Source organism: Homo sapiens, chromosome 21 (genome assembly GCF_000001405.40).
Source record: "Homo sapiens chromosome 21, GRCh38.p14 Primary Assembly".
NCBI lineage: Eukaryota > Metazoa > Chordata > Mammalia > Primates > Hominidae > Homo > Homo sapiens.
In genome coordinates, this window is record NC_000021.9 from 13,373,157 (window position 1) to 13,442,053 (window position 68,897).

Consider the following 68,897-nt stretch of genomic DNA (forward strand, 5'->3'; position numbering starts at 1 on the left):
GGCCACCCTCCTAACACTCCAGCCACACTGCCATCTCTGTTGCCACCACCATCCAGAGTGAGACGAGCCACAGTGTTACAGGCTCCAGCCTCCAGCTCCCCCTTCTCCTGGTCCTCTAAGCCAGGAACAGAGTAGCTTGGCTGGAGATACTGGAGAGCCTAAACTGGCATGAGGCCTCCTCAGCATGCACATGGGGTTACACACATGGTTTCTGTACTACATGTTCTGATTGGGTGGGAGAAAACCTCTAGGCCTTCTCTGATTGGACTTTATTTTCATACTCTGATTGGTTGTCCTAAGACTTTCTTTCATCCAATCAGAACATGATAACAAAGTCCAATCAGAGTAGGCCTCCGGGCTTTCTCTTATCCAATCCTGGAACGTGTAGTCCAGGAAAGGCATATTCATAACCTCAGTACATAAATGGTGCTGAAGAAGAGTCAGGCTATTCCAGGTTCTTCTGTATCTGCTCACCGAGCTGCTCCGAGCCCGGCTTAGAGGACCAGGACAGACTGGAGGCTGTAGCCTGTGGCACCATGGCTGGCCTCCCTGCAGTTGGTGGTGACAGAGACTGTAGTGTGGCTGGAGCGGTAGGAAGGGGAAAATAGTTTTGGGATAGATGAAAGGGTAAAGAGGGTGGTTAGTGCCAAAAGGAAAAAAGGATGGCGAGCTGGAGAAGGCATTGCATAAAGACGGTGAGGAAAAGATGTTGGGAAAAAAAAAATTGGGGGTAGATGGAGGGGGAAAAACAGTGTAGTGAACAGGAGGGACAGAAGGTTTCACAGAAAGATGGTAGGGAAAAAGTTTTTGGGTAGATGGAAGGGGGTAAGAGAGGGTCGTGAGTGGGGAACGGGGATGAGCAGGAAGGAGAGAAGGTTTGCAAAAATACGGTGGGGAGAGAAGAAAGGGAAAGAAGACTGTAAGTAAAAAGATTTTGAGTAGATGGAGGGGGGAAAAGGGTGACAAGTGGAAGGAGAAAAGAGGGTGCAGAGAGGGAGGGGGAAGAGAGAGTGGCGAGCAGGAGGGAGAGAAGGTTTTGTGAAAAGACAGTGAGGAGAGAAGCTTTTAGGTAGATGGAGAGGGAAAAGAGGGTGGCCAGTGGGAGAAGGATAAAGAGGGTGGCGAGGAGGAAAGTGAAAAGGTTTTGCGAAAAGACGATAGGCAGAAAAGAAAGTGTAGAAAGAAAAGACAGTGGGTAAAAAGTGTTTGGGTAGATGGAGGGAGAAAAGAGGGTGGCAAGTGGGAGGAGAATAGAAAGTGTGGCCAGAGGGAGTGGGGAAAGAGGACTGGGAAAAAGGCAATGGGGAAAATAGTTCGGGGTAGATGGAAGGCAAAAAGAGGGTGGCAAGCAGGACAGAGGAAAGAAGAGGGTGAGCGGGAAGCGGGGAAGGCTTTGTGAAAAGGTGGCAGGGAAAAATTGGGGAGGTAGATGGGTTAAAAGAGCATGGTGAGCAGGAGTAGAGAAGAGGCTTTGCAAAAAGACGGTGGGAAAATGTTTTTGGTAGATGGAGAAGGGAAAGGGTGGCAAGGAGGACGGGAGAAAAAGACGATAGGGAAACAGTTTTTGGGTAGATGGAAGGGGAAAGAGAGGGTGGCGAGCAGCAGGAGTGGGGAGAAGGCTTTGGGAAAAGATGAGGGAAATGTTTTTGGGGAGATGAAGGAGCAAAAGAGGATGATGAGAGCGGGAGATGGAAAAAAGGCTGGCCAGGGTGAGGGAGAAAAGACGGTGGGGAAAAGTTTTGGGGTAGATGGGTGGGGAAAACGGAAGTAAGCGGTAAAGTATAGAAGGCTTTGCAAAAAGGCAGTGGGGAAAAATGGTGGGGAAAAAGTTTTGAGGTAGATGGAGGAAGAAAAAGGGTGGTGAGAGAGGGAGCCAAAGATGGTCAGGGAAAATATTCCTGTTACTGATTTTTTAATACTCTTCCACTCTGCTCAGAAAAAATAACTGATATGATTTCAGGGTTTTTTTGTTTTGGTTTGGTTTGGTTTGGTTTTTTGAGACGGAGTCTTGCTCTGTTGCCCAGGCTGGAGTGCAGTGGTGTGATCTTGGCAAACTGCCACCTCCACCTCCCCGGTTCAAGCCATTCTTTTGACTCAGCCTCCTGAGTAGCTGGGATTACAGGCATGCACCACGACGCCCAGCTAATTTTGCATTTTTAGTTCTAAATGGGGTTTCTCCATGTTGGTCAGGCTGGTCCTGACCTCTGTTGATTGGCCCACCTCTGCCTTCCAAAGTGCTGGGATTACAGGTTTGAGCCACTGCACCTGGCAAGGATGTTGAATTTTATTGAATGTTTTTTTCTGCATCTATTGAGATAATCATATGATTTTTGTTTTAAATTCTGTTTATATGGTAAATCACATTTATTGATTTGCATATGTTAAATAGTCCTTGCATCCCAGGAATAAAACCCATGTAATCATGATGAATTACATCTTTGATATGCTGATGGATTTGGTTTGCTAGCATTTTGTTGAGGATATTTGCATCTATGTTCATCAGATATTGGCCTGTAGTTTGTTGTTGTTGTTTCCTTGCTAGATTTTAGTGTCAGGATGATACTGGTTTTGTAGAATGAGTTAGAGAGGAATTCCTTCTCCTCAATGTTTTAGAATGGTTGCAGTAAGATTGATACCATCTATTTTTTTGTATGCTTGGTAAAATTCAGCTGTGAATTCATCTAGTCCTGGGCTTCTCCTGCCTGATAAATATTTTTATTACAAGTTCAATTTCATAATTAACTACTGGTCTGTTCAGATTTTTTTAAATTTATAGAGAAAAAATATTTATTTGGTTTATAGTTGTGCAGGCAGTAGAAGCATGGGACCAGCACCTGCTCAGGTTTGGGTGAGACCTCAGAAAGCATCCAATCACAGAGGAAGGCAAAGTGAGGGCCAGTGTATCACGTGTCAAGAGAGAAATGAATAGCAAGAAGGGGAACATGGCAGGCTATTTTAAACAACCAGCTCTCGTGTGACACAACAGAGCAAGGACTCGCTCATCACCAAGGGGATGGAGCTAAGCAAATTATGAAGGGTCCACCCCCATGATTCAACACCTTCCACTAGGCCCACCACCAACGTTTAAGATCACATTCAGCAAGAGATTTGGAGGGTAAACACATCCAAACAATGTCATTTCACCCCTATGCCCCCCAAATCTCATGACCTTCTCATATTGCACAATACAATTATCCTCTCTCAGTAGTCCCCAAAAATCTCAAGCTGTTTCAGCATCAACTCAAAAGTCCGAAATCTCATCTGAGCTTCAAGGTACGTTCCTCCATCTGTGAGCCTATAAGATCAAAACCAAGTTATTTGCTTCCAATATTCAATGCAGTACAGGTGTTGGGTAAATATTCCAATTCCCAAATGGCAAAGTTGGGCAAAAGAAAGGGGCAACAGACCTCAGGCAAATCGGAAACCCAGTAGGGCAAATATTAAACCTTCAAGCTCCAAAATAATTCTTGAGTTCATGTCCCGCATCCAGGGCACACTTGTGCAAGGGGTGGGTTCCCAAGACCTTATGCAGCTCTGCCTCTGTGGCTTTGCAGTGTACAGTCACCATGGCTGCTGTCTTGGATCAGAGTTGAGTGCCTGTGGTATTTCTAGGCTCAGGATGAAAGCTTCCCGTGGCTCTACCATTCAGGGATCTTGACGTGGCGGCCCCATTCCCACAGCTCCTGTAGGTAGTGCCCCAGTGGGGACTCTGTGTGGAGGCTTCAATCCCATATTTCCTGTTGGCACTGCCCTAGTGGACTTTTGATTTCTTTCTGATTCAGTCTTGGAAGGTTGTGTGTTTCCAGGAATTTATCCATTTTCTCTAGGTTTTCTAGTTTATGCACACAAAGATATTCTGAGGATCTTTTTTTGTGTCAGTGGTATCCTTTGCAATGTCTCATTTGTAATTTTTGATTGTGCTTATTGGAATCTTCTTTTTTCTTGTATAATCTAACTAGCAATCTATCATTTTTATGTGTCCTTGCAAAGAACCAACTTTTTAATTTTGCTGATTCCTTGTATGGTTTTTTTGGTCCCAATTTCATTAACTTATTCTCTAACCTTTGTTATTTCCTTCTACTAGCTTTGGGTTTGGTTTGTTCTTTTCTAGTGTGTTTGGCTATTTTAGCTTGTTAATTTGAGATCTTTCTCTCTTTTTATGTAGGCATTTAGTGTTATAAACTCTCCTCTTAACATTGTTTTTTCTGTATCCCAGACGTTTTGGTATGTTATGTTTCTATTTTCATTTGTTTCAGGAATTTCTTTAAATTTCTGCCTTAATTCTGTTATTTACACAAAAGTCCTTCAGGAGCAGATTGTTTAGTTTCCATGTACCTCTGTGGTTCTGAGAGTTCTTGATATTGACTTCTAATTTTATTCCACAGTGGTCCGAGAAGATACTTAATATAGTTGTGATTTTTAAAAATTTACTGAGGCTTATTTTATGACTGAGCATGTGGTCAATTTTAGAGAATGTTCCATGTGCAAATGAGAAAAATGTACATTCTGTGGTTTCTGCATGGAGTATTCTGTAGATATCTATTAGGTCTGTTTGGTCAAGGGCCCAATTTGAGTCCACAGTTTCATTGTTAGTTTTCTGCCTAATAATCTGCCTAACTAATCTGCTTACTGCTGTCGGTGGGGTGTTGAAGTCCTCCATGATTATTGTACAGCTGTGTATCTCTTTTCTTAGGTCTAGTAATATTTATTCTAAAAATCTGGGTGCTCTAATGTTGGCTGCATATATATTTAAGACAGTTAAGTCTTCTCGTTGAATTGAACACTCCATCATTATATAATGTCATTCTTTGTATTTCTTTTTACTGTTGTTAGTTTAATGTCTGTTTTATCTGATACAAGAATAGCAATACCTCTCCTTTTTTGTTTTTCATTTATGTGATGAATATTTTTCCATCCATTTACTTTGAGCCTGTTGGTATCATTACACATGAGATGGGTCTCTCAAAGGCAGCAGAAGTGTCTTCTTTTTTTATCCAGTTTGCCACTTTGTGTCTATTCAGTGGAGCATTTCAGCCATTTACATTCAAGCTTAATATTGATGTGTTAGGTTTTCTTCCTTTTATAGCGTTAGCTAGTTACCTTGTAGTCTCAATTGTTTAATTGCTTTATAGGTTCTGTACATTTTGTATTCATGTATGCTTTTATGGTAGCAAGTATCATTCTTTTATTTTCACGAGCCAAACTCCTTTAAACATTTCTTTTAGAGTCAGTCTGGAGGTAACGACTTCCTTTGGCATTTTCTTGTCTGGAAATACCTTATTTTCCTTTCTTTATGAAGCTCAGTCTGGCAGGTTATGAAATTCTTGCATGGCTGGGTGCAGTGGCTCCCACCTGTAATCCTAGCACTTTGGGAGGCCAAGGCAGGCAGATCACCTGAGGTCAGGAGTTCAAGACCAGCCTGGCCAACATGAAGAAACTCCCTCTCTATTAAAAATACCAAAATTTGCCAGGTGTGGTGGCGCACACCTGCAATCCCAGCTACTGGTGAGGCTGAGGCAGGAGAATTGCTTGAATCCAGGAAGCAGAGGTTGCAGTGAGCTGACATCACACCACTGCACTCCAGCCGGGGTGGCAAAGTGAGACTCTGTCTCCAAAAACAAGAAATTATTGGATGGCATTTTTTTTTCTTTAAGAAGACTAACGCTAGGCCCCAATCTTTTCTAGGTTGCAGGGTTTCTGCTGATAAGTCAGTTGTTAATCTAATTTACTTTATAGGTAATTTGGCCCTTTGTTTGAGCCCATCGTCTGGGAGGTGAGGAACGCCTCTGCCCGGCCACCTTGTCTGGGAAGTGGGGAGCCCCTCTGCCCGGCCGCCCCATCTGGGAGGTGAGGAGTGCCTCTGCCCGGCCACCCAATGTCTGGGAGGTGAGGAGCGCCTCTTCCCAGCTGCCCCGTCTGGGAGGTGAGGAGCGCCTCTGCCCGGCCGCCCCATCTGGGTTGTGAGGAGTGCCTCTGCCCGGCCACTCTGCCCGGCCGCCCCGTCTGGGAAGTGGGGAGTGCCTCTGCCTGGCCACCCCATCCAGGATGTGAGGAACGCCCCTGTCCGGCCACCACCCCATCTGGGAAGTGTGGAGCACCTCTGCTGGGCCGCCCCATCTGGGAGGTGAGGAGCACCTCTGCCCAGCCGCCCCATCTGGGAGGTGAGGAGCGCCTCTGCCCGGCCACCCCGTCTGGGAGGTGAGGAGCACCTCTGCCCAGCCGCCCCATCTGGGAGGTGAGGAGCGCCTCTGCCCAGCCACCCCGTCTGGGAGGTGAGGAGCACCTCTGCCCAGCCGCCCCATCTGGGAGGTGAGGAGCGCCTCTGCCCGGCCACCCCGTCTGGGAGGTGAGGAGCGCCTCTGCCCGGCCACCCCATCTGGGAAGTGTGGAGCGCCTCTGCCTGGCCGCCCCATCTGGGAGGTGAGGAGCGCCTCTGCCCGGCCACCCCGTCTGGGAGGTGAGGAGCACCTCTGCCCAGCCGCCCCATCTGGGAGGTGAGGAGTGCCTCTGCCTGGCCGCCCATCATCTTGGAGGTGAGGAGTTCCTCTTGCCGGCCGCCCAGTCTGGCAGTTGAGGAGCGCCTCTGCCCGGCCACCCGCTCTGGGAAGTGAGGAGCGCCTCTGCCTGGCAGCCCCGTCTGGGAAGTGAGGAGCGCCACTGCCTGGCTGCCCCGTCTGGGTTGTGAGGAGCGCCTCTGCCCGACTGCCACCCCATCTGGGAAGTGGGGAGCACCTCTGCCCAGCTGCCCCGCCTGGGAAGTGAGGAGCACCTTTCTCCGGCTGCCCATCATCTGGGAGGTGAGGAGCACCTCTGCATGGATGACACACCATCTGGGAAGTGAGGAGTGCCTCTGCCTGGCCACCCATTGTCTGGGAGGTGAGGAGTGCCTCTGCCCGGCCACCCTGTCTGGGTTGTGAGGAGCACCTCTGCCCGGCTCCCACCCTGTCTGGGAAGTGGGGAGCGCCTCTTCCGGGTTGCCCCATCTGGGAGGTGAGGAGTGCCTCCTTCCAGCTGCCCATCATCTGGGAGGTGAGGAGTGCCTCTGAACAGACGACACACAATCTGGGAACTGAGGGGCGCCTCTGCCTGGCTGCGCCATCTGGGAAGTGAAGAGCGCCTCTGCCCAGCTGCCCCGTCTGGGAGGTGAGGAGCGCCTCTGCCTGACCTCCGCCCCATCTGGGAATTGGGGAGTGCCATTTCTCAGCCGCCCCATCTGGGAAGTGAGGAGCACCTTTCTCTGGCTGCCAATCATCTGGGAGGTGAGAAGCGCCTCTTCACGGATGACACACCATCTGGGAAGTGAGGAGCACCTCTGCCTGGCCGCCCCATCTGGGAAGTGAGGAGCACCTCTTCCTGGTCTCCCCATCTGGGAGGTGAGGAGCGCCTCTGCCCGGCCACCCCATCTGGGAGGCGAGGAGCGCCTCTGCCTGGCCGCCCAGTCTGGGAGGTGAGGAGCGCCTTTGCCCAGCTGCCCATCGTCTGGGAGGTGAGGAGCGCCTCTGCCAGGCTGCCCCATCTGGGAGGTGAGGAGTGCCTCTGCCCAGCTGCCCCGTCTGGGAAGTGGGGAGCACCTCTGCCTGGCCGCGATGTCTGGGAGGTGAGGAGTGCCTCTGCCTGGCCGCCCCACCTGGGAGGTGAGGAGTGCCTCTGCCCGGCCGCCCCCTCTGGGAAGTCAGGAGACCCTCTGCCCAGCCGCCCCGTCTGGGAAGTGAGGAGCACCTCTGCCCAGCTGCCCCATCTGGGAAGTGTGGAGCACCTCTGCCCGGCCGCCCATCGTCTGGGATGTGAGAGGAGTGCCTCTGCCTGGCTGCCCTTCGTCTGGTAGGTGAGGAGTGCCTCTTCCCAGCCGCCCCATCTGGGAAATGAGGAGCACCTCTTGCCTGGTTGCCCCATCTGGGAAGTGAGGAGTGCCTCTGCCCAGCTGCCCCATCTGGGAAGTGAGGAGCGCCTCTGCCTGGCCGTTGTGCAATCTTCCAAGTGTGAAGTGACAGCCTTTCTGCAGGTGTACCCAACAGCTTCGAAGAGACAGCCACCATCGGGAACGGACCATGATGACGATGGCGGTTTTGTCAAAAAGAAAAGAGGGAAATGTGGGGAAAAGAAAGAGAGATCAGATTGTTACTGTGTCTGTGTAGAAAGAAGTAGACATAGGAGACTCCATTTTCTTCTGTACTAAGAGAAATTCTTCTGCCTTGGGATGCTGTTAATCTATAACCTTACCCCCAACCCCGTGCTCTCTGAAACAAGTGCTGTGTCAACTCAGGGTTAAATGGATTAAGGGCGGTGCAAGATGGGCTTTGTTAAACAGATGCTTGAAGGCAGCATGCTCGTTAAGAGTCATCACCACTCCCTAATCTCAACTGCCCAGGGACACAAACACTATGGAAGGCTGCAGGGACCTCTGCCTAGGAAAACCAGAGACCTTTGTTCATGTGTTTATCTGCTGACCTTCTCTCCACTATTATCCTATGACCCTGCCACATCCCCCTCTCCAAGAAACACCCAAGAATGATCAATAAATAATAATAAAAGAAAGCATAGTGCATCACCCCAAGGGTAGAGCGTGTGTGTGTGTGTGTGTGTGTGTGTGTGTGTGTGTTCGTGGATAGTTTCTCCTAGCTAACCATAAGACAGGAACTTGGAGTCTTGGGACAGGAAGAGAGAAAAGAGGGGAGAAGTATCCTGAACCAAGTATAGAGTTGTCAATCTCTTAACTAGAAGGTTCAATAGTTGGGATTTATTTCCACAAAACAAGGAAATTTGTGTTTTTATAAGTACATAAAAGTGTTCCTGTCTGTCTAGGCTTGTACTTAAATGGGAGACTATAAACTCTATTGTCCAGTATTTTACTGAAAACTGTGTATGACACTCTACAGTCCATTGTGACATTCCTACAGCCAAGAAAAATAACTGAAAACACTGAACGTGTCAGGGATCCATGATAAGGATTCATTTCTGGAGCAAAGACTGGTCTTGTGAAGAAAGGACCTGTCCCCTTCTCATGCATGGGATTCTACCCCCATCCCACACACCAGAAGCACTGCCAGGACATCTCTGCACTATGCTGTGAAGTGGGTGGTTTAGGGTACCATTGTTATATGACTTTTATCATTTTAGTTCTGTACATCCTATCTTGGGAAGTAAATTTTTGGTTATTTCTTTTCATTTTGCCTTTTCTTCTTGTTTAACTTTAAAATGGAAAAAGAAGCAAATGTTCACAATAAACTTTACTGTTTAATCTGAAAAAAAAAGAAAAACATTGCAGAATGACAGCCACAGTTTTAAAAATAAGCACATTATAAAGATAATAAAATTGTAATAAAACTAATTATAATGAACATATAAAAGAAGTCTTCCCGTGGATAGTAGTATCATAAAACAATTTATATTATTTAACCAGTTATAGACTCACTGTTGGCATGTTACATTTAACACACACTTGACTTTTGATTTGAAATCATTTCCTCATTAAATCCTGTATCTCACCTTTGAGATTAATGTGATAATGTGATGTAGCCTCTATTGATGCCTCAGAGAGTGAGAACGTGATGTAACCTTTAGTGAAGCCTCACACTGTTTATTAAGATCAGCCAATTTTTTTTGAAGTTGTCTCACAATGACCTGACAAGACATTTTTTTGATTTTGTGAATCATCTTATCAAATTAACAATATTTACTTTCAAAAATATCCCCAAATATATTGATTCAGTTTATTTTCTTCATTTGTGCACATTGCTGCTTGTTAGTGAATTTACTTAAGGACACAAGAAGGTGCAATCTTTCTGCCAAATTGGTACTGTCTTACTAGACACAAGATTCATCTCACTAGTAATTTTTTCCCTTAATGAATCTGTAGTTCTTCACAACTTACTGAAGTCTCAAAAAAAAAAGGCAGGACTAGTGGTGGTAAATTCTACACAGTGGAATTCTTTCCTTCTTCTGTATTAGAAGCACAAATCAACATCAAAGTTCCTCACATATTCAATCACCTGCTGAAAATTTTCCAATAGATTTTTATCTCAGAATAAAAGTAATTTTATTTCAAACTTTACAGGCCCTTGGTAACCTGGTCTCCACATCCCTCCTGACCTCAGCTCCTATGTTTCTCTCCTCTACTCACTTCTTTTGTACTATACATGAACCCTGCCACCCCTTATGAATTGAAAAATGGGGATCCAATGCAAAGCTAATAAATCACAGATAGCTACAATCATCTTTCTGTGGGACAAAGTTCTATCCACATGATAGTTTTTGAGCCTTGAAATAGAAATTATGAGCAAATGATTTGTAACAATATTCAAAATAAATTATGAATACCAGTGGGGTGATTAAATCAAATTTGATATTGCTAAAATCCACTACATTTGTCCTAAGGTATTATTTAACAAAACACAGATGCCTTTAAAAAATTGAGGTTTTAACAATACATAATTTCAGATTCAAATATGTTCAGATTAAGTCAAATTGACATAAATGAAAATAAAATTCTACCAACTAAAATATATAAAAAGCTACTAAAAAAGTGTTATTACAAGATGCAGAAATGTACACTTCAAAATATACTTCAAATACACTTCTGTTCCTCTGGAAAATTTAGAATTAACTGTCAATGTAAATTGCTGAACTGAATCTTAATTTCAAAATACTAATTGCTGATATGGGCATTCCCATTTTTCTGCTTCATTGTAGTCAAAAAATGTGGCCACAAAGAGACATTAAAACCTTTATTTCAGCAGTATAAGCCAATGTCATTAATGTTAATCTATTAAAAATCTTTAACTTAAACTCTTATAATTTCATCAGTGACACAATGCCTTTACTCAAAGTAAAACGTCTCTTAGCTTTCAATTTGGTGGAAATGAGGCATGTTTCTAAGCTGATATAGTAAGTACATTTATCATCTATTTATACATATATATATACACACATATATATGTGTGTATATATATATACACACACATATATATATATATGTGTGTGTGTGTGTGTGTGTGTGTGTGTGTATATATATATATTCAACTAGATTCAGCATTTAGCCAAGGCCATTTTCTTTCAGGAAGGTTGAAAAGTATTTATATTTTTTGATACTTACTTCTCTTTCTGCTTTCTCTTTTTCATATTGATCTATACATTCTTTTAAATGGTTACCATAATTGAATACCTCCTCATTTTTCTCTTTTAGATGACGTTGCATTTTCGTCTCAGGAAACTGAATATTAATTGTTACCTTGCTTTTGTTAACTTTCTTATGTGCATAAACTAATTGCTGTCGAAGCCACCTATTTTTGCTTTCTAGTTTAAATAATTTCTGCTCCAGAGACTCCTGCTGTTCAGTGTGTTTGTCCACATTATCTTGTTCATTTTGATACATGTGTTCAGCTTTCTTCATTTGACACTGTGTTTCACATCGGTCTCTTTGTGCATGTTCCGAAACCAATGCATTTTCTCTTAGATCATCTCCTGCATAATTGAGATTAATTTTTGGGCTTTTGGATTTCCTTTGAGCTTCATAAAGTGGTTGATGGAGCACCTCATTGTTATATATTGTATTACTCACATCAACATTCATTATTCCTTGCAAATGAGCATCTCCTGCACTGTGGAAAGCAAGTTCTTGGTTTTTTCTTGATGTGACACTTTGATCATGGTCTTGTAAAGCAGAAGCCAGTCTAGGATGGTGTGATTCAATTTCTGTCTCCAGTATTTCTTTGTCTTGTTTTTCCTTCAATTTAGAAGTCAGCATCGTGTTCTCTGCTGTCAGAACTTTAAGCTGCTCTCTATACTGAGATGCCCTTTTTGTTAATGTTTTCTGTTTCAGTTTTAGGGTCATTTGAAGTTCAGCATTCTTTTCTTGTAAAATCTTAATGTCCTCAAAGTATTTATTTTCCTTCACCTGGTGTTGACGTTTCAGTGTGGCTACTTCCAGTTTTAGCATGGCAATTTCCTTTTTCAACATGCAATTTTCATGAAAGAGATCATTTTCACTTTCATGAGTGTGAGAAACCTAAATAAAACAAAATAAACATTTAACTAGCACTCAGTAAAATGGCATATCATAGTTCCTCTGAAATTAAAGAATAACTTGTACGTTTATACAATGAAAGGGTTTTTATAAGTAGGTATCAGTTGAAGAACCATTGAATCAAAACTTCAAATGCTATAGAGCATAAATTCCCCAAAGTTCAAACATTTATTTGGAGACAACGAATTCATGAAAGTAAAAGAGAAATGACTAGAGAATTTTTAAGAGCCTCAGAATTGAAAAAAAAACTTTCCCTGAATTACAACAAGCTCAAAAGCATAAAATAAAAGATTAATCAATTTGACTACATACGAAAATTGGGTTTACACTCTGATGTCTAACCTATACAAGATCCCATACTAAGAGCCTTAGTGCTACATATATTTAGACAGATAAAATTTCTGGAAGCTCTTTCAGTTCCTTTTTCCTGAGAATATTCTCTAGATATTCTGTTTTTCTAAAAAATATAGTTAATTGTGAGAATTATATTTATGAATGTTTGATAAGTTGAGACATTGTAACAAGCACTTTTAGTTATCACAATTCTGAAAGGAAAAGATTAAAAATATAATCAAGTTGTAGGATTTTCTCCAAGTCTTCTGAGTCTACATCCAGGACTTCTCCACCAAATCTCAGTTAATTCTACTGGGTAAATATGTAAATATAAAAGAAGTCTTCTATCTCAAAACAAAAGTGGTAAAGAAGATAAAATCTAGACAGCCCTACTTAGAAAACCATGAGCTTATTTACTACTACACTAACTTTTGCTTCCTCTTGATAATGTTTGAGTCAGTATTAAATGTTAACTAGGAAAAATACACTAAACTATGTTGCTAGGAATAAAATACTTACCAATAAATTATCACTAAGTATATGGTAGGGATTATCATTATTTTCAAAAGCTCTTTGTACTGAAATAAGATACTATTTGCATGCCATAATTTATAATAAATAACTGTAGCTACAAAAGTTATAGTTAATTTTAAGACAATACTTTTGTTTGATTTAGACCTGAATAACACATACTAAATCAAAGGGATGTTAAAAGTAATACTGATGAAATAAAGTCAGAAATATAAAATTTTTGCCAGAGATTGATTTACCTGATTCAAATTACTTGTTACACTTTTCAATTCTATATCTTGTATTCTGAGAGCCTGTTCAAGTTGTTGTTTCACTTCTAACTTTTTCCTAAGTTGCTCTTCAGGTCTAATTTTTTCTTTTAATATATCGACATCTCTTCTCTTCTTCTTGATTTAAAGTCAATCTGCCATTAAACATACTTATCTTAAAATTCATTTTGTTAGAAAATAGAATTCACTTTGAGATCTACTTCTTCCTATACTGGTTTATTATTCCAATAAAATTCCTATATTCCTGAATTTTTTTTTCTTTCTATTTCTCTGGTATTCATTACTCTGTAACCTCTTCCAAATGACATACATACTTGAAAAATAGTGAGAAAAAACTTCTTCTAGTTAGAAAGTTTCTGTTACTAGTAACTTTGACAACTGTTATGGAAAAGAATATTGGAAGCTATCTAGTAAATTTATAAGTTGAAAATTAGTTTTTAAAAAATCACACAGTCAAAATTACTCCTCAATGAGGACAAATCATTTAGAGTTAACTGATTAAAGTGACATTACTTTTTATGAAAAAGGTTTACAGATTTATTAGACATAAATATTTCTACTTATAAAATATGGCAAATATCCCTAAAAATAATTTGAATATTATAATCTCAGACTAGATTAAAGAGTCTAATATGTGTCATCCCATATGCCTTTTGTTTCTTTTTGAGTAAGACTTAAACATATCTTGTTGAGTATTATATATTTTTCAACAAATTTTAAATCTCCTTTAGAACAAGAGTGTAAACATTTAATTAAAGAATAAAAATAATATGTATTTTTAACCTAGAACTCTGAATTAATTTTATTTATGTAGGAGAGCGAGAGATGTTGAATAAACTAATCATAAATTATATTTTCTTTATATTCCATGCACATTAAGATTAAAAGTGTATAATTAAAGGAAATTGATTCTTGGAGAGAGAAGAATGGCCGTTTCACACTCTCTTTATTGAACTGTAAATGAATATAAATTTTCTTGAGAACAATTTAGAAGTAATGAACAAAGAACTTTTTAAAAACTTCCTATAATTTAACTAAATATTTCTATATTGAAGAATTTATTCCAAGTCAATAATTAGAAAGGTAAAAAAGATTTACATGCAGTTATGCGTTGTAGCATTTATAATACAAACAATTAAAAATCAAAAAAATTAATTTGTTAAGTAATGGTATTTCCAAATAATGGCCTTCTATATAGCCATTAAAATTGTGATTTAAATAAATATGCATTAATTATCAGTGGAAGTATTCACATTTAAGAACTTTTATTATTTAAAAGAATTTGACACTCTACAAGACAGATTTTTTTCTCCAGTTAAATCTCAGAATGTAAGTCAGCTTTTACAAAAAGTTTCCTACATACTTTTAGTATAAATAGTTGAAATATTTATTTAAAACTAGGATGTCATACCTCACACTGCAGAGCTCTTGTTCCCATTTAGCTTTTTGGTTCTCTAACTGTGATTTTATTTCTTTTGCTTCTGACAGTTCCTTTTGTAGTACACAAAACTTATTTTTTGTTTGTTCCATTTTTGCTGTAATTTGTTCACAGTGATCTTTTTTAAGTTCCCTTCCTCTTTCACAAGAAGGAACTGCATCCAAGATTTTTGATAGGGTAGTTGAATCTGTCTCAAGGAGGAGATAGAAATAAAATATATTAGTACTTTTGGGATATAAAGGGCTGCATATTTTAACAATCACTAACTCACACACTCAACAAATATATATTGATTGCCTACCATGTGGAAGGCATTATACTAAGCTCTGCAGATTAAACAGAAAAAAAAACTCTGCTCTTGTTTAGCTTAAAATATACTGAAAAGCAAAGCCCCAGAAAAGTTACAATTATAAATTCAGATAGATACTGTAAAAAAATAGATTGCTAAGAATAGGATCTGTACTAGGCCCACGGAAAATTCCCCCGAGGAATGTATGGCTACACTGAGGAACAAAGATTGAAAAGGAAGCAGTTGAGCAAGGGGGGAATAAAAGCATTTTAGCCAGTGTGTGGCATGTGCTGAAGCTCTAGTGTAGTCTGCCTCCAGCCAAGAGAGAACAACAGGTATTGATTTTTCTTCTTAGCTAAAATAACTAAAAATAAAATACACAAAATACACTAAACAATTTTTTAGACAGTGGACATTAGGCAAAGAAGATGATAGTCCCTGAAAAACAGAAAAAAAAAGTGGAAAGCAAACCTTAATGAATGTTTCAGCTTCTTGCCTTGACAGAGATTCCAAGACCTGACACAGGAAACAAAAACTGAGGTGGAACCTACCAGACTCTCTTGGTTACAGTGATAAAGCTTAGAGTCTGGTAAAACCAAAGGAGACAGACAATATAGAACAGAACACTGAGGAGGAGACAGAGATACAGAAACAAAAGCAAGAAACCCCTGGAAATTGCCTCCCAGTATTTAGCAAAATAATGAAGATTGCATGTAAGCCAGAAACTACCTAAGACCAAGCCAGGTCAGGGCGGAACTTATAAAATTAGAGAAAATCACACCTGGTGCTCACATAGTGCCAAGAAGAGTGTCTATTTTTATATATTTACCTGGGAAGACTCAGACTTCACAGGAAAATGAATAGTCTGAAAGGCCTTGCCTCAGGTGTGGGGAGTCAGCTCATAAAAAGCAAAAATGAAAAGGATCAAGCTGTTTATAAGTAACTCAACTCTATTCTACAATAAAAATCAAGAAGATAAGTAAAGCAATAGAAGATACTTTTAAAAACTAAATTGCACTTCTAGAGATACAAGTTACAATGCTGCAGATGAAAGCTACACTGAGTAGATATGAGCATAGATTGATTTGCCATCATGAAAGAAAAGATTCACAAATTTGAGATACTAGAGAACTATGAGCAAACTCCCAGCAGGTAATATGTAAGTCCACAAAGAGGTAGAAGGAGAGACAGAAAAAACATCTGAGGAAAAATTGGCTAAATATATTCTAAACTTAACAAATGCTACAATCCCACAGATCCAGGCTGGTATCTGGCTGGAAGTGAAGAAATGAAAATATATGATTGGAATTTCTTATACCATCTATGATATGATATAATATAACTTGAAGGTGAGTTGTGATGAGGTAAATCCATACACTATAAATCCTAAAACAACCACTAAGACAGCAAAGCAAAGTTATACCTAATAGCCAAATAAACTTATACCACAAAAAGATATGACTAAATCATGAAGAAATATACAACCAGATCAATAACTAAAAAACATTATACCTATATATATATATATATATATATATATATACATATAAAACTAAATTATAAAAATTACTAAACTAGTCTGAAGGAAGCAATAAAAGAACAAAACAAAGCAAAGAAGATCTGGGACTAACAGAAATCAAACAGCATGGTGACAGACAACTTTTATCACATCAATAATTACATTATAAATTAAACTGGTCTAAAAACCTCTGCTCAAAGGCAGATTGTCAGAACGGATATAAAAGTGAGATCTACCTGTATAACACCTATAAGAAATAAACTTTAAATATAAAGACAAAAATTGGTTAAAGATGAAACAAGATATACCACCCTAACGCTTGAAAAAAGAAGGCTGAGGAAGACTGGTTGTATTAATATCAAAGTACATTTCATAGCAAAAACATTACCAGCAATAAACAAGGTGATTTTATAGTGACAAAGGGTTCACTTAATCAAGAAAACATAAGTCCTAAATATTTATGTAGATAATAACATAAATGCTTCAAAATACATGATACAAAAATAGATAGAACTGCAAAAGAAATGGACAAATGCCTAAGTATAGTCTAAAATTTCTAAACCCCTTGCTCAAGTGGTAGAATAAGGAGGCAGAAAATCAGCAAGAATATGGTAGACTTAACACCATTCTTCAGAAGTACTCAAGGACTATATTCTAGATTATATCTTAGTAAAAGGATTAAGAAGGATTTAAGTCATACAAAACATGTTACCTGACCCAAAAGCAATCAAATTAAAAATCAATAATAAAAATGTACCTGAAACAACTCAACTATTGGAAATTAAGTAACATAACATCCAAATAACCCTGGGTTGGTTCCAAAAATAGTAAAAAGAAAAATTAGAAAGTATTTTGAACTAACTTCAAATGAAAACACAGCACATTAGATATTGTAAAATGCATCTACAACAGCACTTAAATAAAACTTTCCAGCATTGAATGTCTACATTAGAAGACTCTCAAGTAAATAACTTCGACTTTTACCTGAAGAAACTAAAAAAAAAAAAAAAGAAAGTAAATTCAATGGAAGCAGAGGAAAGGATACATATTCGTATTGGTTTGAATGTCTTTGTCCTTGCAATTTTCATATGCCAAAATGAAATCACAGAGGTGATGTTATTAGGAGGTAGGAGTTTTTGGATGTAATTAGGTCATGAGGGCCACCCTTCATAAATGGATTAATGCTCTGACAGAAATAACCCCAGAGAGCCTCTTTACCCTTTCTGCCATGTGAGGGCACAGGGAAAAAGAATGCATCAATGAATCATGAAGTGGTACCTCTTCAGACATCAAATCTGATGATACCTTGATCTTGAACTGTGCAGCTTCCAAAATTGTGAGAATTCAATTTATGTTGTTGATAAGCTCCCAACTATAGATTTTTTAAATACTAGGCAAAGAGAACTAAAACATCAGAGATGGAACTAATAAAACACAAAAATGATGGAAGAGTTGAAAAATACCAAACACTTTGAGAGGATCAATAAAAGCAAAAGTCTATCTAGCCAAACTAGCTCTTGAAAAGAGAAAGCTACAATTACTAACTTTGGAAATGAGTTAATGTGACATTATTTTAGATTCTACAGATACTTAAAAATACAAGGTAATATTATAAAATTTATGTGAATAAACATGACAACTTAGACAAAATGGACAAATTCATTGAAATGTGAAAATTACCCTCTGATCTTTGACAAAACTGGAAAAAAAGCAATGTGAAAGAATTCCCTATTTAATAAATGATGTTGGGAAAACTGGCTGGCCATATGCAGAAAACTGAAAGTTGACCACTTCCTTACACCTTATACAAAAATTAACTCAAGATGGATTAAAGACTTAAATGTTAGACCTAAAACCATAAAAAGCCTAGAAGAAATCCTAGGCAATACCATTCAGGACATAGGCATGGGCAAATACTTCAGAACTAAAACATCAAAAGCAATGGCAACAAAAGCTAAAATTGACAAATGGGACCTAATTAAACTAAAGAGCTTCAGCATAGCAAAAGAAACTACCATCAGAGTGAACAAAATGAACAGGCAACCTACAGAATGGGAGAAAATTTCGGCAATCTATCCATCTGACAAAGGGCTAAATCCAGAATGTACAAGAACTTAAACAAGTTTTAAAAAAAAAATCGAACAACCCCATCAAAAAGTGGGTGAAGGATATGAACAGACACTTCTGAAAAGAAGACATTTATGCAGCCAACAGACACGTGAAAAAAATGCTCATCATCACTGGCCATCAGAGAAATGCAAATCAAAACCACAATGAGATACCATCTCACACCAGTTAGAATGGCGATCATTAAAAAGTCAGGAAACAACAGGTGCTGGAGAGGCTGTGGAGAAATAGGAACACTTTCACACTGCTGGTGGGAGTGTAAACTCGCTCAACCATTGTGGAAGACAGTGTGGCGATTCTTCAAGGATCTGGAACCAGAAATACCATTTGATCCAGCGATCCCATTACCGGATATATACCCAAAGGATTATAAATGATGCTACTATAAAGACACACGCACACATATGTTTATTGTGGCACTATTTACAATAGCAAAGGCTTGGAAGCAACCCAAATGCCCATCAATGATAGACTGGATTAAGAAAATGTGGCATATATGTACCATGAAGTTCATATGTACTATGAAGTCTATACTGCACTGTTTCAGGGAAATAATGTGTTACAACAGCATAGCTTTAATGGTCCATAGGTCACAGTTTTCACTTTTATTAAAGTAGATGATTGTACATAGTGATACTTGAAATATTTTAGTTTCAGTTTCTAATATATCAAAAATCAGTAGGTAAAAACCAACTTAAATGAAGACTGATATCTCATTTATTTTTATTTTCATATATTTGTTTTTTGCATAAACAAACTTTAATTAGTTGTGGTGCAGTTATATAATGGAATTCTATAAAGAACCTAATATAAACAAAACCAAAGTTAATTCTACACATTATGGATGGATCTAACAATATAATGCTGATCAAACAAAGAATGTTACAGAAAATTACACAATGTACAATTATTTACATATTAGCAGTTGAAAACAAATTCTACATATTATCTATGACCATGCACATATGTCGTATAATGTTTAAGCATGCATAGGAATAATATAAAAAACCAGTTTAGACAATTGTTTACCTCTAAACCATGAAAAGACACAAAGCCAAATGCTTCAGAATCACAGTTTTACCAAAATGATCATAAAGAAATGATTACTTCTCCCATTTATTATTATTATTATTATTTCTGTTTGTTTGTTTGTTTGTTTTTGAGACGGAGTCTCGCTCTGTCCCCTAGGCTGGAGTGCAGTGGCGCCATCTCGGCTCACTGCAAGCTCCGCCTCCAGGGTTCACGCCATTCTCCTGCCTCAGCCTCCCGAGTAGCTGGGACTTACTTCTCTCAGTTTTTAAAAATTAAGGGTACCACACACAAACACACATATGCATGCACACAGGCACAAACGTGCACACCACATACACATACACACACACACACACACACACACACACACACAGAAAGTAAGCTAATCAGAACAACAGATTTCCTTAGGATGCTTCAAATGACTACAGTCCCATGAGGTAACCAATGTTAAAACACAATTGGCATGTCAAAATTGAAGCTTTCCCTGCAGTAAAGGGTAGAATTTGAATCAATTTTTGAACAGAAAAAATATTAGAGTTTAAAAATACACCTTCTTGAATCTTTAAGTCATACAGACATTCCCAATACAAAACATTACAGTATGAGGACATGAAAGCAGAAACACCTGAAATTAAAGCTACTTTTTAAAAAAACTAATTAAAATTCGTGTTCTTGTAAGTAATCAGTTTTTCAAATGTGGATACCACTATTGACATTATTAACTCAAATATTTCCATAATATTTGAAAAATAAACATTGGGGAGATGAGACTATTAATATGTCAACTATTGAAATATTCATTTTAATATAGTTGAACTGTAAAATTAACCTGCTCTCAATGTTTGTTTATTCTTCCATTCTAAGCCTTTATTTGGAACAGAGTTTTGCATTTCAGTGGCAGGCTAAACGGGTTTGGAAGAAAAATGATTAATAACGAATGTGTACTTCACAAAATACATAGTTAATAAATAATGCAAGATAAAATTATAAAACTCAATACCTCAAAGTGAGAAGGCTTTTCAGGAGACTCTAAAAAGCAAAAGAGATTTATTATCGGTCATAAGTAAATATGACAAAATCAGCCACAAATGAATCCAGTGATAGTATCTAACTAAGTCCTTTTTCTCAGCTTTGAGAATGACTCCTTTAGGTTTAGGGGGTTTTCTTTCGGTATGTTTCTTTAGGACACTCACATGACAGAAATACACTGAAGAAACTAGGAATCTAGGCTTCATCAAACATGCACGTAAGACTTCAAAAGTGAGAATGTGTTGTGCATGCAAAATGTGTTGATATTAATATGTATATGCTGAGTGATGAAAAGAGAAATGATCTTTGATCAGAGGAGCAAATTATGACCCAGAAAAAATAAATGTCAAAGCTGAATATAGAATCCTACACCATATATTCAGTGAAATACACTGGAATAATTTATATCATTACATTAATCATGTTCTTTAATTTGTCCTACAATTGAGATGGTACACCGTTATGATGAGAGTTCAGCTGAATGCAGAACTGACATCTCATCACTGAACATGTTACAAATTGATCAGCTTGGATATTTACTTAATGGATAATACTAAATAAAATATTCATTGTTTCCCATATCCTTGCAGTGTAATCATATGCCTACATTGCTGTATCTTCTAGTTTATCCTCAGAAATTTTCTTGATTCACTCATGCAAAAAATACTATAAAACTCATTAAAAAAATTGTATAGTGAGCTTTCAATATTGATATGTTTATTTGAAAATTTATGGCAACATACTTATCACATATAAATAACATTTTATATTTTTAAATCAGACAATATTTATTTTAAAAAACAATTTTAGAATTCAAGTAATAAATTCTGTAATTTTTTGTTTCTAAAAATTAGTTGGCTTTGTTTATTATGGTAAGTGTCTAATAGATTTTTATAGAACAACAATTTTACCAAAACAATTTGCTTCATTAAACATAAAGCCAATGCTCTTAGATTCAAATATCTCTCATTTGAATAGCTAATATCAACAAAATATAAACATTTTATGCCTGATAGTAATAGAGAAAACTAATGAGTCACCATGGTTTACTCCAATTCTAGTAATCCTCCTGCTTCCGGTAGTCTCTGGAGTACCCACAATCTAATCTTCTGGAGTGCAAATATTGTAAATGCAACTGAAGTGAATTCACTCAAATTTCCTTTTCAGAAACTCCAAAGTTGGCTGGCTATATTCTTTCTTGCTGCGTTTCATGCCTCACAATCCCTCTTCCTTAGCCAAAATAATGTCTACATCTGTGGTCTTGATTCTTCCCATTCAACATCTTTTAAAATCAATTTTCCCAACACTTTCTTTCTCTTTGATTAGGGTAGTATCTGACATCTGTAATTACTATTTCTTTACCTCTTTTTTCCCCTCTGGTCAGAAACATACTCAGAAATAAAAGCAATATAATGCTTTCTCTTGACCCTGCTATGTCTTGAACTTCTATCCAACTGCCCTTCTTCCAGATTTTTCCAAAGGAAAGGCTGTTCCCTTGCTACTTAAGAGTGAGGTCCAAGGACCACCAGCAACAGCATCACTTGAGAATTTATTAAAAATGCCAGAATCCCAAGTCTGCTGAGTCACAGCGTGCATTGTTAACAAGGTATTCAGCTGATTTTCTAAAGTGTGAAAACTTCTCGTCTATACTGAGAGTATATAACAAATTATATACACGCATGGCTGTGCAAATATGCTTATATTCACATACTGCAGATAAAACACAACTCTCCATGGTCAGGTGCTTCCATCCCTAATGCCTTCCCACCGGTGAGAAAGATAAGACCGACAACATGTTTGCTGTAATTCTCTGCCAAATTTTGGTAATGGAAGGTCACTTTATATTCTTCCCAGCTTTCTAACCATGCTCTATCTTTCTCTAAAGAGTTATTTTATTTTACCATTCTCCATTATGTAAACCTGCTTTTTGTTCCCTCATGTACTCCCTGTACTCTCTGTCTTCCTCAGTCTTCATTCCTTGTTTTACTCCTTTCCTCAGGTCTTAGAGTATGTTGAATTTAAACTAATAATTCAGCTCTTTTTTGGCACTCTCAATATAATCTGTTGCCAACACCTGAGAAGACACATAACTTTCACTGCCTTTGTTCTTCCATGTTATGCATTTAAAAAATAATTTTCTCTGGCTGTCAGAGTATATCAGTCCTCATGCTTTGAGACAAACATTTGGACAAAAGATGTTTTAAATAAAAAATGGTTCTTACCTTCTATTTTGCCATTTGTTGTCTTTATTTCTTTTTGATATGTAGCCTAAGTAAACACTCATAATTCTGTGTATCACTCACAGAGATAATCTGTTAAAGATAATATTAATAATTTCTTTTTTTACTATTTTTTTATTTTGTTTTTCTGAGATGAAGCCTCGCAGTGTTGCCCAGTGGCATGATCTTGGCTCATTGCAACCTCCGGCTCCAAAGACCAAGTAATTATCCTGCCTCCGTGTCCCGAGTAGCTGGGACTACAGGCATGAGCTACCACACCTGGCTAAATTTTTGTATTTTTAATAGAGACAGGTTTCACCATGTTGGCTAGGCTGGTCTCAAACTCCTGACTTCAAGTGATCTGCCCACCTCGCCCTCCGAAAATACTGGGATTACAGGTGTGAGCCACCACAGCCTGCCTCAATAAATAATTTCAATTTAAAAATAATAATGACAAGCATCACATTTTTTATTAAAAATCTTTTTTAAAACACATTTTTTAACTTTAAAGGCAATTAGATTTAAGGCTGTTCACATACTGAAAACCAAAACATTTCAAGAGAAAACCTCAAATATGCTCTGTAGATTACGCTTATCTTTTATTTTCATGTGGCTATTGACTAGGTTACTGAGCAAGGAAAATAATCATATTCGCAAAAAAATTCACTCGTGCATATTTTAAAAGGAATTTACTTCAAAGTATCTGCCTTACACTGTAGTCCTCACCAAAAACAATAGGACATTTCAAACAAAATACAATATGATTCAACATTTGACATATGCATAATTATAGATTTTTTTGGTTAAAAACTATGCATGGCATGAAGAGAATTTTCAGAGTATGTCGTGCGAAGTAGGAATAGAACTCTGTTAAAAGCTGTTTCATTTAGGAAAACAAGGGCATAAAATAATGAAAATAATTTTACATCTTTTTTGCTGATACAGAACTGCTTGAATAAAAGGAAAGATTCTTAAGGAAAATTTATATTTATGTTATTTTTAAATGAAAACAAGCAATCATTAGATAAAGTATGCAATTCGTTCTTAAGGCATAACTTCAGAAAAGTAGAGCAAGCCTTCATATAAAGAGAAAAATAAAAACATGTATTCGTGAAACATCTAACATGTGACAGACACATATTTGCAGACTTTTCTTCACCTTAGAATAATGAGGATAACGATGACATTGGTGGTTACCCCACTTTCTGTATCCTAGTCATTCTAGGTTGTTAAGAACAAAATGATGAACAAATATGGTCCACTGCCCTCTCTGTTCAGAAGTCTTCCTCCTAGACTTTCATATGGCATACTCCTCATCTTTGAGACGGGAGATTAAATGGCAGTTGCAGAAAGATCTACTCTGACCATGGAATTCCACTGCCACTCCCATACGCGTGCTAATTATAAAGTTCTTCAATTTTCTCTTAAGGAACATTCTCTGTTTTGTTTTAAAGAAAAAGTTACAGTAATTTGTAAGTGTTTTTCATTTGTTATTCTCTTCCTACTACTGCAGCATAATCTTTCATCTTGGATATTCAGAGACTCACTGCCTAGTACACAGCTGGTACTCAGAAAGAAATTACTCCAGGTCAAAACATTGAAAATCTCATCAGGAAAGTCTCACTTTCCAAACTGCTATATTTCTATGGAAAATCTGCAGTAGTAGCCTGCTGAAAGTTACCATCCCCTTACCCAAAATTAGAAATCCACATGCCTGTTCTTACTTCCCATTCTTGTGCTAACAATACTGCTTTCACATAAATGCCACTTTGAACATTTTGTCTTACATTTGTATACAGACTTTCCAGTTTAAAAAATGTTTTCACATTTGTTACAACATTATTTCTTCACATGCACCTAAGAGGTAGATATGAGCGCTATTTTTATAAACAAAGTTACTGGTATTTGATTAGATTAATTGATTTTTTTTCCAAGTTCCCATAGCTAGTAAGTGACAGAACCAAATACAGACTTATCTTTTGACATCCACTCATTGCTGTTACCACTATGCAGCTGCTGCTTCTGCCTAACTGGTGAGGCCTTTGCTATCTCTTCCACATCCACAGTTGTGACCTTGGAATACATCATTATTATTTGATACCTATGTGGCTGCAAACATGGCTGCCATAAATGGACTCAAAGAGTTCTATTTGTGGAAAAAAGTCCACTTATTAAAATACTACTCAACCAAATTGTTGTTATTATAGTTTTACAGGTGTCCTATTTCTCATGTTTATCCAACTCCTGAAATGTTCCTTCAGATCTATACTGGATAATCAAAATATGCCAATACTTTCAGAGTCCCAGGAATTATCTTTTCAAGTTCCAAGTTGAGTAAGACTAAGACTACAGTTTAAACTCTTTCTCCTCGAATCCAGTTAGAGCTTTTGTACATCTAGATATACACAGAATCATACAGTTTTGCCCATAAATGAATGTGGAGACATCATTTAGTTTTTAGACAAACTTAACTTCAGAACTCAAGTAGATTCCTAATGCCTTCTAAGCCTTATTTTGTTTTGCACTACTCTACAATGGCTTCAAAATTAATCCTGCAAATTAGCAGAATTGCACTATGCAGCTGTTATCTACTTGGAACATGATTATAAAGTATGTTCTGATAAATGTCAGAAAATAATTTCTTTTTTTTTGGTTTGTTTTTTGAGATGGAGTCTCGCTCTGTTGCCCATGCTGGAATGCAGTGGCATGATCTGGGCTCACTGCAAGCTCCACCTTCTGGGTTCACGCCATTCTCCTGCCTCAGTCTCCTGAGTAGCTGGGACTACAGGTGCCTGCCACCATGCCTGGCTAATTTTTTTGTATTTTTAGTAGAGACGGGGTTTCACCATATTAGCCAGGATGGTCACAATCTCCTGACCTCGTGATCCACCTGCCTTATGGACATAATCAGAGGTGAGAGAATAAAGTCAAATCATCTTTTTATGTTTTAAGATTACTGAGTACTTAAGTTTTAAAATAACAACAACAACAACAATACACAGTACCTCAGAATCTGAAGTTGATTTTGTATCTTCTTTTCTTCCTAATTCTGATGTGGGCATCTTATCTACAAAATGTTATTCACAGACATGTATATGAGAATGTTTATTACTGTAAATCATAAAACTATATACAAATCTATTTCCATTTATGAGTATTTCAAAAATAAAAATAATAGCAAAAATAGAATTTCAGAATTGAAGCAGGTTCAGAAAAAAAAGAGTTGATAGTATGAAGAAAGATATCAAAATGTACTTTTTTAAGTAGACATTGTATTTTGGGCTAAAAAATTGTTTTCTATATAACAGCATTTAAACACAGAAAAATTTTCAGAGATATTCACTAACTTACCACTTCTATTATTTTGGTATAAAAAATAAAATTGTCATTACTTGTTTGATCTTGTGGAGCTCGTTCAATAATGCCAATATCACGTTCTCGTTGTCCAGTTACTGTCTTTGTTGCTGCCTCCTATTACAAACAAAACACAGAAAGCAAACACACACAAAAAAAACTTCAGAAAAAATTGTATTTATTCACTCAATCAATTTGTCAGAAAGACAACAACAACAACAAAAAACATACTTTGTATCTGTCAAATCATATGCACTATCCTGGGAGAAGCAGAAAATATACATGGAAGATACATTCTGGCTTATGTTCAAGAAATGGTAGAGATATGTGAAAACAAATAAGAACAAAAAGTAAAATTCACCAGTTCTACAATTTAAGTCAATAAAATACATAAGGGCACAAAGGAGAGAAAAATCAGTTTTACCTGAAAAGCTTAGAAAATGCTGCCATAATGGGGCCATATTGGGAAGGACAGACAAAGTGCAGAGTCAGGATACAAAGACTCTAGGTGCAATAGCATGTGCAAAATAATAAGGCATGAAACAACATGGCCACTGAGGGATGCCAGAGTGATGTGGTAAAACTGGAACACAGTCAGAGCAAATGAGTTAAAGAGATAAAATGAGACCAAACCATATAAGATATGTATCACGCTAGAATGTGAACTTACCCCTTCATGTAATGGGTATCCACTCAATATGCAGATGAGTTACATCATTACAAGTATATTTCAGAAAGGTGACCCTTCCAGTGATGTAAAGATGAACATGGGGAGATGGGGCAAAACTAGAAAGGAGTACTTCAAAATTATAGGTAGAGAGTTAATTATGGTAATAAGATATGGAAAATTATAAGAAGGCAGAAAATACAAAATTAGGTGTGTGACTGGATGGGTGACATGGAGAAGGGTTGAAGTGCAGGATGTAGGGGACGGTTGAAGTGCCGGTTGAAGTGCTTGAGCATTTCATGGCTACTTCCTAGGTGTTATTTACTAGGATGGGGAAACCAGATGACAGAGTAGATTACAAAGAGTCAGAAAAGAGTCAGAAAAAAATAAAATAATGTTTTCAGTTTGAGACCTATAAGATTTGAGGCATCCATGGGGCTTAGAAGAAAGATCTGGATAAAGACATTTGGAGTATGAGTAGATGACCTACATGAGGAAAATTACATAGTGATTAGAAAATAAATATTTGTAAGATAGACTAAATGGGTAGAATTAAGCAACACAAATCTATGCAGACTGCTGAAATTTTGAAAATGAAATCAAAGGAGAGAGAAAAACATGGGATTAAGTTTCTCAGTTATATATTTCCAAATTTATTTCAAGAATATAATTTTATTTATATAGGTAAATATTTATTTCTGAAATATTTTTTGCAATATGCATCTTTGAATTGAATGAAAACATTTAATTCTAAAACAACAAGATTCTGCAAAATGACCTTTATAAAAACCTTGAAATTTTTAACTGTACAAGAGAAATGCTTACCCATAGAATTATAAGGCATTTTTAAGTACTACTATAAAGTGAGATAGAAATGTGAAACTGTTTTAAAATTCACATGCTTTTCTTATGCTCCTGCAAACAAGATAATGCTAGCTCAAATTGCCTATTTACACCATATAGGATGGTAGTTTAAAACTGGAGAAAAGATCTCATATAAAGAAAATTAAGCAACAATTATTCAAGTTGATGATTTAATAGTTTTTACGTATATCTATGATTGTCAAGTAGAATTCAGTATTCACAGGAGAAGTGAAGAAAGAAACTAAAAAGTTCAAGTCAACAAGATTCCTGAGTTTTAGAAATAAACAAATATATGTGCAAGGTGTAATAGTTATGAAGACTAAAGTTAATAAGGCTTCCTGGAAAAAATATAAAATATCCCCATTGCAAGAGATATTTTTAAGTGTAAAAAGTATTCTTCCAATGATAAGTTTGTTTACTCTGTTAAATCTTCCCTTACGTATGATTCTATGATAATAGGTACTTTACTTTAAAACAATTGACAAATATTGATTACATTCATTTGATGTGTGCATGTAATACCATTACATACCTATATTATGAGCAAAAATGTCAGAATATTTCTAGAGATTAATAATTTCTACATTTCTTTGACAGTGTTGTAGCTTAAAAGTGATTCTTCTCTTTTAGGAGACACAGATTAAGAACCATGTTCATATGATCAGAAACTTTAATTTTAATAACAAGTTTAAATAAAATGTTTATTTATTTATACTCTATTATCAAAAATATTCAAAATGGCTACCAAGATTATATAAAAGAGTAAGATAAGTTAAATAACCTAAGAATATGTCAAATATTAAGTTAGAAATCTTAAACCAGAAACCAAAGAATCAAAAAGTAATAATTCACAATAAAGTTGGCAAGGCCTAAAACAGATTTCACTTTGCATTCTACAAAATTATAAGTACGACTAGATTAAATATAAGACATAAAGTTACTAAAAGAAGTAAGAATTAAATTTTTGTTCCTTGTTTATAATTTTTTTGTTGACACACTATAAATGTACGTTTTGGGGGTACATATCATCACTTAATACATTCACATAATCAAATCAGAATAATTGAGATATTAATCACCTTAAGTATTTATCTTTCCTTTATGCTAGAAACATTCAAATTATTCTCTACTAGGTATTTTAAAGAGTACAACAAATTGCTCCTACCTATACTCGTCCTTATATTTTCTGTCAGCTTTTTATTAAAATCAGCTATAAGTCACTCAAAAACACCTGAGCTATCTTTTATTAGCTGGCTATGTTTTCTTAATTTTTATTTTAAATAATTTACATCATATCTTTTATTCTAGAGAGTTCCTGCTCTCATTTAAACCACTATTTTTGCTGTGTTTTTATAAGAATCTGTCTCATCCTCTCTCATGTAGTCTCTGTGTTTATCTTACCCTTCTTCAACGAATTATTTCCTATTATCCCCTTCATCTAATTTATTATTATACAAATATGGTGGTATCCATTATTTTTTTAAACAAAATTACCTACGACAAAAATTTATTCTTACACAGTTTATAGTACTGTAGAAATAATTAAAATTTTAAAATTACATGTTATATTTTGAAATATCTCTTCACAATTTACAGTTGTATTAATTACCTCTTGTGTGGAAAAATGTGAGAGTTTAGTTTTTAATAGTACCTTATTTAACTGGGTTTGCATTGAAATGGTATAGGTTGTTTCTATTCTGTGTGGCAAAAAGCTAATAAATAATTGTATAAATTCTGCTTCTTCCAAGAAACAGAGAAAAAAAAGAATAAATCATGGGGGGGGGGCAATGATTGAGTAATGAAAATCATACATAGCAACTAAATAGAGACCTGTAAATAAATATGCTGACAATTGAGACAGAGATGCCCTCAAAAACAGACATTGAAGAAATGTATTCTGTGAGAAAAAAGTCTCGGGTAAATCATTTTTAAAAAGGTGAAGGAGACGGAAGAAACAAACAAGAGCCATGATCCGTCAATCATGAGCTTCAGTCGTGAAAGAAAAGGAGAAACAGCTACGCGAAGACATGTGATGAAATACAAAAAATACAGACTTTTGTTAATAATATTGCTGATCAGTATTTACACTACAATTAGTTATTTTGTTAATACTTGTGTAGTAAAGATTTTATTTTTAATATTATATAATAAGAAAATTAGTTAAACATGGTCTTCAGCCAATACCTAAAAGCGAGAATATTCTTACTACAGAGAGAGAAAATTTTAAAAAGGAATGTTTCATAAACTTTTCACCTGAAGAAAGTATTGGTAATCAGAATTTTAGAGTAATGTATTCCTTGAAAAGATATGTTCAATAGAACATGAGTTTCATCCTGGCTAACACGGTGAAACCCCGTCTCTACTAAAAATACAAAAAATTAGCCCGGCATGGTGGCGGGCACCTGTAGTCCCAGCTGCTCTGGAGGCTGAGGCAGGAGAATGGTGTGAACCCGGGAGGCGGGGCTTGCAAGTGAGCCCACATTGCGCCACTGCACTCCAACCTGGGCGACACAGCGAGACTCCGTCTCAAAAAAGAAAAAAAAAAGAACATGAGTTTCGGCTGGACATGGTGGTTCACGCCTGTAATCCCAGGACTTTGGAGGGCAGATCATGAGGTGAAGAGATTGACACCATCCTGGGCAACATGGTGACACCCTGTCTCTACTAAAAATACAAAAATCAGCTGGGCATGGTGGCATGCACCTGCTGTCCCAGCTACACAGGTGGCTGACGCAGGAGAATTACTTGAACCAAGAAGGCAGAGGTTGCAGTCAGCCGAGATCACGCCACTGCACTTCAACCTGGGCGACACAGCAAGACTCCATCTCAAAAAAAACAAAAAGCAAACAAACAAAACATGAGTTGAGACTAAAATATATTAAATTTTTTAAAATCTGAACTCCACTTGGAGGATACTAGAAAATATAGTGTAATCTTCTTTCCTATTTACTACATATCTCTGATTTATTGTCTTCTTATTTATGACATAATTTCTTAAGATAACACAAGTTAATTTATGCATTCTAAATATTAAAAGAAAATATAAATTTAAGCCATATTTTAGAAACGCATTAGATTTAATTATAAGGTATATTATGCATATTATCTTACTTGTAATATTCCATTACATAAAAATTCATTTGCTTATTTATTCACATTGAAAACCTCTTAAAATGCTTTTTACAGGCAAGACTGTATTCTGGGTACACTAGGATGCACACAAGTATGTTTTCTAACCTGCAGTATCTCATAGTGATGCAAGAGCTTCAAAACAATTATTTAAATAACTAAATAAAAAATCTTCTGAAATTTAAAATTTTCAAATGTGATCAAAGATCTTTGAACAATATGTTTAAAAAGTGCAATTTAAAAACTCTGAAATTAAAATCTTACCATATGCTTATTAAGAGTCTCTGCTTCCAGAACTGGTTGTTTACTTGGGGTGAAACCTGCATTCTTCATTTAGTTGAAGAATTTAAAGTATACTTTTAATGAAATAACTTAGAAAACATCCTCACATGCCTTAATAATACAGATTCTGAGAAAGAGAATTTACATTTCTAAATTTCTACAATTATATTCAAAATTAGAGATAAGTTCTCACTATGTGCCCACACTGGTCTCAAACTCTTGGGCTCAAGCAATCTTCCTGCATCACCCTCCTTGGTAGCTGGAACTACAGGCATGCACCACCATGCCCAAATAAATTTTCACAATTTCTAATATTATTTTGGTGTTTAATTAAAGAACCAAGAAGAGAAACTGATAAAAAGCTCTCTCCTAAAAACTACATGATATCAAAATAATATGTGCCAAAAAAACCTATATGCTATGTGGCACAGTTTCAGAACTGAACTTTATCAGACAGATTCCCTGATTACTGTAATAAGTAACTGGATCCATTAAAGATAATTTTAAGGATGAGGTTTTTTTAAAGTTACAATAGAATAATTTTAAAAGTCACAGTAAGTTTACTTATGCAAAGAAACCTTTACCAGATTTTATATATTCTCTATTGTGGACACGTTTTTTCTAATATAATGTTGCTGTCACTATGTATTCTACAGCCCGTTCCAGTTTTTGGCCCTCACACCCTCAAAGTATTTACCAATCATTTGTTATTTACTGAAGTAAAACAAACAAACAAAAACAAAAAACAAAAAAACTGTTTAAATCAACTACTCATATTTCTATAAAATGTTTTTATGTGACCAACTTTATATTACCAACATGAAATTATGATACATACACCACTGCTAAACATGAAAAGTAAATACTATACAGAATTAGATTCCAACTGAGAAAATCAATTTAACAAGAGACCATTTTACCTTGGTAGTACGATTAAAGTCTTCCTCAACTTTTGTAGACTGTGAATTTTCAGTAGTCGGTTTGCCAAAAAGACTAGAGAAAAAAGATAAAACAAAAATGAGCAAATTCATATATTTAAAAAGAAAATCTGCTAGTTCATATCTTGGTGCTCACTCCAAAAAATGAGAACAAAAAAAATCTGGGGAAAGATCAGTCCTCGATATATTAAATCATGTTTCTTGGCATAATTAAAATATGCCATCTGGTTTTTGTTGTTTTTTTTTTTGAGACGGAGTCTCGCTCTGTCGCCCAGACTGGAGTGAGATGGCGCGATCTGGGCTCACTGCAAGCTCTGCCTCCCGGGGTTCACGCCATTCTCCTGCCTCAGCCTCCCCAGTAGCTAGGGCTGGAGCCCACCACCGCGCCTGGCTAATTTTTTGTATTTTTAGTAGAGACGGGGTTTCACCGTGTTAGCCAGGATGGTCTCGATCTCCTGACCTCATGATCCGCCCGCCTCAGCCTCCCAAAGTGCTGGGATTACAGGCGTGAGCCACGGCGCCCGGCCCCTCTGTTTTTAAAAAAGATTGTATTTACCTATTTTCGACTCTATCTCTCCAACCTGTAACATCCAATGAACACTCACTCTTAGTTCCATAAAAAATAGTGACCGCCAATATAATTGGCATACCCTGAGTATAATTCGTCCTCACAAACTGTCCTCTATGGTGAACTGAAAATGTACTTAATGGCTGACATAACTTTTGATATCTAAACTGGAACAAACTTGATAACCTAAAATGAGGAAGAAAGGTACAGTTACCTTGTCCCTTATCCATTGTCTATCTCTGATTCAAAGACTAATCTGTGTCACTGGAAAATGACATTCTTTGTTTTTCGGCATAAAAACCACTTAAAAAGGCCTTGTTGCTTCCCTTCACCCTAAAACGCTACAAGAGAGTGCCCTGAAATATCTGAAATGTTGAAAAGCTGAACCTACAAATGTCAAAATACAAATCTATATTTGTTATTGGGAATAGTTTTCTCACAAAAATTGAAATATTAAAAGTAATAAAGTCTAACTACTTATTTTATAATTGTCCTTCCTTGTTCAGGTCTACATAAACTAGCAAAGCCTTAAAAATCTTCATAGGTACTTATACCCAAGGAGAGAGACTGCTAGAAAAACTGAGTCCTGATAGTTGAATTTCTCTAAGTACTATATATACAGAGAGAAAGATCAGGAAGTGGGAGCCACTATATATAGTGAAAGTGTCTCCCACTTCCAGATCTTTCTTCTGCAGAGCTTCATGGCAGTCTCCAACCTTTAAACATTTAGCTCATCTAAGCACAGATTACTGAAAAGATAAACTCAATGACCAACCAATAAGCTCTGTATTTACCTGTTCCTGAAAAACAACTAAATGGAGTCTCAGTCATGTTACCAAAAACCCAACTGAAGCTCCATGACTAATTTGACAGCCAATCTTCCCCCTGCTTTACATGTACATGGGTAGGACATCAGAGGCTTGGAAGAAGAGGCAAACGGGAGGGGACACCTGCCTTAGGCCACAGATCTATGTAATTCAGCAACCTTCAATCCCCTAGCACTCAAGGGGCTCTAAGCCACTCCTGTGAGATTTGGGGTGAAAGAACAGAATAGGACATTTCTATTCTGATTGTGGAGACTTTTCTGAGTTGGTCTTTTTTTCTAAATCTTTCAATAGAAATCTTGAAGTTTGCCCATTCCTCCAATTAAACAAGCAAAAAAAGCAGCAACCTATTCAGGACTTCTTTGAACCCTATTTTAGTATGCCTTTCTAGATAACTCCCAATGTCTTCTGTGTTTTTGGTCCTCTAATTTATCTTCATCAAACGTCATAAGATCCAATATTCTGATCTCTTTGGTAAATAAAACCCTTACTCCTACCAATCCTGGGATTGTTTCTCTTCAAACTTGGCCTTTCCCTGATAATTCCATTCTTATCTACTTCCACTGGGTTCTCCAGCTAATTCCATTCTTATCCCTTTCCATTTGTTTAATCAGATCCATCCCCTTTTCCTTTCTATTATTCAAACACTCACTTACATGATGATATAAAAACAAGAGTAATGGGCTTTGAAATGAGTTTAAATATTACTTCTGCTACCTCTTGTATTTAAATAAGTCACTTTGAGTTTCAGATTCTCCATGTGAACAACAATTTTTCCAGGATATTAAATAGAGTTTAAAATATGAAAGTATTTTGATTAGTCTCCAAGAGTCCTAAAAATCCTAAAATTCCATGTGCTTTAATTTTAGCTATAGAAAAACGGGGCTGGCAGAAAGAAATAAAATAATAGAAGAAAAGAATACCAAGGAAAGCAGAGAAGAAAGTAATCAGGAAAAGATTATAAATAAGTCATGAAAGAAGAGAAAAGACTCTAGAAAAGAAAATGAAGAGTGCATGCAACTAAGAGGGGAATGCTTTGAAGAAGAACTAAATTAAGAAGTCAGTAAATAGAGAATTCTATAAGAAATAGTCTCTAAATATGATTAACATATCTATATGTAGATATTCTCCACTAAAAGTGAAATAATCCATCTATAGGATTTACCTGGTATTGCATATGAAACAAAAGCCTATGTCTTGTGGCCACAGCTAAGTAAGATCTGCTCTAAAAACGGCGATAAAAACAAGGTACTGGTTACCACTTTAACAGTTAAACATGTTAGAACAAAGTCTTGAATTAATCAGTGTTCTATGGGAAATCTCTAAAAAGAGTTAACATATAACAAAATGTGACTTTGTGAATTGATCCCATCTGGACCTGTATCTTGATCCTAGTGATGCACAGGTCTCCATCCATCTATGCCGAGGGGGAAGTGAAGGGATTAGGGAGCAAGGTAAGCAGATGGCAAACTCAAGGGTCAGCTACTTTTTAGCTATGAAATCATAGGTCAATTAATCAACCTCTCTGAATCACATTTGCCTGATTAATACAAAGTAGGTGACAGTAGCACAGATGCTTTGCAAAGCTGTGTGATGACTATGTGAAATGATAAATATTAAGCACATAATACGTTGTATAGCCCAGAGTAGAATACTCAGCAGATAGTGATTTCTTTTCTCTATATTTTCTGAGTTAACATATACGTTTTAAAAAACCGCAAAGTCTTACCTGAATGTGGACTCTACAGAACTCACATCCACTATTAAAGAAAAGAGTAAAATACATTAAATCAACAAATACAAATAAAAAATACAGAATATTAAAAACATAAGAGGGCACGATGGCACATGCCTGTAATCCCAGCTACTTGGGAAGGTGAGGCAGGAGGATCATCTGAGGAGCCCAGGAGTCTGAAAGCAGCCTGGGAGACATTGCAAGACTTCAACTTAACTTAAAGGAATCCTGCACACTTTCATGCATGATTCAGGTCTTGGTTTAAAAAGCATAATACTCTGACACTTTGTTACAAAGACTCAGATGATTTGTTACAAAGCATTCTTTTGGGACCATACATTGAGACTATAGTAAAATTATTATTAAGTATACTATTGGTAGGAAATTAATGCATTAAGAATGCTTATTTCCCCTCCTTTGTAGTTCTCAAATGCAAGGAAAAATGGAATTTATCACAATTTGATCTCTGCAAGTGAACTACAGTGTACAATAGTCATAATCCAAACAGAACCCTATAAGACTGACAGAAAACTGTATTATTAGAAGAATTAGTATAAGTGGACAGTGTCAAACTTAGAAAGTATAATTTCTAGACAAATGGACTAGAAGCAGTTAGAACAGAGTATACAGTAGTCTCTTATCTGCTGTATGTGTAGAAAGAAACACACACAACATGATTTCCCTCTGCTCTCATACCAAAATCATTAAAACAGAAGACATCTGCGACCAAATGTGTGGAGGATTTTCTCCACCAACTAATAAGCAATGAATTCTGTAGCAAAAAACAGCTGACTGTCCTCTATTTAATTCCAACACTGTCTATCTAGAAATAGTCTCAGATCCCACAGACTGAGTGCTCAGTCTCACAAGACTTCCCTCACACACCAGTTGCAAATCTGGGTCTCTTTAATTTCTGTGATTTCAGTTACTCATAGTCAATGATAGTCCAAAAATATTAAATGTGGAATTCCAGAAATATACAAGTCATAAGTCCTAAATAATGTGTCATTCTAAGGAGTACAATGAAATATTAAGGCATCCTGTTCCATTTCATCCAGGTCATGAATCATCCCTTTGTATATGCTATCTGTCCATTAGTCATCAAAATGGTCTGTTCCTGAATCCCAACCATCAACATTATCATGGCTCAATGATCTAGGGTCACATGAAGCAGATGATCCTCCTTCTGATGTGTGGTCAGACAGCAAGAAATAATTAGTAGCCTAACACCACATGACAATTCCTACCTCATTCACCTGACTTCAACACATCACATAGGCATTATATCATCTCACAGCCATCACACAAAAAAGAAGGGCGAGTACAATACAAGACACTTTGAGGGACCATATTCACCTAACTTTGATTACAATATATTGTTATTGTTATATTTTATTATGAGTTCTTGTTAATCTCTCACTCTGCCTAATTTATGAATTAAACTTTATCATAAATATGCACTTATAGAAGAAAAAAAGCATGGATGTATAGGGTTCCATACTATCCACAGTTTCAGACATTCAATGGGTGTCTTAGAAAATATCCGCCTTGGATAAGGATGAATTACTGTACTTGTGTGTGTGTGTGTGTGTGTGTGTGTGTGTGTGTGAGAGAGAGAGAGAGAGGGGGAGAGAGAGAGAGAGAGAGAGAGAGAGAAACAATACAGATCTCCACTCTCCACAAGAAGCAGATAAAAAAGACAACACTTTTCCTCACACATGACCCTTAGGTTTTGACAATTCTGGAAAAATGCTGGCATGTGTACTCCCCAGTCTAGACAATTTCCTAGACCCTGTGTATATATGCTGCTTTAGTTGCAAAAAGTTAGGTAGGATCTTGGGAGATTTCCTCTTGGACGCCGAAATATTAACCACATCAACATTATACCTAACAACTCTAAAATAATTCTTTTGAACAGATTACCACTGAAGAACTTGTAAGTTAAATCCAATTGACTTTTCAGTTATAATCTTACTGCTGAAATTCTCATATTTAAAAGAAATTTGCAACATCACTTTCTCTGACTCCTCTCGTACTTTTCATTAGCCACTGCTCAGTCTCCTTTACCAAGTCCTGTGACTCTGTGAAATGTTGATACTCCCAGGATTTTGTCAATGGCTTTCTTCTTATTCTACATCTTCTGCATCATGGATAAGCTCAGTGAGATCTATGGCTTTGCTTAATAATTATAATAAAATTATTCTAAGCCTGCATCTCCAACCAGAGTTCTATCTCCAGCTAGAAATACGTATAAACCAATTACCTACTGAAAATATCCCACATGAATGTTTCATTGAACTCAATATGTAAAGAAAACGGTTGGTCTGTCCCATGACTGTTTGCACTTTTCTGTTGACCTGACAATTTCCTACTCCTTCCCCATGAGCATTCCCCATGTGGAAACTTATGAATGACCTGAAATTTCTTCTCTCCCGTAGCTTTTTCAACTCAATAATCACTAAATCATCTTAACTGTACCTCTTTTCTGCATTTGCTTTATCTTTCCATTGCAACTGGAAATACAAACTTATTTATTTTATATTTATATTTCCTAGTTAGACATGGCCCCTTAACTGATGGCTTTCACAGGAAAAAAGCAACCCTACCTGTAGGGGATCGGACAAAGTGGTTAAAAAAATTATAAAGATAGTTATAGGAAATAGACACAAACCTTCTTGGAAGGCCGGGGGGTTGCATAGCTTCAGTAAATGATTTGGCTGAAAACAGCCTAATCTTCTTTACTTTGAGTTGGTAGCAATAGAGCAAATATCTAGGGAATGTGGAGGAGTTTATCTAAATACCTTGTTTACTCACGTGGTCCTAAGACAAAAGTTTGATCATCCGAGGGTGCATGATTGCTTTGTACTGGGGGTTGGCAATCTTAATTACCCTCTAGTGATGTTTACTCAACAGCTTTGTCATTTAATCTGTATTAAATAAATGCGAACTTTGCAGGCTTATCGAGGCCAACAATGCAGACTCAGGCAGCAGAACCCCTTAGCTGCACTGACAGGCAAAATATCTGTTTCAGTATACGTCTCTCATCCATCACTTAGGTCAGTGTCCATAGGATGGACCCGGCAGGTGGCAAGACAAACGATGCAAAAGGATCGTGATGGACCCCTCAAAAATGAAGGTGAAAAGAACTGCGCAGGCAGCGAGTAAGTCATTGGTGCCTGCTCAGGATTTCCAAGTTTGGGGGAAATTGTTCAGGCAAGAGTTTCATCATGGGACAACAATTATCAGCACAAAAGAAACAGTATATAAAAGTATTGAAAAAGCTGCTTAAAGCTAGTGCAGCCTTGGTATCGCGGTCCCTCAATTAAGGGACACAGTGCAAACTGTTGTATTCCACCACCCATGGTTATGGAATTCCAAATTCACCTTACCAAATGGATTTTAGACAAAGTTTTATTGGAGTACAATCACGCCTATTTCTTCACATGTTATCTATGACTGCTTTCATGCTACAATGGTAGAGTTGAAAAGCTGTGATAGAGACCACATCACCTAACATATTTCCTGTTTGGCACTTTACAGGAAAAGTTTGCCAGTGCCTGGTTTATACCATGACCAGAATGCTCTGATACTTAAATCTAATCTTGGGACTCCCCTGCTCAAACAATTCCAATGAATCCGTGCAGAAAACATTGCTGGCTGCCAATGCATAGAAATTATTTTTTCTTTCTTACAGCAGAAACACAAGTTTATTTACATATTTATTATTCCTTTACTCCCATCTCATCTACAAAATGAGAAATCATTATTCTAAGCTAATCACAGTAAGAACATTTGCTTTTCTAGTGACTGGTTTACAAATGAGTATTTGTACTCAGAGGCTGATGGAGGAGAATCACTTGAGTCCAGGAGGCAGAGAGGGTAGTGAGGTAAGATCACACCGTTGCACTCCAGCCTGGGCAAAAGAGGGAAACTCCATCTCCAAAAACACAAATATTTAAAATGCATTCCAGTATTTTAAATATTTTCGTTTTAATTTCTAATATTAGTTGAAGCAGTAAATGCTCCCACTTCAATAAAAGCTCTCTGATATAAGCTATCATTTGATGTTGACTTTTAGTGGCTATGAAAGACAGCCTAATTAAATGTGTTTTAGAGTTAAAATCACAAACTATGAAGCCTGAAATCAAAGCGGAGCTAACTGTATTGAGTACACCTAAAATATAAGATAAGCAAAAAAAAAGGAAGTTCCAAAATAATATGTACAGTGTACAACTATTTATTGAAAATTTAAGACATGAAAACAAATTCTACACATAGTCTAGAACCACACACATATGTTGTGAATTTCTGGGGTTTTGTTTGTTTGTTTGTTTGCTTTTTGAGATGGAGTGTCACTCTGTTACCAAGGCTGGAGTGGCACGATCTTTGCTCACTGCAACTTCTGCCTCTTAGGTTCAAGCGATTCTCCTGCCTCAGCCTCCAGAGTAGCTGAGATTACAGGCACCCACCACCAAAACCAGCTATTGTTTGTTATTTTTAGTAGAGATAGGGTTTCACTATGTTGACCAGGCTGGTCTGGAACTCCTAACCTTCAGTTATCTGCCCACCTTGGTCTCCCAAAATGCTAGGATTACAGGCATGTGCCGCCGTGCACAGCCTGTTGTAACATGTTTTAAACATGCATGGGAATGACAACAAAAACTAATTCAGGCTGTTTTGTGCCTCTAGGAAATTAATTACAGTAGCATAAAAAGATACTAAGGCCAAATGCTTTAGAGTTACGCTTCTAAAACACCGTGTCTAGCAAAGAGTCATCAAGTAATGATTTTTAAAAATTATAAGTCACACACACACACACACTCAATCACCTAATCAGAAAAACAAGAAACCGATTTTCTTTAGATTCTCAGAGTGACAACACTCACAACTGTCATGTCAGCAAGTGAAACTTTCCTCAAAGTAAAGATCAGAATTCCAATCAGCATTTGAACCACTGCAAATATTTCACAGTGTCAAAATTCACCTGCCTCAAAACCGAGCATGTATAGAAATTGCAAATTGGAAACTTTATAGTATCAGGATATTAAAGAAGAACCACATGAGGTACAGTAGAATTTTTTTTAAATCTCTAAATCTTACGCTTGTAAATGGCATTTTCTCAAACATGAATACTAACATTGGTATTATTTGTGTCAAATTTCCCCATCCAATTTTGAAAAGAAAACAACATTGGGAATAAAAAGGCTCTTGGCACTTCAAATATTTTAATGTTCTTAATTCCACAGTAAAATTAAAATTACAAAATTTACCTGCTTTGAATGTTTCTCTGTCCTTCAATTCTAAGGCTTTATTTGGAAGAGAAATTTTCATTCCACAGGTAGGCTAAATGGGTTTGGAAACACAATAATTACTATATAATGTATACTTCATAAAATAAGTAGTTAATATTCAAGATAAAAATATAAAAGTTATTACCTTCAGAAGACCATCTTTATCAGGAGAGTCTAAAAGAAAAGGGACATATATAATTGATTATACGCAAGCCTGTCAAAGTCTACCAAACATTCATGCAGTGTGAATATGAAGATGAATCCTCACGCTTGGATTGAAAAGGGGTTACACTAGGTTTTGGGGTCTTTTGGGTTATTGTGTTTGTTAACATGCCAGCGTGACAGAAATATACCTAAGAAAATTTAAAAAATAAATTTCCTCAAACATGCTGTGAAGATTTCAACAGTCAAAATATATTTCAAGTGACATTAACTAAAGCAGAAAATCCTAATACCAGTAAGAGTAAGCTGTCACATAAGGAAAGAGGTTGAATTTAGTAAGATGACCAAGACATGACCCCTCCACCAAAAATAAATAAATAAATGTCCAAGCTAATGGTAGAATGCTATGACATATTATTAAAGAAACACATCAGAATCACTTATGTCAATATACTACAAGTAGCTATTATGTTCTTCAATTTGTCCTGTAATTTAAGAATTGCAAAGCTCCGATGAGAATTCAAAGGTACAATTTACTTATCATTGCAGAGAATGTTCTAAATTCATCAGCATAAATACTACTTATAGAATAAAAGTTTATAAATATATTTATTTTTGAACCTCTGTGAAATACGAGTATTTTTACATTTCTGGGGTTCTCTAGTTTAGTCTTCTTAAAATTTCGTGATCCACTTATACAGAAAAGTCAAAGCATACCCATCAACAAACTAATACAGTCCAGGTGCCATGGCTCATGCCTGTAACTCCAGAACCTTGGAAGCCTGAAGAGGGCGGATCTCTCGAGGCCAGGAGTTCCAAAGCAGCCTGGCCAAAATAGCGAAACCCTGTCTCCACAAAAAATACAAAAATCATCCAGGTATGGTGGCACATGCCTGTAACCCCAGCTACTTGGGAGCCGGAGCTGTGAGAATCACTTGAACCCAGGAGGCCCAGGTGGCAGTGAGTCAAGATCATGCCACTGCACTCCAGCCTGGATGACAGAGTGAGACTGTCTCAACAAAAGAAAAAACACCCTAACATCACAATTAAAAGAACTAGAAAAGCAAGAGCAAACACATTCAAAAGCTAGCAGAAGGCAAGAAATAACTAAAATCAGAGCAGAACTGAAGGAAATAGAGACACAAAAAACTGTTGAAAAAATTAATGAATCCAGGAGCTGGTTTTTTGAAAGGATCAACAAAATTGATAGACCGCTAGCAAGACTAATAAAGAAAAAAAGAGAGAAGAATCAAGTAGATGCAATAAAAAACGATAAAGGGGATATCACCACCGATCCCACAGAAATACAAACTACCATCAGAGAATACTACAAACACCTCTACGCAAATAAACTAGAAAATGTAGAAGAAATGGATAAATTCCTCGACACATACACTCTCCCAAGACTAAACCAGGAAGAAGTTGAATCTCTGAATAGACCAATAACAGGCTCTGAAATTGTGGCAATAATCAATAGCTTACCAACCAAAAAGAGTCCAGGACCAGATGGATTCACAGCCGAATTCTACCAGAGGTACAAGGAGGAACTGGTACCATTCCTTCTGAAACTATTCCAATCAATAGAAAAAGAGGGAATCCTCCCTAACTCATTTTATGAGGCCAGCATCATTCTGATAGCAAAGCCAGGTAGAGACACAACAAAAAAAGAGAATTTTAGACCAATATCCTTGATGAACATTGATGCAAAAATCCTCAATAAAATACTGGCAAAACGAATCCAGCAGCACATCAAAAAGCTTATCCACCATGATCAAGTGGGCTTCATCCCTGGGATGCAAGGCTGGTTCAATATACGCAAATCAATAAATGTAATCCAGCATATAAACAGAGCCAAAGACAAAAAACACATGATTATCTCAATAGATGCAGAAAAAGCCTTTGACAAAATTCAACAACCCTTCATGCTAAAATCTCTCAATAAATTAGGTATTGATGGGACATATCTCAAAATAATAAGAGCTATCTATGACAAACCCACAGCCAATATCATACTGAATGGGCAAAAACTGGAAGCATTCCCTTTGAAAACTGGCACAAGACAGGGATGCCCTCTCTCACCACTCCTGTTGAACATAGTGTTGGAAGTTCTGGCCAGGGCAATGAGGCAGGAGAAGGAAATAAAGGGTATTTAATTAGGAAAAGAGGAAGTCAAATTGTCCCTCTTTGCAGACGACATGATTGTGTATCTAGAAAACCCCGTTGTCTCAACCCAAAATCTCCTTAAGCTGATAAGCAACTTCAGCAAAGTCTCAGGATACAAAATCAATGTACAAAAATCACAAGCATTCTTATACACCAATAACAGACAAACAGAGAGCCAAATCATGAGTGAATTCCCATTCACAATTGCTTCAAAGAAAATAAAATAAATAGGAATCCAACTTACAAGGGATGTGAAGGACCTCTTCAAGGAGAACTACAAACCACTGCTCAATGAAATAAAAGAGGATAAAACAAATGGAAGAACATTCCATGCTCATGGGTAGGAAGAATCAATATCGTGAAAATGGCCATACTGCCCAAGGTTATTTACAGATTCAATGCCATCCCCATCAAGCTACCAATGACTTTCTTCACAGAATTGGAAAAAACTACTTTAAAGTTCATATGGGACCAAAAAAGAGCCCGTGTCGCCAAGTCAATCCTAAGCCAAAAGAACAAAGCTGGAGGCATCACAGTACCTGACTTCAAACTATACTACAAGGCTACAGTAACCAAAACAGCATGGTACTGGTACCAAAACAGAGATATAGATCAATGGAACAGAACACAGCCCTCAGAAATAATGCCACATATCTACAACTATCTGATCTTTGACAAACCTGAGAAAAACAAGCAATGGGGAAAGGATTCCCTATTTAATAAATGGTGCTGGGAAAACTGGCTAGCCACATGTAGAAAGCTGAAACTGGATCCCTTCCTTACACCTTATACAAAAATCAATTCAAGATGGATTAAAGACTTAAACGTTAGACCTAAAACCATAAAAACCCTAGAAGAAAACCTAGGCATTACCATTCAGGACATAGGCATGGGCAAGGACTTCATGTCTAAAACACCAAAAGCAATGGCAACCAAAGACAAAATTGACAAATGGGATCTCATTAAACTACAGAGCTTCCACACAGCAAAAGAAACTACCATCAGAGTGAACAGGAAACCTACAGAATGGGAGAAAATTTTCACAACTTACTCATCTGACAAAGGGCTAATATCCAGAATCTACAATGAACTCAAACAAATTTACAAGAAAAAAACAAACAACCCCATCAAAAAGTGGGCGAAGGACATGGACAGACACTTCTCAAAAGAAGACATTTATGCAGCCAAAAAACACATGAAAAAATGCTCATCATCACTGGCCATCAGAGAAATGCAAATCAAAACTACAATGAGATACCATCTCACACCAGTTAGAATGGCAATCATTAAAAAGTCAGGAAACAACAGGTGCTGGAGAGGATGTGGAGAAATAGGAACACTTTTACACTGTTGGTGGGACTGTAAACTAGTTCAACCATTGTGGAAGTCAGTGTGGCGATTCCTCAGGGATCTAGAACTAGAAATACCATTTGACCCAGCCAGCCCATTACTGGATATATACCCAAAGGACTATAAATCATGCTGCTATAAAGACACATGCACACGTATGTTTATTGCAGCATTATTCACAATAGCAAAGACTTGGAAGCAACCCAAATGTCGAACAATGATAGACTGGATTAAGAAAATGTGGCACATATACACCATGGAATTCTATGCAGCCATAAAAAATGATGAGTTCAAGTCCTTTGTAGGGACATGGATGAAATTGGAAATCATCATTCTCAGTAAACTATCGCAAGAACAAGAAACCAAACACCGCATATTCTCACTAATAGGTGGGAATTGAACAATGAGATCACATGGACACAGGAAGGGGAATATCACACTCTGGGGACTGTTGTGGGGTGGGGGGAGGGGGGAGGGATAGCATTAGGAGATATACCTAATGCTAGATGACGAGTTGGTGGGTGCAGCGCACCAGCATGGCACAGGTATACATATGTAACTAACCTGCACAATGTGCACATGTACCCTAAAACTTAAAGTATAATTAAAAAAAAGAAAAAACACCTAATATGAAAGTATCAAAAATTAGAAGTCAATTTCCAGAGAATTTTTATATATCATTAACCTGCATATTTCAATGTTGGAATAATGGTTACTGAAAATAACAGTTTTATTATTTTGTTGCTAAAACTAATTCTATTTGTTATACCATGCGAGTAGTTAAAACACTGTTATGAAAAAGCTCTTACAAAAAACTTAGCTTCAAGAAAAAACAGACATTTCTTTGACATAGAAATATATCTTCTTTCATCAAATAATATGAATAAAACATGCTTAATCTCTCATTTTTCTCTACTTTTTTATTTTTCAGTACAACATACTTTAATATATTTAGACATATCAAGTATATATGCTGTTTCCCTTGAGAGATGATTGATCAATAATGAAGACACTTCAGGGATATAAACTCTCTAAAACACAAAAAATGTATGTCCAAGCATTTTAAGGCTAAATACATGACCGTATTGCAGGTAGGTGTTTTAGAAAAAAAGTGCTTAAAAGTGTATTCAACACACTTTAAATAAAAACCTGCCTTAATTACGATGAGAAGGTCATTCTCGATTTATTAATATCTTTAAACTTTACTTCTGAAGCACTGAAGAAACCTCAGAATTTCATATATAAGAAATGATACCATTAATACATCTGTTTGTTTTAGGTAAAAATATGATAAATGTACATCCTCACTAAGTGCAAAGAAAGCAGAGTGTCATGTGATATGAAATGAATATGTAACCGAAATATTTTCCTTTATGAAGAAAATAGCTGGCTTTGACCTTTCTAAGACAAGATAAAAAAGCAAAACATGCAGAGATGAAACATTCAGAGCTATCTCATCATCAACGAACCGTTTATCACTTGGCATTTAGGAATCCTATGTATGGTTGAAAACTCTGGTTCTAAATTGTGATCTGATTACCCCTGAAGTTCAAAATCCATGCAGAGGAAGGAAGCAGGGGAATACTACCTTCGTTATTTTTTTATTACTTTTATTTTTATAAAGGTGTACACTGGAGTTTTTTAGAGTCAGGACAGGTCACATGGCATGGCTCTAAAGATTAGTGAGCCACATTTGTAATGGCTATTGAAATGTATGGCTGTGAATCCTTGCATTTTAAGTACTTCACTTTTAATTTCTAATGTAGCGTGAAGTAAGACATACACTTAAACAAAGCCTTGTTGACATCTGTAATTATATTTATGTTGCTTTTGAGTCATCATGAAGAGAGTCTAATTAAACGTAGTGCAAAGTAAAAATGCACAGTCAGAAATGTTTTCTTTATTTTTTTATTTTAATATTATTATACTTTAAGTTTGAGGGTACATGTGCACAATGTGCAGGTTTGTTACATATGTATACATGTGCCATGTTGGTGTGCTGCACCCATTAACTCGTCATTTAGCATTAGGTATATCTCCTAATGCTATCCCTCCTCCAACCCCACAACAGTCCCTGGAGTGTGATGTTCCGCTTCCTGTGTCCATGTGTTCTCATTGTTCAATTCACACCTATGAGTGAGAACGCGCAGTGTTTGGTTTTTTGTCCTTGTGATAGTTTGCTGAGAATGATGGTTTCCAGTTTCATCCATGTCCCTACAAAGGACATGAACTTATCATTTTTTATGGCTGCGTAGTGTTCCATGGTGTATATGTGCCATACTTTCTTAATCCAGTCTAGCGTTGTTGGACATTTGGTTTGGTTCCAAGTCTTTGCTATTGTGAATAGTGCCACAATAAATAAATTCTTTTTTTTTTTCACAGAGTCTGGCCCTGTCACCCAGGGTGGAGTGTAGGTGCACGATCTTGGCTCACTGCAATCTCTGCCTCATGGGTTCTCACATTCTCCTGCCTCAGCCTCCCGAGTAGCTAGGACTAGAGGCACCCACCACCATGCTTGGCTAATTTTTTGTATTTTTTCATAGAGACGCGGTTTCACCATGTTAGCCAGGATGGTTTCGATCTGCTGACCTCGTGATCTGCATGCCTCTGCCTCCCAAAGGGCTGGGATTACAGGCGTGAACCACAGCGCCCGGCCTGAAATCTTGAAATAAATGAAAAACGAGCTAATCGCTGAACAAAAAAATAAAAAATCGCTGTGGAATGACAAGAACATTCTACAAACATTTATATGTGGTTTTTGCAAAAAGTGTTAATGCCAATGTGTATATGCTGAGTGATGAGGAGATAAGTGATCTTGAATCAGAGGAGCAACTCGTGACACTGAGAAAATAAATGCAAAAGCTGAACGTAGAATGCTACACCATGTGTCTTTAATGCAACACATTATAATAATTTATATCATTACATTACAAACATTCATCATGTTCTTTAATACGTCCTGTCACTGAGAAGGTAAAAAGTTTGGAGGAGAGTTCAGCTGAATGTAGAACTGACATCTCAGCAGTGAAAGTGTTATGAATTGATCAGCTTGGATAAATACTTAGAGAATAATACTAAATATAAATATCCACTAATTTTCATACCCATATGGTATAACGGTATGCCAACATTTTTGTAATTTGTAGCTTAGCCATCTCAATATTCCTTGATCCACTCATGGAGAAAGATGTACAAAACTCATCAGGAATAGCAAATATAATAAGCTTTCAATATTGATATATTTGTTTTAAATTTAGTTGCAACAGACTTATTAAATATTAATAACATTTTCTATGTTAAAATCAGTACAATACCTATGAATAAGAACAATTTAGGTATTCAAGCAATAAATTCAGAATTTTTTTTCTTCTTCTCTGGCTAAAAACATACTCAAAAGTAAGAGCAACATAACGCTTTCTCCTAACCTTTTCTGTCTTGACCCGTTATCCAATTACTCTTCTTCCACATTTCTCCCATGAAAGGCCTCTCCTCTTGACCCTCTATCCAATTACTCTTTTTCCACATTTTTCCCATGAAAGGACTCTCCTCTTGCTACTCGGTCTGAGGTCCAAGGACCACCAGCATCAGCATCGCCTGACAACTTACTAAAAATGCAGAATCCCTAGTCGGCTGAATCACAGTGTGAATTATTAACAAGGTTTTCAGATGATTTTCTAAAGTTTGAAAACTTATGGTCTATACGGAGTGTATATGACGAATTATATACATGTGAGGCCGTGCATATATGCTTATTCTCAACTATTGCAAATAGAACACAGCTCTCCATGGTCAGCTGCTTCCATCCCTAATGGCTTCCCACCAGTGAGAAAGACAGGAAGAGTCAGAATATTTTTGCTGTAATTCTCTGGTATGTTTTGGCACTAGAAAGTCACTTTATATTCTTCCCAAATTTCTAACCATACCCGATCTTTTCCTAAAGAATCATTTCATTTTACCATCCTCCATTATATAAACCTGCCTCTTGTTCCTTCCCGTCCTCTCTGTACTCTCTGTCTTTCTCGATCTTCATTTCCTCTTTTACTACTTTCTCCTTTCTTATTTTCTCATTTTCCTCAGCTCTTGGAATACCTTGAATTCAAACTAATAATTCAGTTCCTTTCCAGCACTCTCAATGTAGTCTGCTGCCAACACATGATAAGACATGTAACTTATCACCATTTCACTTCTCTTTTTTTCCATGCTTTGCATTCAGGAGGTAATTTTCTTCAGCTATTAGGGGATATCCCTCCTCATCAGTTCAGAGAAACATTTGGTCAAATGACTTTTTAAATAAAATATGGTTCTTACCTTCTAATTTTCCACTTAAGGTATCAAATTCTTTTTGATGTGTAGCCTTGGGTAAACACACATCATTCTGTAAGAGAGTCTCAAGGAAACTCTGTTAAAAGTAGTATCAATAAATAATTTCAATGGAGAAATCCCAATAATGAAGAGTATCAAAAGTTCCTACTTAAAATCTTTTCTAAAAACACAGTTTCCTACTTTACAAACAATTCGACTTAAGAGCAGACATGTGTTGAAACCCAAAACATTCTGATAGAAAACCTCACATAACACTCTCCACATCAACTTACCTTTACGTTCATGAGGCTATTAACTTGGTTACTGAGCAGGAAAAACAAATCACACTCACGAAAGAATTCACTCGTGCATATTTCAGAAAGTAACTCTCTTAAAAATATCTAACTTGTGTTGTAGTCCTCATTAAAAGTAAATATGCCATTTCAAACAAAATACAATACACTTGCTACTAGCCATAACACATACTGCATTAAACATTTAAAATATTCATGATCATAGAATTGTTTAGTGTTAAAAATGATGCATGCCGTGAGGAGAACTTTTAGAGTCTGTCATGTAATGCATGCACGGAATGTTTAAAAAGCTGCTTTATTTTGGTAAACAGGGGCTTAAAACAAGCAACATGTTTTTGACAAAATTTATGCTGATAGAAAAAGTGCTTGAAGAGAATGTAAATGCAGTAAGAAAAGAAATTATGTCATGTCTAAATGAAAGCCAACAAATATTAAAGTCTTTTTGTCTGACGACAAATCAGATAAAATCTACTTGTCTACTGACTTCCACCCTTTGCTCTTACCACCAGGCAGCAGCTGCTTGTTTCTAAGAGGTCAGATATTTTCCATGTCTTTCCACAGTTGTGACCTTAAAATACATCACTATTATTTCACGCTCATGCTGCTGCAGCTTGACTGCCTGCCACAAAGGGACTCGAGGAGTTCTACTTGTGAAAATAATTTATATTTTTCAAAAGATTACTCAACCAATACTCTTGTTACTGTAGTCCCACAAGGTTTCCTAGTCCTCATGCTCCTCTTTCTCCTGAAATGTTCCCTCAGATCTATACTGAACAATACAGAAATGTCAATATATTCAAGTCCCAGGCATTAACTTTTCAGGTCCCAACTTTTACAATACTGCAGTTTAAACTGTCTCTCTATGAATCCAGTTAGAACTTTTGCACATCTAGATACACCACAGAATCATAAATTTGCCCACAGCTGGACTCAGTGTAATTCTTTCGCTTTTAGACAAACTTGCTTCAGATCCCATGTGAATTTCTAGTGACTTCTAAGCCTTATTTTTTACACTATACCACACCGGCTTCTTAAATTAAGCCTACAAATTAGCAGAATTTCACTATGAAGCAGTCATCTATTAAGCGTATTCTGAAAAATATCGAAAATAATTTGGGAGTGACATATGCAGAGGTGAGAAAATAAAGTCTAAGCCTCTGCTTTTATGTTTTTGTATCATGCAATACTAGTATTAAAGAAAATTAATAATACACAGTACCTCAAAATCCCAAGAATGTTCTTCATCGTCCTATTGCTTGGATTCTGATTGGAACATCTGAGCTATAAAAGGTTAATCACAGATACATTCATGAGAACATTTCTCTACTATAAACTTTAAAAACATATATAAATCTACTTTCATTCACGAATCTGCGGTTATTCCTCTGTAGCCCGTATATTCTTTTTGTTGATTACAATCACTACTTCTATAGTCAATCCGTTAGAATTGAAATCTAAAAAAATCGGAAAATTAACATTGTATCATTCGTTAGAATGCAGAAAAATAGAAATTTGACTAACTCCTAGAATTATTTCTTCACAAAGCAGTCATATCCTCTTCTCCCGTGAAACACAGTGTGTCCTATACTTGCTGTTCATTCAGAAAACTTTAATTACCTATCATCTCTCACTTCTTTGTAAATTTTTATTTTCTAGTATTACTTAGTTTGATTGACTCTGCAATCTCTATTACACAGTTCTTCAAAAAAGATGATTTATCAACGAACAAGATTTTTTAGGGATATTAACTTTCTGATGTTAGTAAACTATATGTCCAACACTTTTACATTTCAATATGCCATGACAGTATATTGGGTGTGTTTTGGGTGTCTATATGTTTTAGGAAGATAAGCTTAAAAAACTTTTATTGCATATAAATTAAGAAGTGCTTTAATTACAATGACATAGTTCTTCCCTAACTCAACAATGTCTTCAGAGTCAGCTTGTGACAACTAGGAGAAACATCAGAAATGTATAGGAAAAAATAATTGCCCTAAGTAATCTCACATCCCCACATGTTATAGGATAAAATCAAGGCCCACACAAGACTTGAGGAGCTCTCAGGCCAATGAGACAGAAAATGAACTTATACCAAAAATAACGTTCAGCTTTCTTTATCAACCAAAAGTACACATTACAACTATTTGAATCAGGTTAAAGAAAAAAGCAAACATGCACAACTAAAGCCTAAAAGACTGTATCATCGTTAAAGGTACGTTTATCATTTGACATCCATCAACTGTGTATCTGATTTTTAAAAGTAAATTTAACGTGTGATCTCAGCATCCCTAAAGTTCACATTTCATGCAGAGGAACCAAGAAACTAAAATCATACTTTGGTATGCCACCATTTTCACTCATGTTTAGAAGTGTACCCTGGATCGTTTCAGAGATCTAATGTGTTGCGGTACCATAGCTCTAATAATCTGTGGGTCGCAGTTCAAATTGTTAGTGGAATGTATGATTGCACAAGGAGATACTTTAAATATTTTAGTTTTACTTTCTCACAACTAAAAAGTCAGTACATATAACTAACTTAAAGACTCTGAAATTTTCATGTTTTCATTTTTATTCATTATTTATCAGCATAATAATTATGTACTTAATGGAATTTTATAAACAATCTGATATTTAAAAAGACAGTTAATTGTGTCCTTTATGGACGTCTCTAAAAATTATAATGCTGATCAAAACAGAATGTTGCCAAAAATTACACTGTACAACCATGTATGCATTAGAAGTTGAAAAAAATTTTACATATTAAATATGACCACGTACACATGTTGGAAAATGTTTAAACATGCATAAGAATACTTTAAAAAAGTAGTTTAGAATATCGGTTACTTCTAGGCAATAAATGGTACTAGTGTAAAAAGACTCTGGGCCGGGCGCGGTGGCTCACGCCTCTAATCCCAGCACTTTAGGAGGCCGAGGTGGGTGGATTACAAGGTCAGCAGGTCGAGACCATCCTGGCTAACATGGTGAAACCCCGTTTCTACTAAAAATACAAAGAATGAGCCAGGCGTTGTGGTGGGCGCCTGGATTCCCAGCTACTTGGGAGGCCCAGGCAGGAGAATGGCGTGAACCCGGGAGGTGGAGCTTGCAGTGAGCCAAGATCACACCACTGCTCTCCAGCCTGGGCAAGACAATGAGACGGGCGAGACAGCAAGACGCCATATCAAAATTTAAAAAAAAAAGAAAATTTAAGACGTGAAAACAAACTCTACACATAGTCAGAACCACACACATATCTTGTGAATTTATGGTTGTTTGTTTGCTTTTTGAGATGGAGTCTCACTCTGTCACTCAGGCTAAAGTGGCACAAGCTTGGCTCACTGCAACTTCTGCCTCATGGGTTCAAGCGATTCTCCTGCCTCAGCCTCCAGAGTAGCTGAGATTACGGGCACCCACCACCACAACCGGCTATTGTATGTTATTTTCAGTAGCGATGGGGTTTCACTGTGTTGACCAGGCTCGTCTGCGACTCCTGACCTTAAGTAATCTGCCCACCTTGGTCTCCTAAATTGCCAGGATTACAGGCATGTGCCGCCGTGCACAGCCTGTTGTAACATGATTTAAACATGCATGGGAATGACAACAAAAATTAATTCAGGCTGTTTTGTACCTCTAGGCAATTAATTACAGTAGCATAAAAAGACACCAAGGCCAAAAGCTTTAGAGTCACACTTCTAAAACAGTGTGTCTAGCAAAGAGTCATCAAGTAGTGATTTTTAAAAATTATATGTCACACACACACACACACACACACACACACACACACACACACTCTCAGTCACCTAATCAGAAAAACAAGAAACTGATTTTCTTTAGATTCTCAGAGTGACAACACTCACAACTGTCACGTCAGCAAGTGAAACTTTCCTCAAAGTAAAGATCAGAATTCCAATCAGCATTTGAACCACTGAAAATATTTCACAGTTTCAAAATTCACCTGCCTTAAAACCGAGCACGTACAGAAATTGCAAATTGGAAACTTTACACTATCGGGATATTAAAGAAGAACCACATGACGTAAAGCAGAATTTTTTTCTAAATCCCTAATTCTTATGCTTCTAAATGGCATTTTCTCAAACATAAATACTAACATTGGCATTATTTGTATCAAGTTTTCCCATCAAATTTTCTAAAGAAAACAACATTGGGAATAAAAGGCTCTCAGCATTTCAAATAGTTTAATATTCTTAATTCCAGAGTAAAATTTAAATTACAAAGTTTACCTGCTTTGAATGTTTCTCTGTCCTTTAATTCTAAGGCTTTATTTGGAAGAGAAACTTTCCTTCCACAGGTAGGCTAAATGGGTTTGGAAACACAAAAATTAATAGATAATGTATACTTCATAAAATATGTAGGTAATAATCAAGATAAAAATATAAAAGTTATTACCTTCAGAAGACCATCTTTATCAGGAGACTCTAAAAGAAAAGGGACATATATAATTGATTATATGCAAGCCTGACAAAGCCTACCAAACGTTCATACAGTGTGAATATGAAGATGAATCCTCATGCTTTGATTGAAAAGGGATTACACTAGGTTTTGGGGTCTTTTGGGTTATTTTATTTGTTAACATGTCAACTGTAGGATGACTCCCTGAAACTATTGCTATGGAATGAAAGATGCAATGCTCCTGATTATTGTAAATACAAAATTGCATGCAGGATTGTGTAAAGACAATGCCAGGTTGGACTGCCAGAATGAGCCAACAGCACATGATGTGTTTCCCCCTGCAGAGAGCCTGTGAATGGATGTGCAGTCAGGGAGGTTTTACATCACCAAGATTCCTATCCCAGAAACGCATATGTTCATAGCTCTGGGAATGGAATGCCACCCTTGTGGAGAGCCTATAAACAGATGCATGGGGGGCGCCTGTCCATATGGATAAGATAGTGCTGTGAACGCCCTCATCTTGCCACGGCTCTTCTAGGCCTCTTTAGGGTTAAGGCATACTCCTGAGAATTTCTGGTCTAACCAGTTGTCTAGCTTCACATCCTGTTTCTATGGATTGTTTCTAACCAGCTTTTGCTGCAACTGTTACTGCTGATTAATATCTTGCTAATCATAGGTTATAGAAAGACTGTTTCTTTTTTAAGGCTCTGTTAGAAATTACCGATGCACACACTATATTGTAAATTCTTATCCCTGTGTACTGTATTTAGCTAACATACAGATGTTAGCTAAAGAATTACTTCACCCCCATGTGACCATCTCACCTCATAATCAAATGATCCTAAATCCCTCATTAACCCACCCCCACCCTCACTAAACTTAATAGTAAATGCGGGTATATCCAGTGAATTGTTGGCACCACGGGAACACAAGGCTGTGATTCCCCTGGACCCAGCTTTCACTATCTTGTCTGTGTCTATTATTTCTCAACCTGCCGATCCACCTGGGAACAAAGACAAGGCCCCATTGCACTGCAGGCTGCTGGACAGATATCCACATGAGGCAAAGCTGAATTTTTTTTATCTCTAAATCTTATGCTTCTAAATGACATTTTCTCAAACATAAATACTAACATTTGCATTATTTGTATCAAATTTTCCCATCAAATTTTCTAAAGAAAACAACATTGGGAATAAAAGGCTCTCGGCATTTCAAATAGTTTAATATTCTTAATTCCAGATTAAAATTTAAATTACAAAATTTACCTGCTTTGAGTGTTTCTCTGTCCTTTAATTCTAAGGCTTTATTTGGAAGAGAAACTTTCCTTCCACAGGTAGGCTAAATGGGTTTGGAAACACAAAAATTAATAGATAATGTATACTTCAAATATATGTAGTTAATATTCAAGATAGAAATATAAAAGTAATTACCTTCAGAAGACCATCTTTATCAGGAGACTCTAAAAGAAAAGGGACATATATAATTGATTATATGCAAGCCTGACAAAGCCTACCAAGCATTCGTACAATGTGAATATGAAGATGAATCCTCATGCTTTGATTGAAAAGGGATTACACTAGGTTTTGGGGTCTTTTGGGTTTCTGTATTTGTTAACATGCCAACGGGACAGAAATATACTTAAGAAAATTTAAAAAATAAATTTCATCAAACTTGCTATGAAGATTTCAACAGTCAAAATATATTTCAACTGACAATAACTAAAGTAGAAAAATCCTAATACCAGTCAGATTAATCTGCCGTATAGGGAAAGAAGTTGAATTTATTAAGATGACCAAGTCATGACCCCCCGCCAAAAAAAAAAAAAAGTCCTAGGTAATGGTAGAATGCTATGGCATACTGTTAAGGAAACACATCAGAATCTCTTATGTCAATATACTGCAAGTAGCTATTATGTTCTTCAATTTGTCCTGTAATTTAAGAATTGCAAAGCTGCGATGAGAATTCAAAGGTACAACTTACTTATCATTGCAGAGGATGTTCTAAATTTATCAGCATAAATATCTACTTATAGAATAAAAGTTTATGAATATATTTATTTTTGATCCTCTGTGATATAGGAGTATTTTTACATTTATGGGGTTCTCCGGTTTAGTCCTCTCAAAATTTCCTGATCCACTTATACAGAAAAGTCAAAGCACACCCATCAACAAACTAATACAGTCCGGGTGCCATGGCTCATGCCTGTAACTCCGGAACCTTGGAAGCCCGAAGAGGGCGGATGTCTCAAGGCCAGGAGTTCCAAAGCAGCCTGGCCAAAATAGCGAAACCCTGTCTCCACAAAAAATACAAAAATCATCCAGGTATGGTGGCACATGCCTGTAACCCCAGCTACTTGGGAGCCGGAGCTGTGAGAATCACTTGAACCCAGGAGGCCCAGGTGGCAGTGAGTCAAGATCATGCCACTGCACTCCAGCCTGGATGACAGAGCGAGACTCTGTCTCAACAAAAGAAAAAACACCTGATATGAAAGTATCAAAAACTAGACGTCAATTTCCAGAGACTTTTTACATATCATTAACCTGCATATTTCAATGTTAGAATAATGGTTATTGAAAATAACAGTTTTATTGTTCAAGGAATGAATTCTACAATTGCTTTGCTTTGCTAAAACTAATTCTATTTGTTATACCATGCGAGTTGTTAAACCACTGTTATGAAAAAGCTTTTATAGAAAGCTTAGCTTCAAGAAAAAACAGACATTTCTTTGACATAGAAATATATCTCCTTTCATCAAATAATATGAATAAAACATGCTTAATCTCTCATTTTTCTCTACTTTGTTATTTTTCAGTAAGACACACTTTAATATATTTAGACATGTCAAGTATATATGTTGTTTCCTTTGGAGTTGATTGATCAGTAATGAAGACACTTCAGGGGATATAAACTCTCTAAAACACACAAAATTTATGTGCAAGCATCCTTATGTTATGCTATGATGCATTTGCCAATTGAAAGGGGCAGAAGAAGGCATCTAAAAATCTTGAAAGTCGAACTATCTATTCAACATTTTGGACCTGCAGTGCTAAAAAATGAACTCACATTAGATTGAAGGAAAGCATAGGGAGATGTGAATGATATGAGCTGCTGAACAAGCTGTGTCTTCAACACAATCTCCTATTAGGGCAACATTCAAATAAAATAAATATATTGAGATTATATAGAATTATGATGCTGACTGGCCATGAATTCCAGAGGACACAAAAAAAGATTTGCGGAGTCAGAGGAATTGGAAGATAAGTCTATCTGGATAGCCATATCAGGACAGACATGGCTGAGAACAAAGCATTGTCTGTAATAGAACATACAAATTCTTCCTTAGAATGTAGTAAAGGGACTCCTTTATTCATATGCAGTTCCTGCCACAACTCTGAATGCATAGATTCTTTTGACTTTACATAAATGCCACAGATTTGTTTTTATTTTAATGAAGCCCAATGACAGGAGATCCACCAATAAACTGGAGGTAGCAAGTAGCTATTGAAAGTTAAGAAGTTTATGAAATTATTAGAAAATGTCTTATTGAAACTTTCTGTTACCCATCTCCTAGCATTCAACATCTACCCTCATCAAATTCTATTAGTAAATTTAATAATCACTTTTTGCACAATCAAATTTTTATTATGCTGGTTAAGTGGGACATACACCATGGTTCCAAATTTTCTATACTTTAAAATTCATTTTCTTCATTTATACTTCATACCATTCTAATTTTCGTAATTGGTTGAATTCATTGCTTCAATTTCTGATTAATTTCTCATATTATATAATCCTTGAGAGAAAATATGTCCTTCAAACTCAAATTGTTTGTTTCCAGTGCCATATAGTTAAACATTTCTTTTATTCAGTATGTATTTCAACCTTCCTTGTCTCTCCATAAATCACTATCCTTTTTTCCCTTTACAATTGGTAAATATTTTATTCTGCAAAGAGGATGGTCTCATTAATTTACCAAATATAATAGTTTTGTATAGGAAAATACATTGAAATTCTAAATATCTATTCAAAATGACATATAACAAAACCAATTTTTTTCTTATCAATGGTATAACCAAACAATTTTGAAGAAAATGATGTTACTCAAAGACTTTCTGTATGTAATGTTGCTTAAAGTCACAGTTGCCAAGCATTTACCAACAACATCAAGCAAGGACTTCCTGTACTTAATATACAAATAGTTTTTTAAAAAAAACAAAATGTCTCTTTCCTCTGCTGAATGCTGATTGCAGGCATTAAATCTCCAGTTGCTTGATGAATGCATATTCTTTTAAAAAACAAGCTATCATAACCTATTTTGAGTATAGCAATATTAACAATATATTTTTATCTCCTTTGTGATAGATCAGTGAAGCAAGTTTTGAAATGAAGTTAGTAATTTTGAATTTAAATCTACAATTTAACTTTTTAAAAATGCTGAAATTTTATGTAACACTTTTCAAAGGTCTTTAGCATAACAAGTTGGTGAGATGAAATGGTAAAATGTGCCAATTAGCTTCCTATCATAGTTCACTTATATATCACTTGCATTTTAATAAGTATCGTTATAGATTTCTGAAAAGACCATTATCCTTAACAAACTAACACAAGAATAGAAAAGCAAATACCACATGTTCTCATTCTCATTTATAAGTGGGTGCTAAATGATGAGAATGTATAGACACACAGAGACCTAGGAGGGTGGGAGGAGAGAGAGGATCAGGAAAAAATAACTAATGGGTATCAGGCTTAATACCTGGGTGATGAAATAATCTGTACAATGAACCTCCATGACACAAGCTTGCCTATGTAACAAATCTGCACTTGTATCCCTGAACTTAAAATAAAATAAAATATACAACTAGCAGAGACCAGGCATGGTGACCCAGGCCTATAATCCCAGCAGTTTTGGAAGCCGAACCAGGAGGATCACTTGAGACCAGGAGTTGGAGACCAGGAGTTGGAGACCAGCCTGGGGAACATGGTGTGACCCTGTGTCTACTAAGAAAAGAAAAAAAAAAAAAAAACAGCCAGGAATGGTGGTGGTGCAGAACTGTAGTTCCAGCTACTTGGGAGTCTGGGATGGGAGGATCCCTTGAGCCTGGGAAGTCTAGGCTGCGGTGAGCCAAGATCATGCCACTGCACTCCAGCAGGGGTGACAGAGTGAGACCCTGTCTTAGAAAAAAAAAGAAAAGAAAGTGCTAATCTAATTTCCCTACTGGAATCCCCTCTTCACCTGCCCTTTCTGGAACCTCACTTGTCAGTTCTTCCTCCAACTTCCCTGTGTCTTTAACCTGTCCCCCACCAATCCTTTTGGTCACTGTGGTGGCCAAAGTAATGCCCCCTACCAATTGCTCACGTCCTAGGTTACACAGCACAGTTTCAGAGGAAGGGGGATATTAAGAGTGCAGATGGAATTAATGTTACTCATCAGCTGTCCTTGAAACAAGATTATCCTGGAGTACCTGGGTGAGCCCATGTAATTACAAGGGTTCTTTAAATATGGACGAGGGAGGCAGGAAGTTAAGAACCAGACAGAGTGAGCACAGTGGCTCATGCTTGTAATATCAATACTTTGAAAGCCCTAGGCAGGAAAATCCCTTGAGTGCAGCAGTTCAAGGCCAGCCCTGGCAACACAGCCGGGCCCCACCTCTACCGAAAAATTCAAAATTCACTGAGTGTCATGGTGCTCACCTGTAGTCACAGCTACTCGAAAGGCCGTGGTAGGATTGCTAGCTTGGGGGGTTGAGGCTACAATGAGCTGTGATTGCACCACTGAACTCCATCCAGGGTGACAGAGCAAGATCCTGTTTCTGAAGAAAAAAAAAAAGGACATTGGAATCAGGGCTTCCTCCATCCTAAGGTGCCTACAAGGCATCTCTCTCTGAAAATGAGTAAACATCCTCTAATTCTCCGCAGAGTGGAGCAGCAGGAAAACGCACTCACCTCATTTCTGTGCTGCTTGAGAGGCCTGGACATCCCAATAACCAGCTCATTCCTGATGAAGAAATCAGGAAATGGCTCGAGTTGAGCTACGGAGAATTTGGTTCCTTCTTTTGGTTCTCAAGAGGCAGGGTGGGGGCCAGGCATAGTGGCTCATACTTGTAATTCTTGCACTTTGGGAGGCCTAGGGGAGAGGATCACGTGAGGCCAAGAGTTCAAGACCAGCCTGGGAAACATAGCAAGACCCGGGTGGCATGCACCTGTGGTCCCCACTACTTGGTAGGATGTGGTGAGAGGATTGATCACTTGATCAACCCAGGAGTTTCAGGCTGCAGTGATCCATGATCACACCACTGAACTCTGGCCTGTGTGACAGAGCCAGACCATGCCTCAAAAAGTTAGAGAGAGAGAGAGAGAGAGAGAGAGAAACTATAGGCAGGCACCAGCACATTCAGCTAATTTTTAAATATTCTGTAGAGATGAGGTTTTGCTAGGTTGCCTAGGCTGGTCTAAAACTCCTGGCATCAACAGATCCTCCCACCTCAGCTTCCAATGCCCTGGGATTATATTTTTTGTTTACTATCATTGAAGACACTTGTTCTTATACTGCTTTAAGGTATAAAAGGAAAAAAAAACGCAGATAATAACAAATGTTGGTGAAGGCCAGGCACGGGGCCTCAGCTTGTTAATTCCAGAACTTTGGGAGGCTAAGGTGGCCAGATCATTGAGGCCAGGAGTATGAGACCAGACTGGGCAATATGGTCAAACCCCATCACTACAAAAAAAATATAAAAATTAGCCAGTCATGGTGCTGTGTACCTGTAATTCCCAGCTACTCAGGAGGCTGAGATGAGAGGATCACTTGTGCCTGGGAGTTCAAGGCTGCAGTGAACTGTAATGACATCACTGCCCTCCAGCCTGAGAGACACAGCAGGCCCCTGTCTAGAAAAAAAAATAATGTCAGTGAAGATGCAGAGGAATTGGACCCACACACATAACTGGTGGGAACATAAATTGCCATAACTACTTTAGGAATTTCTTTTCTTATCATTTTAATTGGATTTTTTTTGAAATCAAGACAGGGTCTCGCTATCTTGCCTAGGCTAGTCTTGAACTTGTGGGCTCAAGTCATCCTCCCAACTGAGCCTCCTAAGTAGCTGGGATTACAGGTGTGAACCATCACACCCAACTGATCTAATCACTTTAGAAAATGTCTGGCAGTTTCTCAAGAGCCTAAATGTGCAGTCATCACATAATGCAACAATTTAACTCCTAGGCGTATATCCCAGAGGAAAAAAAATATATATGTCCATACAAAATCTTGTATAGGAACCTTCATAGCAGCATTATTCATAATGGCCAATACATGAAAACAACCCAAATGTGCACCAACTGATGAATGGATAAAAAAAATGCAGTGTGTTTCTACCATGGAATATTATTCAGCCACAGAAGGAATGAAATACTGATACACGCTACAACATAAAGGAACTTTGAAAACATTGTACTAAGAAGGAAAGCAAGCCAGCCACAAAAGAACACATATTGTACAATTCTATTTGTCCAGATTAGGCAAATCTACAGTGACAGAAAAATCAATCAATGGTTGTCTGAGGCTGGGGGCAAAGGCAGGTGGGGGGAGTAGGAGGCAGTGGCTAAGGGGTGCGGATTTCTCTACAGGGTAAGGAAAGTTTCTAAGAGTGACTGTGGTGATCAGTGCACAGCTCTGTGAATATTCTAAAACCCACTGAACTGCAGATTTCAGCAAATAAATTGAATGATATGTGAATTACATTTTAATAAAGCTGTTATTTAAAATAATAATAATAAGGAGCTGGGCACAGGTAGTCATACCTGCCTGTAATCCCAGCACCATGGGAGGGTGAGGCAGGAGGATCACTTGAGGTCAGGAGTTTGAGACCAGCCTGAGCAACCTAGCAAAATCGTGCCTCTACAATAAAAAAAAAAAAAAATTTAGCTGGGCATGGTGGCACACGTCTGTATTCCCAGCTGTTTGGGAGACTGAGGTGGGAGGATTGCTTGAGACTAGGAGTTTGAGGCTGCAATAAGCCATGATCATGTCACTATACTGCAGCCTGGGCGACAGAGCAAGACTCTGTCTGTAAAAGGGACAGAAAAGGGCTGGGCGTGGTGGCTCATGCTTGTAATCTCAGCATTTTGGGAAGCCGAGGCAGGCGAATCATCTGAGGTCAGGAGTTTGAGAACAGCCTGGCCAACATGGTGAAACCCTTTCTCTACTAAAAATTAAAAAAATTAGCCGGGCATGGTGGCGGATTCTTGTAAATCTACTTGTAAATCCAGACTAGCCTGGCCAACATGGTAAAACCCCGTCTCTACCAAAAACACAAAGAAGTAGCCTGGAGTGGTGGCGTGTGCTTATAATCCCAGCTACTCAGGAGGCTGATGCAGGTCAATTGCATGAACCTGGCAGGTGGAGGTTGCAGTGAGCCGAGATTGTGCCACTGTACTCCAGCCTGGGTGACAAAGTGAGACTCTGTCTCAAACAAAAAAAAATTGATCAGATAAAAAAATTATGAAACGATGGCACAAATAAGATGTTAAAATTTGTTCCAAGGAGAATTCCAAAACCCACACATATCTGAGACCATCAAGTATGATGAAATATATTTGATTACTATATTTAAAAATAAACCGATTGTATAGTCAACAACAATTGGGCAGGGGTCTCCTCATCCACAGCCACACAAACCCGATCATGTGGCTATGCAGCTGAAAGGCCTGCATAGCCTAGATGGGACTGGTCCAACTTGAGATTTCATTTTATTTGGATTTGTATTTTGAGACGGGGTTCCACTCTGTCACCCAGGCTGGAGTACAGTGGTGTAATCATAGCTCACTGCAGCCTTGACCAACTGGCCTCAAGAGATCCTTCTGCCTCAGCCTCCCTAATACCTGGGAATGCAGGCAGGTTCCACCATGCCAGGCTATTTTTTTTTTTTAATTTTTGTTGAGAAAGAAGTCTTGCTATGTTGCCCAAGCTGGCCGCAAATTCCTAGCCTCAAGAGATCTGCCCACCTCAGCCTCCAGAGTAACTGGAACCACAGGAATACACAACCATGCCTGGCTATATTTATTTTCCTAAATTTCTTTCTTCTACTTTTGTAGAGAGGAGGTCTTGCTATTATTGCCCAGGCTGCTCTCTAACTCTTGGCCTTAAAAGGTACTCCCATCTCTGCCTCTCAAACTGTTAGAACTACAGGTGTGAGCCACTGCACCTGGCCTGACCTGAGATTTCTTTAATCTAGCATCCTTTACTTAGTAGGATTGGGAAAGGCAGCAGTGGTTTTTTTTAATTACTTAATAATTCAGTTTGAATCAAACTCAACCTTGACCCCTGCCTTCTCTCACACCCCATGTCCAGTCTGTCAGGATCCTGTTGACAGTCTTCAACATGTCTCCAGGCTCTGATCATCTCTCACCGCCACCATGACCCTGGTCAGGACCACTATCATCTCCCACCTGGATGTGGTGACAGCTCGGCCTCCCTGCTTCTACCAAAATCTTCCTATAGTCTTTCCCAACTCAGCAGCCAGGGGTGCTTTTAAATAGGGAGACAGATGATGTCACCTGTCTGCTCAGAACCTTCCCGCAGTTCCCATCTCAGTCAGAGTAAAAGTCAAAGCCCCAGCAATAACCTCCCAGGGCTTACACAATCTGTACTGATCTCAGCCCAGCTACTCCCTGGCCTCCTCCCCTGCTTCTCTTCCTCCCTCTCTCTGCTGCACCAGACTCCATCCTGAGCCTTAGACACACCAAGGAGTTCCCTCCTAACATCTTCACTCTGTTGCTTCTGCCTGCAATGCTCTTCCCTAAGCACCCTGGCCAGCTCCTTTCCCTCCTTGAAGCCTTTGCTCAATTTTCACTTATGAGGACAACCCTGAACACTCTATTTAATATTGCCATCTGTCCCCACTTCCACCATGCTCACTCATTTGTTCTTTCTTTTTTTTTTTTTTTTGAGACAAGACCTCCCTCTGTCACCCAGGCTAGAGTGCAGTGGCACAATCACAGCTCACTGCAACTTTGAACTCATATGCTCAAGCAATCCTCCTGCTTCAGTCTCCTTACTAGCTAAAACTACAGGTGTGTGCTACCAAGACTGGTTTTTTTGTAGACAGGGTCTCACTATGTTGTGCAGACTGGTTTTGAACTCCTGGGCTCAACTCATCCTCCCACCTCAGCCTCCTAAAATGCTGGGATCACAGGTATGAGCCACTGTGCCTGGCTTTGTGTTCATTTCTTCTTGCTTCTTTTACACAGTACCCTACATTGAGTGGCTTAAAACACCACAAGTCTACTATCTGACAGTTCTGAAGCTCAGAAATCCAAAATAGGCATATCAAGGCTAAAGTCAAGGGGTCAGTAGGGCTGCATTCTCCTGGAGGGCCTAGAGAGAATGTGTTCCCTTGCCTTTTCCAGCTTCATGAAGCCACCCACATTCCTTGGCTCATGGCTCCTAACTCCGTCTTCAAAGCAAGAAGTGGAGCATCTTCAAATATGCCTCTCTCACCTCTGCTTCCATCATCACATCTCGTCCAATTCTGACTCTTCTACCTCCCTCTTGCTATTATAAAGACCCTTGTGATTGCTTGGCATGGTAGCTCACACCTGTAGTCCCAACACCCTGGGATGCCAAGGTGGGAGGAATGCTTGAGGCCTGGGGTTCAAGACCAGCCTGGGCAACATAGTGAGACTCCACCTCTACAGACATAGTAGTAATAATGAATATTAGCCAGTCGTTGTGATGCACACCAGTAGTCCAAGCTACATGAGAGGCTGAGATAAAAGAATTGCTTTAGCCCAGGAGTTTGAGACCGGTCTAGGCAACATAAAAAGATGGCATTTTTATAAAAAATAAAAAAAATTATCTGGGCGTAGGTGGCATGCACCTGTAGTCCTGGCTACTCAGGAGGCTAAGGCGGGAGGATTGCTTGAGCCCAGGTTGAGGCTGCAGTGAGCTATGATCACATCACTGCACTCCAGCCTGGGTCACAGAGTGAGACACTGTCTCAAAAATAGAAAACAAAAGAAGAGAAAGACACATTTGGTCTCTGCCCCTGGTCCTGGCACAGAGCTTCTAAAGCTCTTATAAAGTCCTCAGTGATAGAGGTGATAGGAGCATCTTTTGTTTCAATATTTGGTCTTAGTCCTAGGTTTCTAGCACAAGATCCTCTTTGGATCACCCTACCCCCTACTTCCTACCCCATCCCCTACAAAACAACCCAATTCTTCTCCTTAATGGAGCTATATTACAAAAAGTTGTACTCATTTATATTTTGAATTTCATTCATTAAAATTTTGTGGAAATTTGTTTTCTCTCTTGTTATACCTACATGCCATTCTTGTTTTCTCTCTTGTTATACCTACATGCCATTCTTGGTTTTGTCTCTTAGTCTTTGAAGCCTAAAATATTTAGCATCTGTCCCTTTAATGTGTTGACCTTTGGACTAAAGGAACTGGGAGGACTTTGGACTGGAAGAAAGAAGACAATATGACAACCGCTCTCAAATATTTGCCGGACTCAACAGGGAGCTGGATCCATCCATCACCAGGGAATCTTTACTACGGAACACTCTCCTACCTATGAAGAAAGAGGTAGCTCTGTCTCTACAAAAACAAACAAACAAAATTAAGCCATGCAGGGTAGTGTGCGCCTGTAAGTCCAGTGACTCAGGAGGCTGAGATGGGAGGACTGTTTGAGCTCAGGAGCTTGAGATTACAGTAAGCTATGATTGTGCCACTGCACTTCCAACCTGAACAGCACAGCAAGAGTCTGTCTCTAAAAAGAAAGAGAACAGACACTCTGCAGAATGGGATAAAATATTTACAAATCATATAGCTGACCAGAGTTTATTGTTTAAACTTTTAAAGAGACAAAAGACTTGAATAGTAGGCCAGGCATGGTGGCTCACACCTGTAATCCCAGCACTTTGGGAGGCCGAGGTAGGCGGATCACAAAGTCAAGAGATCGAGGCCATCCTGGCCAACATGGGGAAACCCTGTCTCTATGAAAAATACAAAAATTAGCTGGGCATGGTGGCACGCACCTGTAGTCCCAGCTCCTCAGGAGGCTGAGCCATGAGAATCACTTGAACCCAGGAGGCGGAGGCTGCAGTGAGCAGAGATCACACCACTGCACTCCAGCCAGGTGGCAGAGCAAGACTCTGTCAAAAAAAAAAAAAAAAGACTTGAATAGTAATTCCACCAAAGATATAGAAATGGCCAATAAGCACATAAGATATTCAAAATCACTAGTTATTAAGGAAAGAAAATCAGTCCTAAAATGAGATATCACATCACACCTACTAGAATGGCTATAATAATAATGAAAAGATAACAAGCACTGGTGAAGAAGTGGAGAGATTAGAACCCTTGAATATTCTCTCTAGGAATGTAAAATGGTACAGTCACTGTGAAAAAGTCTGTAAGTTCCTCAAAAAGTTAAACACAGAATTGCCGTATGACTAAGCAATTCCACTCCCAGGTGTATAACCAAAAGAATTGAAAAAATGAACTCAGAAACATGCCGAGTGCTGATGTGCAAGTGTTGATGTTGGCTCGGGACAAGAGAAGAAAGGAAAGTCCAAGGACAGTATTTACTGCAGCGTTAATCACAATAACCAAAAGGTGGACAAACCCCAGGTGTCCATCCAGAGATGAAGGGATAAACAAAATGTGACATATACATGCAATGGAATATTATTCAACCACGAAAAAGAATGAAGTTCTGATCAATGCTATCAGATATATTGTTACAACCTGGCTGAACCTTGAAAACATTTGGCTAAGTGAAATAAGCCACACATAAAAGGGCAAGTATTGCATAATTCCTTTTATATGAGGTGCCCAAATAAGGAAATTCATAGAAACAAAAATTAGATTAAGAAGTTACCAGGGTATCAGGGAGGAGAGAATGGAAAGTTATTGCTTATTTGGTACAGAATTTGTTTGGGATGATGGAAAATTCTGGAAATACATAGTCATGATGGTTGTAAACCTTGTGAATGTAACTAAATGCCACTGAATTTTACACATTTTAAATCAATCCTTTCTAAAAACCAAAGAGAAATGGAATGGTATATATTACCTATCAAATGCTGTGCTGGATACATTATAGCCATTATCTGATTAAGCTTCATGAAAGTCTGTGAGTCATTCAAGGCCAAGTATCTTTCTCAAAGTCTCACAGCTAGGAACGGGCAGTAAATTTTTTCACTAGACAATGGGTACTTTTCTACATAAGGGTCAAGGATCATCTGCCAGGGTTATTTAATACAAAGGAGATTTTCACATTAGAAAGCAGATTATTAATACAACCAATAATAATAGTAACATGCCTTTTGCATACATTATCTCCTTAATCCTCACAAATAGGAAAGAAAGAACCTAAGACATCAGAGAGCCACTTAGGATTAAGAATGCAAGCTGCCCCCAATATGCATCCTCTGTCCTTAAAGACCTGAGCTATGAACATGGAAAAGATTGAAAAACACTGCCTTCAGGTATGAATAAACATACATTAGATCTGAGTAAGAATGCATCACTTAGGGGGAAGGGAAGCAGATGCTTATCTATTTTGTCTTATCTACTGATAACTAAATTCAGACATTGTAATAAAAGTAATACAAATGTTATAAATATATTTTCTCTTAATTTTTAAAGAGCAACGATTACAGTCTGAAAAACTGTCATTCAGCGACTAGTGCCATGCTGAGGCCAAATCTTTTGGTTTTCAATATCCAGCTTTATCATGTCACAATTACCTTCAGATTCTTTTCCACTTAGATTGTAAAAATGCACATGAACTCAAAACTCTAGGTAAATCTATAAACCTATACCTATGAATCAACCTTTAATTCAATAAAAAATACACTTTCTCTACACACACTTTCTTTCCCTTTTTTATGTGCATTATCTTATTTAATCCTCAAAGCAATTCTCTGAGTTAGGAGTTTTTTTTTTTTAAGGGATACATGTGCAGAACATGCAGGTTTCTTACACAGGTATACACGTGCCATGGTGGTTTGCTGCACCCATCAACCTGTCATCTACATTAGGTATTTCTCCTAATGTTATCCCTCCCGTAGCCTCCCACCTCACACAGGCCCCAGTGTGTGATGTTTCCCTCCCTGTGTCCATGTGTTCTCATTGTTCAACTCCCACCTATGTGTGAGAACATGCAGCGTTTGGTTTCCTGTTCTTGTGTTAATTTGCTGAGAATGATGGTTTCCAGCTTCATCCTGCAAAGGACATGAACTCATCCTTTTTATGGCTGCATAGTATTCCATGGTGTATATGTGCCACATTTTCTGGGAGTGTAAATTAGTTATTCCTCTTTTTTTAACCTTAAAATTTGAATTTATGGAGCATTAAGTGCTTGACTGTAAAATCAAAAAGCAAAAAGAGATGTGAGGTCAAAGAAAGGAGAGACAGTGAAAAATGGGCCAGGAGTTAAAAAGTAAAATTTTTCAGTAAAGAAGAACAGTTAAGATGGTTGTTCATGTTGTTATTGAAACAAAAGAGGTTTGGTCTAGGTCCTGCTGCTCACTGCATAGAAACCCAATGACAAGTATTGCTAAGGAAGAAGGCTGTAACCCGGTGCTGCAGCCAAGGAGAGGGAAGCTCAGTCTCAAATCCATCTCCTTCACTGACTAAAACTAGGAGTCTATTTGGCAGGAAGAAATGCAACAATGTATAAGAAAACAGGAATTAGGGAGGAGCAAGGAAGCATCTGGGTACTGTGATATGGTGAATTTCAGATCTTTGATACTTTCTGAAGATCTTTTTTTGAGGAGGGAAGGCAGATAAGTATAGTTTCAAGCTTTAACAGCAGGGTTAAATTTCTACGTTTATCGTCTATGGGACTACCAGGCTAGTTTCAAATTAAGCAATGATTCTATAGGTCCTTTTTGTTGTTTTAAAATCTGAAACAATTGAATGTATGTTATATGCTAGACCTAAAGAAAATCCATTTCATGTGCTAAAAACCAGAGTAGATCAAAGTAAAACCTGTTACAAATAGCCTATGAGTATCAAGTTTGGGAACACTATGAAAAATTCCAAAAAAGGTAATCAATTCATAAAACTTACAGATGAACAAATGAATATTTCAGAATTCTTATCAGTACTAAGTATGAACATGATTTTATCAATATTTTCATTACTAATTATACAATAAGAACCTGACTTCTGACTATTCTAAGGTATAAATGTGTACTTTACCTTAAATAGGAAAATGTGTTGTATATCCATTTTGAGATTCATTACAAGATTCACAGAAGAGAAAACTGATAGCCCTGTATCGATTAAAAGCATTTTTTTAAGACAGTTTTGCTCTTGTTGCCTGGGCTGGAGTGACATGACAAGATCTTGGCTCACTGTAACCTCCGCCTCCCAGGTTCAAGTGATTCTCCTGCCTCAGTCTCCCGAGTAGCTGGGATTACAGGTGTCTGCCACCATGCTGGGTTTTTTTTGTTTTTTTGTTTTTTTTTGTTTTGTTTTGTTTTTGCATTTTTAGTAGAGACGGGGTTTCACCATGTTGGCCAGGCTGGTCTTAACTCCTGACCTCAGATGATCCACCCCCCTCAGCCTCCCAAGAGATGGAATCTCACTATGTTGCCCAGGTTGGCCTAGAACTCCCAGGCTCAAGTGATTCTCCCACCTCAGGTTTGAGAGTGGCTGGGACAACAGGGTGCAAACCCAGATGAGGGTAATTTTTGTAACAAAGGGAGTTAGGAAACTTTCTATCAGAGAAACC

The 68,897-nt window shown here is 37.6% G+C and overlaps 1 non-coding gene and 1 pseudogene across 1 annotated transcript; both read right to left on the reverse strand.

Annotated features, from left to right (window-relative positions):
* ANKRD30BP1 (ankyrin repeat domain 30B pseudogene 1) lies at positions 11,085 to 54,619 on the reverse strand (annotated as a pseudogene).
* On the reverse strand, positions 33,228 to 33,304 carry MIR3156-3 (microRNA 3156-3). Its single transcript, NR_036164.1, has one exon. It is a non-coding gene; the product is annotated as a microRNA 3156-3 (primary transcript).